General features: G+C 37.3%; 4 protein-coding genes across 10 annotated transcripts; 1 reads left to right on the forward strand and 3 right to left on the reverse strand.

The window, feature by feature from the left end:
* Positions 1–5,159: 5,159 nt before the first annotated feature.
* LOC149925472 (uncharacterized) lies at positions 5,160–16,198 on the reverse strand. 3 transcript variants are annotated; one of them, XM_090161520.1, is made up of 25 exons: positions 16,060–16,198; positions 15,721–15,831; positions 15,461–15,652; positions 13,294–13,463; positions 13,060–13,225; positions 12,701–12,996; positions 12,353–12,637; positions 12,182–12,293; positions 11,986–12,116; positions 11,662–11,913; positions 11,464–11,591; positions 11,247–11,410; positions 10,953–11,183; positions 10,567–10,888; positions 10,006–10,175; positions 9,634–9,813; positions 9,363–9,559; positions 9,123–9,298; positions 8,866–9,051; positions 8,553–8,797; positions 7,720–8,482; positions 7,306–7,649; positions 6,952–7,232; positions 6,735–6,864; positions 5,160–6,629 (listed from the first exon to the last, which is right to left on the reverse strand). In XM_090161520.1, exons 1-25 carry the CDS (start codon positions 16,072–16,074, stop codon positions 5,748–5,750), a joined length of 6,129 nt encoding a protein of 2,042 aa, XP_090017646.1. In that variant the 5' UTR covers positions 16,075–16,198; the 3' UTR covers positions 5,160–5,747. The 3 variants fall into 3 exon arrangements, with proteins under 3 accessions (XP_090017646.1, XP_090017647.1, XP_090017648.1); XM_090161521.1 differs by lacking the exons at positions 15,461–15,652; positions 15,721–15,831; positions 16,060–16,198 and adding an exon at positions 14,357–14,454; XM_090161522.1 differs by lacking the exons at positions 15,461–15,652; positions 15,721–15,831; positions 16,060–16,198 and adding an exon at positions 13,896–14,120.
* A 447-nt stretch (positions 16,199–16,645) lies between these two features.
* LOC149925473 (uncharacterized) lies at positions 16,646–19,317 on the forward strand. Its single transcript, XM_090161523.1, has 8 exons — positions 16,646–16,985; positions 17,054–17,113; positions 17,176–17,265; positions 17,529–17,626; positions 17,692–17,878; positions 17,949–18,098; positions 18,337–18,413; positions 18,485–19,317. Exons 1-8 carry the CDS (start codon positions 16,691–16,693, stop codon positions 19,094–19,096), a joined length of 1,569 nt encoding a protein of 522 aa, XP_090017649.1. The 5' UTR covers positions 16,646–16,690; the 3' UTR covers positions 19,097–19,317.
* Positions 19,318–33,990: 14,673 nt separating this feature from the next.
* Positions 33,991–43,482, reverse strand: LOC149925474 (pancreatic triacylglycerol lipase-like). 2 transcript variants are annotated; one of them, XM_090161308.1, is made up of 9 exons: positions 43,095–43,482; positions 40,385–41,135; positions 36,700–37,226; positions 35,857–36,088; positions 35,575–35,799; positions 35,246–35,503; positions 35,066–35,180; positions 34,823–34,999; positions 33,991–34,743 (listed from the first exon to the last, which is right to left on the reverse strand). In XM_090161308.1, the coding sequence occupies exons 2-9, from the start codon at positions 40,446–40,448 to the stop codon at positions 34,527–34,529; spliced, it is 1,815 nt and encodes a 604-aa protein (XP_090017434.1). In that variant the 5' UTR covers positions 40,449–41,135; positions 43,095–43,482; the 3' UTR covers positions 33,991–34,526. The 2 variants fall into 2 exon arrangements, with proteins under 2 accessions (XP_090017434.1, XP_090017435.1); XM_090161309.1 differs by lacking the exon at positions 40,385–41,135 and having other exon boundaries at positions 43,095–43,218.
* A 1,213-nt stretch (positions 43,483–44,695) lies between these two features.
* LOC149925475 (uncharacterized) lies at positions 44,696–60,360 on the reverse strand. 4 transcript variants are annotated; one of them, XM_090161306.1, is made up of 23 exons: positions 59,383–60,360; positions 59,018–59,313; positions 56,736–56,892; positions 54,299–54,408; positions 53,638–53,778; positions 51,756–51,876; positions 51,618–51,679; positions 51,375–51,537; positions 51,240–51,302; positions 48,194–51,162; positions 47,426–47,681; positions 47,238–47,363; positions 47,042–47,167; positions 46,828–46,938; positions 46,580–46,760; positions 46,321–46,519; positions 45,962–46,258; positions 45,763–45,849; positions 45,622–45,705; positions 45,448–45,552; positions 45,233–45,284; positions 45,060–45,175; positions 44,696–44,995 (listed from the first exon to the last, which is right to left on the reverse strand). In XM_090161306.1, exons 1-23 carry the CDS (start codon positions 60,197–60,199, stop codon positions 44,855–44,857), a joined length of 6,780 nt encoding a protein of 2,259 aa, XP_090017432.1. In that variant the 5' UTR covers positions 60,200–60,360; the 3' UTR covers positions 44,696–44,854. The 4 variants fall into 4 exon arrangements, with proteins under 4 accessions (XP_090017432.1, XP_090017430.1, XP_090017431.1 ...); XM_090161304.1 differs by having other exon boundaries at positions 51,240–51,305; XM_090161305.1 differs by having other exon boundaries at positions 46,321–46,516; positions 51,240–51,305; positions 59,383–60,359.
* Positions 60,361–71,098: the final 10,738 nt, after the last annotated feature.

Here is a 71,098-nt window from a genome sequence, read left to right on the forward strand (position 1 = left end):
TTGAAAATTAGACCTTCAGCTTTATCGGAAGCGTATTTAATAGAGTACGAAATTTTGGTTTAATTGAAATAGAATTGAAATTGAAATTATTGCATCGAAGAAATTCTAATTTAGCGTTTCTCTATTGATTAAAAACAAATGCGCCACCCAGGTTTCGAACCCAGACCATTCGGCTTGGCAGTCGAGCGCTCTACCACAGAACTACCGATAGCTGCTTAGATTCACTGAAATTAAGACACGCATCGTAAGCATAATAGGTAATAAAGTCTCTTTTTATTAATGAATTTATGAAGGCCTAATCTGGTTTTTTTACGAATGAAATTTTAAAGGTTAAATCTTGTTTTAGCGCAGTCAGCCGAGATAAGAGGGTGGTCCACTTTGTTAGCTTTTTGTTATTTATTTACGGGTATTCTTAACGACCTATATATAGTTGTGTTAATTCAAAGACGATAATTTAACGTTTATTGCTTTAAGAGCTGGCGGTTAGTCAAGTGGCTCTCTGTGCTTTGTTGATGGTAAGGTTTTTGCTTCTTGTAAATATATTTGGTGTGGATATTTGGATATCTACGATTTCTAACGCAGTCAATGATTTCCTGGGTGTGCGAGTCATTATATGATATTGGAAATTGGACGGCATTGGTCTTTTTCATGCGGTATGTGTCACAACGTCAACTGGAAGTCTACGAGTGTTGAAATAAAATGAGCGTTAAAGATGCGGCAAGTTTTTCGTAAGCGAGAAAAATACAATTACCATCTGTAGATATTTCTTTCATTAAAATTTGCTTAGTATTATATTCAACTGATAAACATGTACTGTAAAAAGGGTTAAATTCAATTGTGCGTTGTTTTAGTAAGTCTAACTCGATGTTGTAACTACTTAATTTATAATATTCTGAATAAATTAAACTCGATTGTTTCGTCTCAATTATTTAAATTAAAATTAAAATTTTATACCGGGCAGGGTTTGAACCGAGAATACGTTTTTCGTAAATAACTCTGAATTGCGGAGATATCTTTGGCAGTCGTGTCGAGAAATTAATACCACTAGGGACCATTCTTCCGAGGAGAGGTATATTTTGGCTTACCAACTTGTTTCGCTTTGCTTACGTGTTTTCTTATCGGCTTTAAATGTGTGATACATTTACATTAATGTGGCTACGTTGATTTAATTTGTTTTGAGCTATGCGCTGTTGTTTAGCCTTCACTATTCAGTTAAGGGTTTTTACCTCTCCGAGGGGATTTGTACCCTAGGAGGGGTTATACAACCACCGTGTCTGTCTGTGGGTCTGTCCGTCAGGCCTGCGAACGCGTTCGCATTTTCGGGGCAAAGGGTAATCACTGCGTACGCAGTCGAATAACCGTTTTATTAGTTTAAAGGCAAAACCACCGTGTGACGGTTTTAAGCGTTAACGGATAAATTTGTGATTGCGTTGAGTTTGGTTGATTGGTTTTTTTTTCGTTAACGCCTACCGTCGCGCCGGTTATCATGGGTGTGTTTTTCCAACTCCTTCTTATTGACTTTTGGGACGGACCGAGTGCTGAGTGTTATGGCAACCTCTCAACGTCCAATGGCAGGGTTTCCACCAATTGTTCACGGTATTCGTCTTAGTATCAATTTGCGATCGCATCGGGCGGGATTTGAACCGTGTTGATAATGTGGGGGATAATTCATGTCTACGATTTTTTATTTGCATTGATTTTTATCCGCTTCGTTGGGTTGTCGACATGAGCCCACGCAGTTTTTAGTTTCACATCGAATATATATTCGAAGTGACACTATTGCTATGGACGGAATGTCGTTAAGTGTTGTTTGTTTGTCGGCGTCGGCGTCGTGGAAAGCGACGACATGGTAGATGGAGCTACACATAGAGTTAGAGCAGTTAGTTTGAATTAGACAATTTCTTTCGATATGCTAGAATAGGATTATAATTGGCGGGAAGTTTGAATTAGACGATTAATTTCGATTTGCTAGAATAGGATTATAATTGGCGGGAAGTTTGAATTAGACGATTAATTTCGATTTGCTAGAATAGGATTATAATTGGCGGTAAGTTTGAATTAGACGATTTCTTTCGATATGCTAGAATGTGATATTATAATAGGAATATTTTTCGACGTTGTAAATAAATTATAATTACTTATTTTCTAAGCTATATCAATAATTTAAAGAAAATAATTAAAAATGTAATAGGATTAGTTTGGCGGGAAGTTTGGTGCTAGAATAGGATTATAATTGGCGGGAAGGTTGAATTAGACAATTTCTTTCGATATGCTAGAATATAATTATAATTGGTGGGATGTTATAATAGGAATATTTTTGACGTTGTAAATTAATTATATTGGATTATTATCATCGGCAAATCATTCCTTCTATCATATGTAACATAATTACTCATAAGTATGCCACTGTACCTTTATTCCATTCAAAAATCTTCACTAACGGTTTGTTTCACCACGAACCAATAAAAAGGTGAACTACGTTAGATTTTTATCTTTTTATTCATCATAGTAATTTTGGGAGTCACACTATTGGCTAGTAACATATTTATTTAAGCCAATGGAAAACCTCTAAAGTGAGAAGGAATTTGTTTCGTCGGAATTTTAGTCAGCCCAATGTAGCTTTATTGAAATTTATAAACTCGCTTGGTTTGTGCGGATGAAGTTAAATTATGAGTAATTTAGAAAAATGAAAGGTTGGGGAAAATAACCAATAAGTGATCGCTTTCCGAAAATGGAACAAGTCGTCGAAGTGGGATATTAAAGTCCATATCAAGCCTAGAAGAGTTAGACCTAGGCTCAAAAGAATCTGCAAAGACTCCAACCTTGTAGATGCGCCAGAAAAGCTCAACTTGAATTTCAACTATTTTTTCCAATAAACCTGCTTCTTTTAATTGACAATGCAAATTTATTTTAGAACGTGAGTCTCCGAGAACTTCATTAATTTGCAAATAAATTCAGTTTCATTTCAAATCAAGGAATACCTCTGCGTATTGTTCCATACCAGAGTGACTGAGAAAAATCATTTCACCTCGGGCAGGAATCGAACCTACGACCTTTGGGTTACCGTCCCAACGCCACTACCATTGGACTACTGAGGCCACGAATAATCAGGCCTCGGACATCCAATTTAAGAACTTGTAGTTCATTTTAGCGCCTAAGCCTTGGTTGTTCAAACCGGTTTGTTTACTAAAATAATGGCCGTCGGTTTATCAGACGTAGAGCTAATTGGGCGACGGCATTATCGGCATTTGAGATTCGATGACGTCAAATATTATGTAGGGTACGGATGACGCAATATCTGTGAAACAAACCGTTAGTGAAGAAATAGAGCTAGTGGCATAATTATGAGTAATTATGTTACATATGCTTCTATCCTACACCCCCGGTATGTATTAAACTACGGTACGGGGGTATACAAATAAAGATAACGAATGCACGTCGTAAGACATCAAAGGTAGCTTAACTATTTAACCTTTGATACTTTGCGTCGATGTGAAACTAATATTCCGGCTGGGCCGACTTGTTATTAGTGCTTTCACTTATAGTTTTGGTTTTCACTTTAACTTTTGTTTCCCATATAAATTTGATTGTTTAAGACCTTTAATACAATGGGTTGGTTTTTGTTTATAAAATAGTTTCTCGCATGTACATTTTACGTTTCGTGAATCGTAAGCGTTCTAATAATTTTAAATTTTGTATTTTCTATTTCTCATTTTGTTGCTTCAATGGTAATTCAATAACGTTTTAGTCTAAAGTTGGTTTTTTGTTCTATTGATATAGGAAATTTGTTTAAAGGCCTAGGATTTCTTCTGCCGGTTTTCCTTTAAGTTTACTTATAGGACCTCTGGAGGCCCTGCTAAGGCACCAAAATTGTGGTTGAGCCGTTGAACATTTAAAGAGGAATTATTGATCTCCAGCAATTCAAATGTACACTACTTTTACCGTCAAGAGCACCATTTGCTCATCAACGATATCCAGGTGGACCTGCTCCGTGTCGAAGACAGCCAGTTACCAGAGGCGTAGCCAGGGAAAGCACAATGGAATCATGCCAAGCGAAACGTATGGTTGGATGTACAATTGTTTTTATTTTCAATTGTATGCCAAAATCCTGGCCGTTACGCAAACTTCTTGTCGATAAAGAGTAAATGTCCAAAAGCAACTTCAATGAATTCTTCACCCAAAAACCAGTTGTTTTCAACAGCAGGACCACCGCCAAAAGAAACAAAGGGTGGGGCAATCGAACATTAATTACAAGTTTACGAGGATAAAAAACGACTAGTAGAAAAACTAAGCTTAAGTCATATATCATAGCTATGTGTAGTGCTTCCAATGGCCAACTGAGAAGGTTAATAAGGCAGTGGCGTAGCCAGGGGGGGGGCACAGGAAACGTATGGTCGTACGTACAAATATTTTTATTTGTTTACTTTTTTTTCAATGGCGTGCCCCCCCCCCCCCACCCCGAAACAAAATCCTGGCTACGCCACTGTAATAAGGTCGTAATTTTCAAATCTTTGAAGATACTCAGTTACTCGGATCAGGTTGATATGTTTTCCTCACCCAGCAATCTTATCTCAAATTGCATCTAATTCATTATCCCAAGTAATCTGCTATAATTATTCTCACCAGATTCAGTTAACTGAACAGCAGGAATTCATAGCTCTACTTGGAATGTTTATCCTGCCGTATCGCGAATGGTAAGATCACACTGATGGCTCTGGCCCCACTTACGAGAAATCCCCTCTGCGCGCGCTCCCGTCTCACGTAGTTGTTGGTTAAGTGAACCATAGTGACGTCAAAAGAACCGTCAGCCACATCGAGACGAAAATCTGCCAGGATAAGCATTCCAAGTAGAGGTATGGATTCCTGTAAACAGTTATATACCTTATAAGCTTCGTGCGTAGTTTAAATTTTGGTCATAAGTAGCGCCACCTGCCGACAGTTTTAAATTGAATATATGAAAGCTGTCTACTCGTTCAAAATTATCTTTGTACAACAGATAAAAGTTCAACCGAAAAACAAAAATTCAAAAGTTGGAAAAACTAGCAATGTACCATCCCAATTGGGCAAAACGGAAATAGAAAGTCGGCGTATGCATGTAAATAAGCAAAATTAATATTTTTTAAAAAGGTAAAACATTTAATAAAAATAAAATTGCACATACGTTTAGAAATCATTTTGAACCAAAGTATTAACTCTCTTAATACTGTATTCTTCCTTTGTTAGTCAGAGGAGCGAAAAGTATCTTTCTAAAAAAAAACAGATTTTACGATTCTAAGACTAAAATGAGTAAATTAACTGTTATAATGAAGAGTTGGCAATCAGTACTCAGTTCTGACAAATGCAGAACAGACGCAGCTCTCTTAAATCAGACATAAAAACATAAGTAGTAATTGAGTGATAGCTGTTTGCTGTTACACATACTGTTTTCTTAAAATGCTTAGCAGTCGTTTTCCAAAATTTATAGTAAAATATAAATGCTTATTCTTGTGACTTTGTAGAAAAATACTCGTAATTCTAAAAAGTGTATTTGAAACTAAAAATGAACGCAAATGATGAAGACTAGAATAATTTCTGAAATACTTATTCAGGAACACCTGGCAGTGAAGTTAGGTGCAAATTGACTACTTCTATCATATTTTTACAAATAATCATCGGTACCACCATTATGTTATGCTTCACATGGCTAATGACTGGCCGATAATTTTTCAAACTTGTAAAGGACGCGGTAAAGATTTAAAAAGTGTTCTTCAGTTTAAAAACGACGCTTCTAAGCGCCTTCTAACGCTAGATGTGTCTGTGTTTTGATTCTGAGAATCCATGGTTACTACTGTAATTGGAGTAGATACTCTGCCTCCAATAGCCAAGGTTGACCTTGAGAGTTTGGACGGCGTCGTTAAGGTGATAGAAGGCGATCGAATCATGTGACTTTCAACAGTCGTGTCCAATCTTCTTGACTCCCTCTCTAGGGCATTAGGATCCTCTGACACTGTTTGTAAAGAGTGATCCAGAATTGATCTTAATTGGGAGATTTCTGAATCAGCAGCCAGATGTCGTTGATGAAAACGGCTCCATCGCCTATGTTCTTCCGCTAACTGATCTTTCAGGGTTGCCACTTGTTGTTCTAAGCCCAGAATACGATGTCTGTTGGTCTTTTCCCTGGCTTCTAGAAGTTGTTCAGCTTGCAGTTGGGAAGTTCGAACTCTTTCAAGTTCCATGGCTACTTCTCGATGTTGAAGATTGCTAATTTCTTTTAAACGTTGATTGTGATGCTGTTCCAACTCGGCCAATTTAGCTTGGAGGGTTTGAACTTTGCGTTGAAGCTCCAAATTTTCGTTTTCCAGAATACTGAGAGATTTTTCGATATCGGTTTTCTCCAATCTGGATCGATTGGCATTGTCATCACTTCTGAATAACCTCTCTTTCTCATATTTCTCAATCATCTTGTGCAACGTGAAATTCTCCTTTTCGAATTTGGCACGCGATTTTTCCAGTTGGTTTTTCAAAGTTTCAGAGAGATTGAGAGATTGTCTCAAGCGTTCCACCTCGTCCTTCAACATTTTTCGCTCTTCCCGTGATTCCGAAATCTCGCTTCTAAATTCCCTTTCGAATTCTTCACGTTTTGATACATTCTAAAAACGAAATAATTTAGTAAAACAACAAAATCCATTTAGATTGTCAATACTAAATATATTGCCCCACATAACCCACTTGTTAAGTCAAAAAAAAATACATACTTTGGAGGCATGCTTTAATTGATTTTCCATTTCAAATCTTTTACTTTCACTGAAACTTAAATCTTTTTGCAGTTTTTCAGTTTTTTCTGTTAGAAATTGGCATTCTCTTTTCAATTCAAATAAGGAATTTCTACAATATGCAGAAAAAAAATCATTGTCTACTGGTTTGTTCAACAAAAATCCTGGAGACGCTTTAGAAATTTCTGTAACAACTTACTTTTGCTCTTGCAAACTTCTTTGTAAAGAATCTCGCTCATTTTCCAATCTGGAATAATCGTTTCTCAGTTTTCTATTTTGCTCTTGAACACTGTAAGAAGAACTGGCAGTTTCGTTTATGGAAAGACTAGCGATATGCAATTTGTCCTTTGCATCTCTTTCATTGTCTTTTGAACTACTTAGTTCTCTCATTAAATTATCAACAGTTCTCTGCAAAGTGAACACTTTTTCCTCCGAAGACTCAATTTTTTTATTAGCTGCCATTATCTGCTCTTCCAAAAGCTGTTAAAATTTAACTAACTTAAAGTTGTGAAAAAATAAGCTAAGTCAAAATTATGCTTGTGATATTATGTACCTCATTTTCAGCTGTTTTCTCCCTTAAAACCATTTGAGAACGTTCCACATTAGACTCCAACATTTGAATTTTTAGTACTAAAGTGGTTGTTTGATTCTCTACTTTCATTTTCGCCTCTTCCAGATCTCTGCGCTCTTTATCGGAAGAAGCTGCGGAATTTTTCAAGTGAATTGCCTTTTCCTGTAGTTGTTTCTTAGTTTTTTCAGCACTATTCAAGTTAGATTCCAGCATGGCAACCCTGTCCTTAATGCTAATTCGTTCTTTTTCCAACTGGTGAATTCTTTCTTCTTGTTGTAAGATATTAGCTCTTGTCGAAGACAACTCCAAACTTACATTTTGTTTCTCTATGTTATTAATAAAATTCGAATTTAATAATAAATTTAGGGTCAAATCCAAATTTACTCTAATACTTACCATTTTCAATGTCACTAAGAGTTTTCTGCAAATGCTGAAATCTAATTTCAACAGTTTCCTTTTCTTCTTTAGTTTCTTCCAAGGCACGTTGAAGGCTATTATATTTTCTCCTCCATTCCTCTTGCTCACGTTCCAAGTTGTAAGCTTTCTGAATTAAATCCTCAAGAGCAGATGTAACCAGGTCAGGATCAAGCTCAGAAGTTGTAGTTAAGGCCCAACTAGTACCAGTTACCACCAACTGTCTAGCAGGTGATGAACTTTTGGACCGGCTATCCCCTCTTCTTGGGCTCGATTCTTTACTGGCAGGAGTAGTTTTGCCAGAATTTGTAAATTCAGCCACTGGTCTCATGGGTGAGCTTCGACGGGAATGAACAGGAATAGTCATAGGTGACATCCATTTACCATTTTCCAATCCTATGCCTAAGGTCTGTCGAAGGACGTTTTGTAAAGCCAAGTATTTAGACTCTATTTCTTGTTTAGACATTTCAGACTTTGAGCAGTTTTTTTCCGTAGCGTAAACCTTTCCTTCTGTACTTCGTAGCCTCAACGTAAGCTCGTGGATTTGTTCGTGGCAGTTTGAGAGGCTTTTCTCCAAACTATTCTTTTGTTCTTCCACTCTCCTTTCAGCTGCAAAGCTTTCTTCCAAAGCTGATTTATGAGTTTCCTGTTGAAGCCTCATCCGGTGCTCTAAGTCAGATATTTTCCTTTGAAGGTTTGTAATTTCTTTTCGGAGGGTTTCCCTATTAGCTTCTGATTCCAAGAGCTAAATTTTATCATTTAATGAGTTTAATTATTTGAAGAGCATAATTTAATGTTTTCTAAGTTTTTATTACTTTTTGTTTCACATTCGAGGCTTCCTTTCTCAGTTCAATTTCTCGTTGCTCAGATTGTCTTTGAAGTTCTTTATGATTGCCGATATCTTCATCTTTATTGGTCAGATCATTTTTAAACGTTAAAAGTTGCCTCTGGCACATTTGCAAATCTCTTTTAAGTTCCATTCGGGAGTGCTCTACTTCTCTCAACGTTTTCTTAAGTTCCAGACACTCTACTGACAAGCCAGCCGTATTTTCTTGTGTATCTTTGAAATTTTTAAATATTTATAACTCATAAACTTTGAAATGCTTTAAAAGATTCGTACGTGTTTACTTGTTAAAGTCTGCTTCAAATTATCAATAGTTTTGTTCAGTTCAATTTTGTTCATTTCATTCTCTTTAATTTTGATTCTTAACTCTTGGCACTCGGATGAAATATTTTCCCTTTCTATTTTCTCTTCTCGAAGCCATTTTTCATTCACCATACTTTCATTTTTCACACTCTCGTGTTGTAAAAGCACTGCGTTAAAATAATAAATTACATGGTTTTATTTGTTTGGATTAATAAAAATTTAAAAAGAATGTCCTTACGTTCTTTAGATTGTCTCTCTGCCTGGGCTAACAACTGTTTCAATTCATCCCTTGTTTCTTCTAAATTTGTTACTTGGCTCTTTAACATAGAGCAGCTCTGAGAAAGAGACTCTCTTTGACTCTGTACCTCGATCAACTGATTCCTAACATCTTTCAATTCTTTACTATACGTAGATCTAAATGGATCAGAAACAAATTAAAATAAGTTCAACAAAAAATGGGTTTAATAATAGTAAGTACACTGTGTTTTGCAGCTCTGTTTTAGCACTTTTAAGTTGAGTTTGAATTTCACTCTGTAATAGCTGTTCTCGTTCAATCACTTCTTGACTTTTCTTTCTCTCTTGTTTCAATTCTTCTTCCTTCTCATTTAAATCCTTTTTCAATGATGTTAGTTTTTGTTCAAAAGCTTTATATTCCTTGGACGACAGAGATTCAATCTAAATGGATATAAAATTAAGAACAATTAATATACTTATTTAGTATAAGCAGAGAATTACGTATTCATCTTCACCTGTTTCTTTTCCATTTCCAAGATATTCAATCGTTCTTGCATCGCCTGTAGAGTATTCCTACTCTCTTTTTGTTTAGCTTCCATCTCTTTTTCGTGAGCTTTCATGGTTTCTTCCAACTTTTCTTCCCAAACTAGCTGCAAATTATTCTGCTCAGAGCGCATATGACCTTCAAGTTCAGACTGTGTAAATTAAAAATTATGTTAAAAATATGGCAATATCTAGCATAAAATTTTAATAATAATTCTAGATTTTCCTTTCTATATATAACGAAAATCCTAAAAAAAATCTAAAATAACATAAGCAAAAAAGCAATGTCCAACCCCTTGGATAATATTCTATCACTTTTTGAAAGTTATGAATTGCTAATTCACCTTTTCCTTATCAATCTTTTCAACTTCTAATTTTCGTTTCTCTTCTTCCTGTTTCAAACTCTTTTTAAATTCCTCTTGTAGCTCCTGAACTTTTAGCCCAAGCAGTTCTTTAGTTTTAGTATGAACGGCCAAATCAGTTTCCCTTTGTTTTCTACTTTCACTTAGTTGAACTAAAAAAACAATATTTTGTTAATTTTCTGTACCTGTAAACACAAGTAACATAATACCGTAAGTATAACACGTTCTATTCTGATGTTTTTTGATACCAGTTCATTTTTTGAATAATACTACAGTTAATTTTCAAAATATATTTCCGTTATTCACCAGCTTTTTAATTGAAATGCCATCAAGGTTTTTTTTTTAATAACTTTCTCTTTTTTCCTAGAGGTAGTTATTTATAATTTGAGATCTAAAAATTATTTCAATTGTATTTATCGCCATCATATTAGCCTGGGAGTGACTATCTCAATAAAACAGTGAATAGTGAAAAATTTCTGGTTTGAAAACTTCAGTAGCATACTTTTAGATATTTTGTTACTTATGATTGAATGAATCACTGACCAATTAGAGACTCCTCTTTGTTTTTCAGTTCATTAACTTCATGTTCCAATTCATCCTTTTTGGCTTCCAGTGAAGTCAAAGCCTGATTGCTCAAATACAACGCACTTTCCAGTCTCTCTTTTTCGCCTTTCAAAATATTCAACATATCAATGCAGTCTTTCAGCTCTTCCTCTAATGACTGGTAGCGAACTTCGAGATCTGATTTCTCTAAAGCCAGAGCTTCTTTATCTCTTTCTAATTTTTGACAAGATTCACGGAGGGAGGTGACATCTTTCTTCATTTCAACCAGTTCTTCAGTCACTTTTTCCTTCTGATGGTTAGCCTATAAAAAGTGTAAAAAAAATTTTAACTGATAAAACGCTGCACTGCAACATAAAGTTACCTACCATTGTTAAAAGAACTTCCAATTCCTCCTTAATTCTTAGCAACTTATTGTTTTCTAGCTCTACTTGCTGCCTGGCCGTATCAGTTCCATCCAAAGATACGTGTAAATTGCTAATTTTAGCGATATTTTCCGCTTCACGTTGTTCTAAGTTCGATATTTTTAGCTTTAGCTGTTGACTGTCTCGTTCAAGTTCAACTTTATCACGATTGAGCCGAGTTTTTTCTTCTTTCAGCTACAGAAAATTAAAATAAATTTTATTTTTCAAAAGCATAAATTGAAAAAAAATAGCAAATACCAAATTTATATTTGTTAGATTTTCATCTTTTTCCTTATTTAGATAGTCATTTTCGTTTTTTAGTGTTTGTATATTCTCATACAGTGATTCATTTTCATCTTTAAACGTTCTATTGTCAGACCGAAGTTGTCTATTCAAATTTTCCATTTCTTCAATCTTTTTCTCTACAAAAAAGAATATATATGAAAAAATTAACAGAACGATTTTACAAACTTACCAAATTCAGTCTTCTCTCTAATTAGCAAGTCTTTCTCAAATGTTATTCTGTTCAAAGAGTTCGATAATGATCGAATTTCACTGGTTTGCTTCATTACATCTTCGTTTAACTTTGAAATTTGTTGATTGCTAAATTTCAGATAAGAGTTTCATTTAAAAATAATTCGCCATTAACTGAAAAATTTCTAGACGAATTTACCATCTTTTAAGCTCTTCTTCCGTGTGTTTCTGCTGAAATTTTAAAGTATCTCTTTCAGAATTAACTTCTTCTAAATTGTCCTGAACATCTCTGAGTTTGGTGTATAAACGATCATTTTCTGCATTCAGAGCTTCTACTTGTTCATTCAAAATTTGTCGGGTGTGTTCCAGCAAGGTACGTTCACTTCCAGTGTCATCAAGTGCTGATCTAATTCTATCTTTATCACGAATTGAATTTTGTATATCTTGGACGCTGTAGATATAGATCCAAAATAAATCACATGAGATTAAATTAGTAATAGGTATAAAACCAAAAACACCTTACATTAATTCTATCCTCGATGTTAATTGGGTGTTTTGCCTATGAACGTTTCTTTTCTCCTCCTCGCATTCTTCCAACGATTTTTTTAAGCTTTTGATTTGTTCTTGCGTAGTAACTAATTTAGTTTTTAATTCCTAGGGGAATAATATTAATTAACATGAATGTAATATTAAATAATGTGTACTTAAAATGTATTTACTTCGAGTTGAATCCTCTTTTTGCTCAAACAGGCATTCACAGCAGTTAGAGTTGTTTCGCCAATACTCGATAAGTTATACACAACAGGCAGTCTGGATTCTAAGGTACTTGTACTGAAAATTAAAGGTAAATTAAAACAAAAACTCTTTCACAATAACTTCATTTTATATACTTTGAATTTTCAATAGAAGAATCTGAAGAATAAGATAGAAGATATTGTAGTTGACGAGTGTGTATTTGTTGCTCCGAATCTTCTACGACTAGTTGCCCTATGGATCTTAATACGCCAATTAAGTAGCTTAGTTCTTGTTGAGATTTATTCAAAGCTGGATTTTCAACCGGTTCCAGCTTGGAGAACTCAAGAGTTTGCACAGTTTTGTTCAATGCACTTATAACTTTGTCCTTTTCATCGAGTAATGATGTTTTTCTTTCCATTTGAACAGTTAGTTCTTTAATTCTAAAAAAGTATATTATACAAATTGTAAAAGAAAAATGAATAAAAATGAAAAAGTTTACACACTTTTCTATAAATTCTTCTTTCTCCGCATTAAATTTGAGCCTCAAATTTGCATTTTCCTGCACTTTTCTTTGCATTTCCCAACTGGCAGGATCCGTTACTTGCATCGGAGCATTGGCATAAAGAGTAAAACAGGCATTTGTAGCGGTGTGAGTTGCTTGTCGCAAGTTTGACCTCATAGAACCTAATTCTCTCTCCGTGGTTGTACGAAGCTCCCCGAAATCTTGTCTGAATTGAATGATATGATGCCATAATGTCAATAGTTGATGATGTTCTTTGGTGAAATATGCGTTGAATGACTGTGAACATAAATCGTGCCTTAAATTTTTAATTTAAACAATAAAATCATAAAAATACTAAACCTGTTCTTCCTCCCGCCACTGGCCTTCTTTTTCATCTAATTCCTGCCTTGTCTTTTGCCATTCCCTAGTTAATCTATGAATGTCCGTAGTTAGTACTTGATTGGCAGTAGTGGCTGCTTCTAGTTGATCCCTCAACATAGAGTTTACTTCTGACAAGGATTTTGATCTAGAAAAAATTACAGAAAAAAGGTTTAATTATCAAACTTTTTAATTAATATTCCTTTTATATAGTACCTATTTCTTTCTTCTAGCAACTGCAAGTTTATATTATTGAAATCTGTTGAAACCGAGCCAGAAGTAACAGCATCTTTTTCATCTTGAGACTCAGCCATAGCAATTGATTTTACGCTAATTTCTTCAAAATTTTCACACTCTGAAACAGTGCGTTCTTGATATTGCACCACCTATAAAAATATTTATATTAAATTTTCCATTGTTAATTTTAAGATCTTTATTTAATGTAAAAGCACTCTAATGTTTTGTTTATAAGCCCAAGCTAACTAACCAAGAAAAAATTAATCATTAATCAATTACCATAAAATAATTGGTAAAACGCCTAAAATAATTTGGAAAACACCAAAAAAACATTTGTAAAATGCTAAAAATAATTTGTAAAATGCTAAAAATAATTTGTAAAATGCTAAAAATAAATTGGAAAATGCTAAAAATAATTTGGAAAATGCTAAAAATAATTTGGAAAATGCTAAAAATAATTTGGAAAAAGCTAAAAATAATTTGGAAAATGCTAAAAAAATAATTTGGAAAATGCTAAAAAAATAATTTGGAAAATGCTAAAAAAATAATTTGGAAAATGCTAAAAATAATTTGAAAATTACCATAAACAGTGGCGTAGCCAGGAATTTGGTTCGGAGGGGGGGTGGCACACTATTGAGAGAAAAAATTGTGGGGGGGCACGTGCCCCATGTACCTCTCCCTGTCTACCTCGCTGACGGTAAATTATTTAAAGATTACCATAAATAAGGAAAGGTTTGTTTCAAATGTAATATATGAGTATATTTAATGTTAATAATAACCCCAATCCAAGGTGTTAAACTGTCTACTTTTACATCTACTTTTCACTCAAAATCTGTTTTTATAAATGTTAAATCCTTTCAAATTGAACATATAACTCATTTAAATGCCTAACATAAATCTAAAACAAGGGTTCATATTTCATAATAAAAAACGGCGGTTAACTACGAAGAGCAATCTAATCTCCCGCGTCAAAGATAACAGTCAAAGGGTAAAAAAAAAGCCCCCAGAGTCATCAAATCAAAATTTAATCGTTATCCTCTACCTCATTTCGCCGCCTTCTAATTTCTGAATTCCAAATCCAAACTCTCTCTCTGACGCTTAATTCGTAGAAACTTTCCATCAGATTGAGAACTCATGTCAAAAAAATACGTCGGTAGGAAAACAAGCACTAACTTTTTGTAATAAAATACCAGAAATTCGTTTTGCGTTTTAAACGAACTTGAGCAAAAAAAATTAAAAAAAAGTAATCCCAAAGTGGGGAGAAGAAAAACGCCGGCGCTTCCAAAATCCAAAGTTCATAAAGGAGAAACTACACTCTTTTTGCAACTACATATCGCTTGTTTGATTGCGTAGATCATTGGTTGGGAAAATAGAGGGTATGGATTTGCAAAAGGCATAGAGAATTGAATCCGGGGAGCAAAAGGGGGTGGAGAACATCCCAGGGTTCCCATGGTGACTCTTCCACCACAAAATCCTATATTATTATCGGGGCTGTGTTTAAATAAGGGAGAAAATTGTAACACCAATATGTGAAAGAGTGTGGAGTTTCATTATAGAGAACTTTTCTTTATATCCAAGTTTTTGGGGTCAGAAAGAGAAATGAATCAGGCGTTAGAGTTTCTATTTCTTGCCAGCAATTATTTTTAATCAATATTTTTTTGGGTTTTATCAAAGGTCATAAAAAATATTCCCATAAACTTAGAACTGCAATGATAAGATTGATCTTTCCCCTTTAACATATATTTTCTGGTAGGCAAAATTGATGTTGTGTTGTAATTAACTTAATATTAAATAATAGACAGATTAGCAGTAGGGAGAACTGGAACAGTCTGTCCAAAATAAGACAATCTACAATCCTACACATTTGTAAGAGAGAGCTTAACTTGCCTAATAAATGAATATCAGTGGGTACTTTTAATTGACTATATTTAACTTAACATTTGTTATACAAGCTCCTTTAGAAGTAGTCTATTCTCAGTACATGGGTTCCAAGGAAAAAACTAATGTTAAAGCATAACCCAACTCCAATTTATCTCCTCTTATTAATAGCAGTGCCCTGTATTTTTCAGTACATTATTTCTTTGCTGCATATTTATTTTATGAATGGTTTCAGTTTCATATATAACATTTAAAATTTGAATCTTACCTTCTTCTGCAGATCAAGAATTACCCGAGCTTGTTTCGAATGTTGGTCATGGCACTCTGCGAGTCTATTTCTATAATGCGTAAGTTCATCTACCAACTCATTCTTCCATTCAGTCTTATGCCTGATTAGCTCAAGTTGATAATTATCATCCATTTCCAAATCATCAACTTGCAACTGAAGAACTTCTTCCAACTGAAAAATAACAATTACAAAAATTATAATTATCTGACCTAAATATTTAAAAACGATTAATAGCTTACCCTTTTACTAAGAAGCTGGTATTTGACACCAATTTCATTTTTTTCTACTTGGCTTGATTCAAGCAAAACTAAGATCCTACGAAGTTCTTCTTTCAGCACTTCATTTTCTTCCTGTTAATGACGGATTTTGTTTTGATTTGCAAAAGAGTTGAGCTTTATAGAACTACATAACTTGCATTCATAACAGTCAGTCAGGCACAAACAACAAGTAATACCACAAAAAAAGCAAATGGATTTTTAATTTTCTTATGGGGTACCATTCCTTTTTGTCAAGGTGAGCTAGCTAACTGTTACTGCTATGAATCATTGATTCATTAGTTTGTAAGCCTTGGTTTTTACCGTTCCATCATGCATTTCTTAGTCATAAAACAAAGGTAGCTCATTCTTTTCACACAACTTCATATAGTTTTACTGTACTTTATAAAAATCTGAATTATTCGCCATTTTTAATTAAAAAACACTACATTAAAAATGTTAAAAACTGTTCGTTGTTGAGTTTTGTCTTTTGAATTGCTCTCTAAGCAGACGACATTTTCTATGAATCATAACAAAAACAAGGTTGTTAGGGAAATATTTAAATTAAAACCTTTTGGGCCATAATTAAAGTTTCCAATATAAGTTTCGATTTAAAAGAAGAGGCAGAATTAGGACAAACAAACAGCGGTTTCATATTCAAATTTAACATAGTGAACCAAAAAGATATAGTTACGAAACCCAAATTTTACTCTGATACAGAATACCCAATCTTTATACGTTTAAGCTTTGCAGATAACCCACATGTTTACGAGACAGTATAACTTCTCCTTAATCTTGACATTCAATATCCAAATTTCCAGGAATTTCAGGCGGACGTCGGCTGATATCTGTAAAACGACGTCTTCAATCTGGCCTCATAATCTCCCGATTTTTAGTTTAAAACGCGAAAGAAATTAGCTGTTTTAGGCAGAACGCGTTCAGCTAACAACAAACCATGTTCTCCTACTCGTCCTTCGCGTTCCTCTGCTTGGGCATATTCTTGCTCTTCAGCGATGTCCGAGCGGGCGTCAAGAGTCCCTACCGAAAGACGGATGACTTAACGAGCGGTGAAAAAGGAAATGACTTGAGCGCTGAAATAAGAGAGCAACAGCGAATTACACTCGATCAAATCAAGGATAACATCACTCAGATGAGCACCAACTTTCTTACCTTGAAGGAAATGTTGGATCATCATGTCCAGCATGTACATCAGGCTCTGGAAAATCGTTGTCAATTGGATCGTGATCATGGTAAGCTATCGCCTACCGTCCTTCCGTAAAACATTATTTCGTCACTGACCGACAACAAACTCATGTAGGTCACTACCCCGCTGATGGATCGGGAAGTCATATTGGAGGTGGAGGCTCACATCCATCGGGTAAAATTTAAATGGCATGGCAAGCGCTGTAAAAATATCTAACAGAATTTTTCAACTATAAGGTGGAAGTCACTCAACCGGTCCCTCGGGACAAGGTAGTCAGCGACCCAGAAGACCGGGTTATCCTGCTAGTTTTATGCGTCCACCCAGAGGTAATATTGCGGTTACTTAAACTTGGCTTGAACCGCTTTTTGATCAAGGATACTCCGTGCTGGACCTTGAGTGTTAAAAACTTCAACTGCCTCGAGGTGAAAACGAACCAGTACCAACCCGAAGTTTTTCACGCTAGAGGTCGAGATATTAATAAGCCCAAATAATTAAGTTATCGATAATACTTAAACGAAAACACACCATCTTCCCTCATTAGAAGCTTTATTACTCCCACGAAAAAATTATTATATTTTTCGAATTATAGTACGCAACCCCAACGAATATGACTTTGCTATTTGCAACATGAAACCTAACAGTAAAGCAAAAAGCAACGTAACTGGAAGGGTTATTCTACAGCAGAAGGTATTAACTTGGTTGTATAGGAATTTTGCACTTGATGTACTAAATCAAAAACTAAAATTACGCAGAGAAATTCTCCAACTTTGTACCTTTACGTTCGAGTTTCCGGATTTGACGTGAATGAGCACGGAGATCACGAAAAAAGTGGACCTCTGACTGAGTCTCAGAAACCAGAACGACTCCAAGATGTTTCCCAAGCCCGAGAAGACTTTTCCCAGCAACTTTCCAAAATGGCGAAAAACCAGAAAGTCATTGGTAAATTACGAATAAAATATATACCTATATAGAGAGAAAGACCACTAACATTTCATTTTTATCCTTTTAGAAAATGGCCACAGTCACAGTTTCCGAGTCCACGAACGAGCCGATATTTCGGGAGGTTGTGGCAATACGGGTACCGTTTACAACCCTCAGAACTTGAAACCTGGTGTCAGACACTTGGGAGATTTTGGAAATATTGAATGCGATGAAGAAGGTAAGACTAATTAAGTACTTAAAAGAAGAAACTCGTGAGCTTGTCGATTTTTAAATAAGAATTTATAAAGGCCTTTCGGTTTTCTTAAAGGTAGTATAGCCTTAGCAGTGAAGCTAGACTTTCCCTGCTAAGGTTATATTATCTTTAAATAAATTTTATCTTTGTAATCCATACGCTTCTTGTTTTAAGACATTTGATTATCTTAATACCGTAGATTTTAACGAATTCAATTTTTAAGGTGTAACAAGCTTGGTAATTACTGATGAAAGCGCTTCCCTTCGAGGACAATACAGCATTGTGGGAAAACCCCTAGTGGTGCGATTGAGTTATATTCTGCTTTTATTAAAAGTTTATTGTAAATTCTAATGAATTCGCGAATACTATAGATTCACCAAAGTTCCGGAGATTACGGAACGGCTGCCAACGACGAAAGCGACTACCTGGCTTGTTGCATCATCGAAAAAATACCGTCAAACCTTTACAACGATTACCAATTTCCAAGTGGTGGCATCTCGCGTGACCAAATAGGGTCCAACTGCGGCCACACTCAAAATGGTTATGTAGACAATAGCTATACTCACGGTCACTACGTCAGTGGATCCAGTCAAAGCGGACATCATCACCACCACCATGTTTCCGGGGGATATCCAGGAGGACAAGGTTCCGGTCGATATCCAGGAGGACAAGGATCCGGGGGATATCCCGGAGGACAAGGTTCCGGAGGCTATCCCGGAGGACAAGGTTCCGGAGGCTATCCCGGAGGACAAGGCTCCGGAGTGTACCGACCCGGTTATGGTTCTGGCACTGGCACCGGCGGTTCTGGCACTTACAACAGGCCTTCCGGATCCGTAAGACCTGGAGGCCATGGATCCCACCTTCCAGTCTCCCAAGGAGGAGGAGGAGGACACGATATCGACGCTGGACACATCGATAATGACGAAGAACTGTCTCAAAGACCGACAGACTACAAAAGGGGAAAAAATCCGTACCAAGTTTAAATCCGACTAAAATTTTAAATCATATTTGTAAATAATGAGTATTTTTTCGATAGAGCTATTTCAAATATAAGTTTAGAAGGTTACGTCATCGTAGTAAATTATTACAGTGTCAAAGTATGTTACGCAAATCTCATATGGAAAGAAAGCCCAAAATCCCTCTCCATAGTGCGATAATGGTTAGCCCATGTTTACGAAATAAATAAAGTTTTTAGATTTTTAAACAGCTTTTACCTTTTTTGAGATAAGTTCGAACGTGTTATAATTAATTTAATGGGTACTCGACCATTTCATAGCGGTGTCGAACCTTTCACACGCCCTCACAAGCTAACCATATCCCATCAGAATGATCGAGTTCTTAGTATATGACTCTCATGGTTTGTAACAACTACTACAAATTTATGTCAAAGAAAAACAGCGTCCATCTGAGTAGCTGTGTCGAGGATCATTACCTTTCATCTTCCAAATAAATCGAACCTGAATTCTCCCAGTTAATGGCGTAGACTAATTCCCCGCCAAAGGGCCGTAATATTATCATCGAATAACTGATTTAAGAGAGCATTTGGTACGGTCCAGGAACAACCACCAGTAACATAATAACAAAAGTGAATACTTTTGATAGTAACAAGTTGTACTACGCTTCCTCTTGTTTTAACGGTCATTTTCTGACCGAACCTTTTCTCAACCCTGACACTCTCGTACAGCTCCGACTTGGACTCGCAACGGAATTTAGTATATTAGCGTCCTTGGTAGTAGTGTATTTTGCCTTCGTATAATTAAACGCTAGGGGGCTTTGTGCAGAAAGTAAACTATTATTGAGCAATAACTCTGAAAATCCGTTCGGTGATATTTTTACTAATTGTCTTCCTTATTGTTATTATGTTACTTACGCTACAATTGATCTGTAGTAAATCGGGTATGCTTTAGAGCGAAAGCGTGAAAAAATTTTGTCAAGCTCATTTGGTCTCGCCTAAAACAAAACGTGCCAAAGGCGCATAAGCTGTTTGAATCCACTTTTTAATTGAGTACCCTTAGAAACGAACATAATTACATTTTTAAGCGTATCCCTTAAAGTTTCCAATATGGCACGTCATCCAGCTGAAAATTATGATAATAATTTTTTTTGTGAAAATCAAAAATATTTGAGCGAAAATTAAACAATACGAGAACAGCTTTGCGAATAAAATAATGATACATGGGCCAAGATTGCAAAGGAACGAAATAAATGCATATTATAGTTGAGACGCCCAACTTGGCACTGGACTTTCAGCAGTTCTTTACTATGAATAAAATTTCTAGAACCCAGAGGCACTCTCTTAAACTTAGGAGCAACAAACACACAAGGAGAACGCAACGCGTTTTTAGGCACGCATTTTCGTGTGTACATTTCTCATTGGCTAGATGCTTTAGCATCTGCCACCTAGGAGCAACAAACACCCACACAAGGAGAATGCAACTCTTTAAAAGTCGTGGATTTTCTTGCGTACAGTTTTCATTGGTTAGACACTTTAGCGCCTGCTGCCGTTGGAAGGGGAAAATTCGGAAATTGCCTTCCCCCTTTACGTAAAATTTTCAACGTAAAGGCTCGTCCAATGAAAGTTGTACACAACCCTTCGTTAGCGTGTTTAAAGGCTAGCTGCGTTCTCCTTGTGTGGGGCTGGTGTCTTTGTTTGTCCTAGCTTCCACCGTCGTAAGGGAAAAGTTCCGCCCGTAAAATGCTTTGCTAAAAGGCGCTCCTACGTTTAAACTAGGAGCAACAAACACACACACACACAAGGAGCACCCAGCTGTGTGTTTGTTGCTTCTAGCTTAAAATAATTAAATTATAATTTTTTTTCATTGTATTTTCTCTACTCAATTATCCCATTCTTGCGCTTCGATTTTGTTATCTACAGGATGGTTTTTTTTTGCTCGAAAAAGTTATTTTTTTTCAAAAACTATGTTTTCTAGAAATTTGAAATTCGTACTGTACATTATACGTGCCGGGGGACACTTTCTACCAAAATTGCATCTAAATCGAAAAATATTTTGACGTTTTTTGAAAATTTAAATTTTAACCGTTAGGTGCTATAAGAAAATTGTCAACGAGAAAATTGTTGAGCGTCACCTAGAACGTACAAATAGCGTTGACGCGAAAAAAAATAGACGTCTTTTTCACTGACAAAATACGACTTGAAAAAGTGACAAGTTGGGCAAGCTAAAATAACTTTTTTCGAATTCCATTGGGAGAGTAGTGTAACTTTATGAAAGTCAGAAATTTGTTAATCTGGTTATTAATGCAATAAACACCGATGAAAAATCGAGGAGACAATGGCGAAGAAATTAAATTAATTAATAAAAAAATGGCGATTTATATTAAGATGGGGTTCTGAACGTCGACGTAAGGGAACGTCGACTTTCGACGAACGTCGACGTTCCGAAAAGGGGAGCGGTTACATGATCGTCGTTTCAAAAAATACAACGGATTTTTCCCTCCAAAACAGGGTATTTTGGCGCTCCTTAAAAATATGCTTTACTTGCGTTTTATTAGTATATAATTTTAGGTAAGTTTCTATTGCTATTCAATTATAAAATAATACATTTTTTAACATAAATATATCAAGTATTTCATATAATAATAATATATAAAATGACATCTTTCATACGTTGATTAATTTATTATATATATTAATTATAAATTATGTTCATTATATTTTCCGTTTAATTTAAAAAGTTTCATAAATTATAAATTGCAATTTGTAGTTAGTAAATTGTTTCGAAATATTTGAAATTATTTATAAATTAATAGGAAATAAAATTAAGTAATAAAAAATAATATTTATATAATTATTATATAAATATGAAAATAAATATAAATAGTAAATAATATAAAAAAACTCAAATTAAAACGAATTTATTTCGGAACAGTCGAATATGCGGTAGGAAAAATCCCTACTGGCCAAGGAAACGTCGTTGTAAAGAGGTTACATGCAGCGCCGAACGTCGACGTAAGGCGTTAAATCGAAGGTTCGAGGTAGTTTTCATTAAGTCGACGTATCTCTCCGAACGTCGACGTTCGTGCGGTTACATGAGAAAAATAAACGTCGACGTTTCCTTACGTCGACGCTCAATGTTGAGTTGGTGTTATGACGGTTGTGGGTGTTGAGTCGGTGTTTGTGTTTGTTGAGTTTGTTATATTTGTGTTTGTGTTTGTACGGGCGTTTTCTCTTCAACTTCTTCTTATTGACTGTTAGGGCGGACTGAGTGCTGAGTGTTATGGCATCCTCTCAATGTCCAATGGCTGGGTTTCCACCAATTGTTCACGGTATTCGTCATAGTGTCAATTTGCGATTTATTGGCGCCGGCTGGGAATCGAACGCGGGTCTGCTGCGTGCAAGAGATTTACTCTAACCACTGAGCCACCGATGCTTGCTAAGCCATGGTGATTTTCGAAAACCGCTTTGTGAATGTCCTTTACGAAGCTATAACGTTATGTACTATAATTTATTCTACATAATTTTAAATATTTATAAATTATATTAATCTTATATTTAATTAAATATTTATAAATTATATTGAAATGAAATGAAATGAAAATGAAATGAAAAAGTGGTTTAATGTGCATTAAAACAATACAGGGTTGTATCAGCAAGTTAAAGGGGCTCCAAAGTTCGGTGGCAAATTGTGTGTAAAGTCAGTAAAGTGCGAAATTTACGGTTGACTCTGCCCGCCTCTGCCAACTTGCCAAGGCCGAGTGAGGGGTTGGGGGAATGAAAAGCATAATCAATTTTCCTTTTTTTTGCCACCGAATTTTGGAGCCCCTTTAACACACAGTTTATACACAGTACATGATATTAAAAATGTTGAACAATTTTCGAAAAACATGTAGTTTTAAAAATGGTACATATTGCTTGTGGCAGATTAAACACATTAACAACGAAAAATTTCAAAACAATTTAAACAATTTTGAGGATATTATGATTATATAAATGAAAGGTTTAAGATACGATTTGTTTTAAATGAGAAATTTTGCAATCATAAATATCTATTTCTTTACTAAATTTATTTACAGTGTTTAGTGCTCTGTTAATTGGATTTAATGGGCTTTTTTCGGTTTTATACAAATTAAAATTTCTTGTTTTATAATTAGGCACACATAGATTGATATGGGGTAAAAGATTCGAGCATAGTGTAATGTTATTTATTAATTTATGCATAACTATTAGCTCGGTTTGCTCACGAATGATGAAAAGTGTATTTAATCCAATGTCTTTAAGTATATTTATGTAATTATATCTGCAGTGTTTTCGAAAAAAGAAATAATATAGTTGGTCTACAAATTTACGTTGAATTTTTTCGATGTTTAGTAACAGATAATTACTGCAACCCCCCCCCCCCCCCCCAAGTTAATGACCCGTACATAGCTTTGGAACGAATTAAGCTTACATATAACAAAATAAAATAATTGCTAGAGTTTATGTTTTTGCTTAGTTTCAGAATTACTCCTAATAACCGTTTACAGGAGCTAATAATGTTCTGTATTTGTTCTCGGAAATCTAGGTTTTTGTCAAAAATGACCCCTAAATCTTTAGTGCTACTTTTTCGAGCGATTTCATCATTATTAATTTTATAATTATTCCGAATTACATTGGTTTTTCTCGAAAATGAAACGACTTTAGATTTTTCGGGATTAATTGGTAAATTATTTTGCTTACACCAGGAATTAATTATATTTAAGTCACTTTGCAGAGAGTCACAGTCACCTTTATAACTCGACAAACTTTATTATCATCAGCAAACTGATAAAGTTCCGAGTGATTTAAACTAAATTGAAGGTCATAGATGTACATATTGAATAGTAGCGGGCCCAGCGAAGACCCCTGCGGGACTCCGCAAGTGACCGGATATGTTACTTCAGTGACGACTCCATTACATTTGATGACGTTTTTGCGGTGGCTCAAATAGTCACGAACCCATTCTAACAAATTTCCATGAAGACCATAGCTGTCGAGCTTTTTTAGAAGGTAGTGATGTGACACCCTGTCAAAGGCTTTGGCTAAATCTAAAAATATTACATCAACCTGATGCCTATTTTCAATATTTGGCGCTATGGTGTTAAGAAAGGTGACATGGTTGGTTTCTACACTCTTTCCTTTAGTAAAACCGTGTTGACATGGGTTTGGAAAGGCGCTGAACCAACCAGATAATTTGGCGTGCATAATACTATCAAAAATTTTAGCAAAAACACATAACAAAGAAATAGGCCAATAATTTTTTGCGTCACCAGCGAAACCGCTCTTGAAAATTGGACAAACAATCACTGATTTCCATAAAGTGGGAAACTTTTTACTACGAATGGACAGATTAAAAATATGACCAAGAAGAGGCACAAAAATATCGCCGCAGCCCTTCACTACAAATGGAGGAATGTTATCAACTCCAGTAGAAAATGTAAGTTTATGTTTAATAATAGCAGCTTTAATGTCAAGATCAGTGATTGCGATAGTGTTAAATGTACGTGAGAAAAATGTAAAAGTACTGTAGTCAAAAGGTTGATCTGGACTGACGGTATCAACAGCTATATTAGAAAAATTATCCAGGAAGATATCAGCTAAATCCTTTGGAGTGGTGACGAAATTTCCCTCTTGTTTTAAACTAATGTCCATTGGTTTACTCTTAATTTTACAATTTACGTATTTCCAAAACATTTTAGGATGTTTTAGTGCCATATCACATAAATTCTTATTCATATCGTATTTGTCTCTTTTAATTAAAATTTTGGAGTAAGTTCGTAGATCGCTATAATGCGCGTAATCTAAAGGATTACCTGTCCTCTTAAATTTTTTGTGATAGTATGTTTTACGTTTTAATAAAGCAATTAATTCCTGTGAATACCAATCTGGATAATTTTTGGACCTCTTGTATACTTTTTTGGGAATAAATAAGTTCATGGCCGATTCAATTTTACAATTAGGTTCATTTACACATAAATCAACATCTGACTGATTGTAGAAGTTGGACCAATCAGAGTCACGTAGATAAGTGTACAAATATAAGAGGGTTAATTAAACTAAAGAAAGTTTAATTAACAAACGACACCTGTGTATGATGTAAGATAAAAAAGAGTAAAACTACTTTAGTTACACAGTAAAAACTTTTAATAAAATTTTTAAAATTTTATTAAAAGTTTTTACTGTGTAACTAAAGTAGTTTTACTCTTTTTTATCTTAAGTGTACAAATTACGATAATCACCTTTTGAAAAATTAAAATTTTTAGTGCTAGGTGGAGTAATTTTTCTAATAGCGTAGAATAATTTAATAAAAAAGGGGGATGACAAACATCAACTGAAACAAAGGGGTCAGATAAAGAGCTAATGTTAGCGGAATTAATATTTGTAATACACAGATCTAAAGTGTTTCCATAACGGTTTACCATGGTATTAATTTGTTGAAGATTACTGGCGTAACATAGATCGAAAATAAAATTAGCTTTTTTCTTAGTATAAAATGAACAGCGAGAAGTATCGTGTCCCAGCAGCCAGTCAACTTTAGGTAGATTGAAATCGCCCAAAATTATTATTTCATCCTGTAAATTCGGTGCGTGTTTTTGCCAATGGTTGTTAAATTCTTCAAATAGTTTTATATTACATCCTGGTGAAAAGTAGACGTTGCCAAGTATTAGTGATGTTACTGCGTTAATTTTTATTTCCAAAAATATGCATTCCGGTATGATTTCTAAATAAATAATCAGCTAGGCTAATACCCAAGGCACCACCTTATGCCTAAGTCATCAAGCGACTTTTGAAGCCTTTAATTCAGGTGGCCGGGTTACAATGCGTAGGAGGATGGGGGCAAGCCCTGCATGCCACGCGATCGAGTCAACAGCTCCCTACACTAACTATTACCGTTAACCTCAACAAGTTTTTATGGAAGGGGAAACCGAAGAGCTCGGGGGAAAACCCCTGAAACCATTGAGGAGAGAACTTGCCAACTCAACGCGGAAGGAGTTGTTCCGAGTTTTCACCCAGTGCCACAAGCTGGGATCGAACCCGGCTCTTTGCTGCGAGGCGAGAGTGCTACCCACTCCGCCATCCCACGGTCAGTGCGTCGAATGACCGTGAACGAATTTTTAATAGCGATTAAAACTCCTCCTCCTCTGATATCATCATTACTAATATTTAATTTGTCCGAACGAAAAATTTTGTAAGAACTCGGGAAATAATCTTGATTGAAATGCGTATTATTAAACCAGGTTTCAGTGATGCATATAATGTCGAGGTTAGTTAAATTTATATTTGTGTAAAATGAGTCAGATTTAGTGCGAAGGCCTCGTGTATTTTGATATCCGATGCTTAGTTGTCTAGTCATCGTTAGTATCCGGAGGTTTGAAGTCAAATTTTTGGTCATCGTAGAGCTTACCTCGAAATTCCATAATAAGGCAATTAGCCGGCCATATGTCAGGATCACTTAGTTCCAGAAATTCGCTATCTTCACAACTGACATGGAATGAAGAGTAGCCCGAGTATTTAGTTTTCAACTTTACGCAATTGATGCTTTTCAAATTTGTTTCTTCAGAAAGGATTACATCTAGGTCATTTCCAGTTAAATCAGGTGAGAGTCTAGTTACAAATAACGCCTTTCTTCTTGGTTTGACATGTCTGATGTGGGACTGATGACAGTTTGAAGTTTCGATTGGGTTTTTGTGCTTTGAAACTATGTCTAATAGGTCTTTTAATGTCAGTGAACCTGGGCGCTTGGCTATTATTTAATAGTTGGACATCATTTATCATCGGCGAAGGTGGTAGTACGATAATATTGTCATCAATAGGATTGTTTGGAAGTACATTTGCATATGTCTTTTTTACCGATGTAGCGGAACTTGGAACATATAAAGGTGCGGAAGGATTCAAACCTGTGTGTGCTTGCAATTTTAGCACTTCTGATCGCAGTTCAGCATTGCCCCGATCCAATTTCTCAATACGACTCTTATTTTCAGCATTTTCTTTGACCAAAATAGATACAGTGCATTGAAGATTTTTGACCATATCGATAAGAAGGCATACGTTTGAGTCAACAGAATCGAAATTAGTGACTTTAGTGCGAGATAGACTGTCGATACGGAAGAACTCGTTAAGGATATCAACTAATTTCTCAGCGGATAGGCTGCTATGAATGGACGGTTCCGCGGTGATTGAATTGATAGTATCGCTCATGTTAGAAATAGAATCGTTGTTGTCAGAAATAGAATGCAAAATTGGTATCTTTACTTTGGGATTTTTTCTGCTTTTTACGGCAGTTTGTGCAAATGTATGTGCTTGAATTTGAATCAGATCCATCCCATAAAGCGTTAAATTGTTCGTTATTGAACTGTGTAGCGCAACCCCTGTGTATGCGTATTAATCTTATATTTAATGAAATATTTATAAATTATATTAATCTTATATTTAATTAAATATTTATAAATTATATTAATCTTATATTTAATTAAATATTTATAAATTATATTAATCTTATATTTAATTAAATATTTATAAATTATATTAATATTATATTTAATTAAATATTTATAAATTATATTAATATTATATTTAATTAAATATTTATCAATTATATTAATCTTATATTTAATTAAATATTTATAAATTATATTAATATTATATTTAATTAAATATTTATCAATTATATTAATCTTATATTTAATTAAATATTTATAAATTATATTAATCTTATATTTAATTAAATATTTATAAATTATATTAATCTTATATTTAATTAAATATTTATAAATTATATTAATATTATATTTAATTAAATATTTATCAATTATATTAATCTTATATTTAATTAAATATTTATAAATTATATTAATCTTATATTTAATTAAATATTTATAAATTATATTAATCTTATATTTAATTAAATATTTATAAATTATATTAATCTTATATTTAATTAAATATTGAAGTATTTTAATGTAAAATTTGAACTTGTTTACGTATGAAATTTTTAAGGTCAAATCTTTTTTAGCGCGGTCAGCAGAGATAAGAGGGTTAAAGGGTAAAACCTGTTGGTGATCCACTTTGTTAGTTTTTTGTTATTTAAAATAGCTTTTCTACGGTATATTCATCAAGGGCAAGTGTTGAAATAAAATGAGCGTTAAAGGTGTGGCTATAGTATTTCGTAAGCGAGAAAAATACAAATACCCTCTGTAGAAATATTTCTTTCATTAAAATTTGCTTCGCATTATATTCAACTGATAAACTTGTACTGTAAAAAGGGTTTAATTCAATTGTGCATTGTTATAGTACGTCTAACTCACTGTTGTAACTAATTAATTTATAATATTCTGAATAAATTAAAATTGGTTGTTTCGTCTCAATTATTTTAATTATAATTAAAATTTTATACCGGGCGGGATAGAACTGGGAAAACATTTATAGCAAATAACTTTGAATTGCGGAGATAAATCTTTAAGGGTTATCTCGAGAAATTAATACCACTAGGAACAATTCTTCCGAGGATAGGTATATTTTGGCTTGCCAACTTGTTTTTATTTATAAAGAGCCCTAACTATTCCGTCTACGGTCATTTATTGATATACGAGCTGTCGTTTAGTCAAGTGTCTTTCTGTGCTTTGTGAATGGTAAGTTTTTCGCTTCTTGTTAGTACATTTTTATTGGTGTGGATATTTGGACATCTACCGATTCCTAATGCAGTCATTGATTTCCTGGGTGTGCTAGTCATTATATGATATTGGAAATTGGACGGTATTGGTCTTTATTATGCGGTATGTGTCACAACGTCAACAGGAAGTCTACGAGTCGTCCACTACCAGATGCCGAATATAGCTATTCTACGGTATCTTCATCAAGGGCGAGTGTTGAAATAAAATGAGCGTTAAACTCGGTTGTTTCGTCTCAATTATTTTAATTAAAATTAAAATTTTATACCGGGCGGGATTGAACCGGGATTTCGTTTTTAGTATATGAATTGCGGAAATATCTTTAAGGGTCGTCTCGAGAAATTAATACCACTAGGGACAATTCTTCCGAGGAGAGGTATATTTTGGCTTGCCAACTTGTTGAAACCACAATCTGGCTCATTTAGCTATTGACTTTTCGTACCATCCTTACAGAGCAACGCTTCACCACGGTTTACGAGATGGAGACGCTCAACAACGGCTGGATTTTTGCAACTGGCTGCTAAATTCCGTGCAGGACGACCCCCGGAAATGATTAAAGCCGCCTTCGACAATATGATTGTTTGCGCCCAAGCCTGCATCGCAGCCGAAGGTGGTATTTTCGAAACGTACTTATAAATTTTGTTTGTAAGTAGATAAATAAACTATCTCTGTTTTTTCATTCATCCTACGAAATTAAATCGTGTAATACCTTCTTCACCATTGTCTCCTCGATTTTTCAGCGGTGTTTATTGCATTAAACACCAGATTAACAAATTTCTGACTTTCATAAAGTTACACTACTCCCCCAATGGAATTCAAAAAAAGTTATTTTAGCTTGCCCAACTTGTCACTTTTTCAAGTCGTCCATTTTTTTCGCGCCAATGCTATTTGTACGTTTTCGGTGACGCTCTACAATTTTCTCGTTGACGCAATTTTGGTAGAAAGTGTTCCCCGGCACGTATAATATACAGTACAAATTTCAACTTTCTAGAAAACATAGTTTTTGAAAAAAATTACTTTTTCGAGCAAAAATAAAATTGTATATGATCATTATCAGTATTAATATGTCCATTGTCAGTTCCTGTACCGATGCCTGGCCATAAGTGGGTTTCGTTTTGATTCTAAAAAGGTTTTAAGTGGGGGTCGGATGAAAGGGGCTGACAAATCGCCGCTAACTACTTTTAACCCGCGGAAAGTCGTTGTGCAGACAGAGAAAAACCTTTTAATGCCTGGAGAAAACGTCGTTTTTACGTCACTCCATTAAAAAGATATGGAAGGTGTTGCAAATATGGACGCCAACAACAACAACAACACCACACAACTTTCCATCGAAAACAATAGTTCCACTCGATATATATATATATATATATATATATACGTTTCTATAATATAAAATGAATAAATAGTAAAAAAAAGGATTTGTTGCTCTTACGTCACAAAACACAGCTTTATTATTATATTCTTCATAGGCGCGAAGTGCACGCGCCCATAAAAAACCTATATTACTCTGTAGCATGCGCTCGTAAACTTGTAAAAGTAAGAAGCTGTGTCGAAAGAGCCACATTAAAACAAAATGGCTACATTACTTTATAGAAAGAACTTAAATACTCAGGGCCGGCGCATCCAAGCCTGGTTGGAAGATCAGGATCACCTGGTTCTTCTTAACAATGGGGACTTCATTCGACGCCTCACTAACGGCCTCGATGGCGCCGTTGATTTGACCATCGCGAGCTCTAACATCACACTCCGCCTCCCCTGGACGGTGCTAAACAGGGGTACCAGAATGTCACAAACTCGCCCCATTGGAAGTACAAGGAGCGGAATGGAAGCTCTCGATCGCTTAATTGGATTGGCACCCCTTACGGTACGGATAGCGGGGAAAAATTATGCTTTAAACGGCTTCCGAGTCCATCGCCAGGTCTAAGGGCGGCACAGGGTTGACTGCACTGCAATCCGCATGGCGGGATGCTCGTTGCTCGGCGAAAGCACTCTGGCCTTTCACTAGACCATGTCCACTACAAGAGTGAACGGGCTCTCTTCAAGAAGCTGATCAGGGAGACAAAAAAGGAATAGCTGTCGGACTTATTGCGATGAGCTCCATATGCAAACGCCGCTGACTCAGATCTGGTCTTAGGTCCAGTGGGTCAAAACGGGAACTCTCCCGAGCACGCTAATAACCGTAAAAATGGCGTGACATGATCACAGACCAGAAAGAATTAGCGGAGCATCTATCTCTTTCCGCTAGCGCGGATGTTCACCCCCCTCCGGACCTGGGACGCCACCCTATCTATGTCCCACAACATGTCCTGGCGAATCCACCCACTCGCTACAATGCTCCCTTCTTGGACGACGAGCTCTATACGGCCATTTTCGTGTTACATAGTACTGCCCCAGGTGTGGACAATGTTTCGAATCTGATCATCAAGACGTTGGGAGGTGGGTGTTATGCCCAAGCGGTGGAAGCAAGCCATCCTGCATGCCATTTTAGAACCAGGAAAGTCACCAACGGAGGCGGAATCGTACAGGGATATCTCTTTTCTTTCAAACCTCGGGAAAATATATGAAAATATGGTCCTCAATCACCTAGTCTGGTTTTTGAAGACCAGCCACGTCGTACCTGATACGCCGTTTGGCTTCAGCCTTCAGGAGGGGCCGTTGGGCGACGGACAACGCAACTGGCTACGGCGGCTCAATGTGCTCTGGCCACCAACCAGCACTGTCTGGTAGTTTTCTTAGATCTCAAAGGCGCTTTTGAAAGCTTCTACCACCAGGCAATTCTGTACTAGACTGTACAAGCTTCAAAGCTACAGCCTCATGAGAACCGGCTCCGTTGGGTGGAAACCTTCCAAGTCAGAGTAAATGGAGAACTCTCAGCTCCTTACACAGTCAAGAGGGGCGTTCCCCAAGGCAGCTCTATCAGCCCAATCCTTTTCAGCGTGATGCTGGTTGGAATCCCTCGGCTGTGTCCCCGAATGGTTGCTCAAGGTGAACACGAGGACGATATTGGAATATAGACTAGCGGTAAGGATCTTGGATCGCTGTACCGCAATATGAAAGTCACTTTGAATAATAAATTGGAAGGAACACATCGATCTCCTCGTGTCCTCCTCAGTGAAACGGATTAATCTCCTGAGGACGGTCTCTGCGACTTCTTGGGGTGCGGGCTGTGTAGTCCTTCGGCTACTGTACACTAACCTGATTCACTTCCGGCTCAACTACTCATCTTCACTATATGCGTCGGCAGCCTCCACGCTTTTGGGTAAACTGGATAAAGTTCAAAAGGTCGCCCTCCGTGCTATTTTAGGAATCCTACTATCTAATCCTATCAAGCTGATGGAAGCAGAGGCTTCCATCCCTCCATTGAGCTACAGAAGGGCTCTACTGGACCTGAACAACCTCACCCCGTGTGGGGCTGCCGATACGCCAACGTACTATCGGTCGTTTCTGGCTTCACTGGAAATTATTGAAGATCGTTTTCCGTAGGGCAGCCCCCCCCCCTTTCTCCTTCGGGCTAGGCGCCTGACCCAAGCTCAAAACCTCTGTTGACTATTCCATACCACCCTCGGTGGCTTAGCATTCCCAAGGAGAATCTCTGTTCAGAGGCGCTTCGTCAGCTTTCTTCGCGACTCTCGACCTCTACGCTCAGACGGTGACGGTAATCTACAATGACGGCTAGTGGGCCTCGGATTCGGCTGTGACTGACGCTTGTAGACTCAGGGCATCCTATCAACAGAGTGTGCGGAAAAATTTATTTAATATTATTAGCTCTGGATGTTATTTTAGTGGCCGACGGATCAAAAACTGATTCACGTGTCGGGTGTGCGTTTGTAGTCTATTGGAACGGTCTTGAACAGACCTCATTCCAGTTCCACCTAAACAAGGAAACTGCTATCTTTTAGGCCGAGTTATTTGCCATTTTTCGGGCACTGACTTGGATCAAGGACGAGATGATCGTCGCTCCTGTCGTGATCTACACTGACTCACTATCTTCAATGCAGTCTTTCCGCAACCCAATCTCTGACGTTACATTGGGTCACGAAATTAAGCATCTTATCAATGATATTGGCACTGACATTGTCAAGCTCTCTTGGATAAAGGCTCACGCGGGCTTCCGCGGAAATGAGCGAGCATATGCTCTAGCCAAGGCCGCGGCCTTGGGCGACGGGACTACTATCTCCCTCCAGCTGACCAGAAACTATTTTCGCCAGGTCTTTAAGGACCTTTCAAAGCACCGATGGCAACTGCAATGGGACCATTCTGAGAAGGGTCGTTATACTCACGCCCTCTTACCCAGAATTGAATCTCTTGCCAATAATGTCGACCATTTTACGACTCAGATTTTAAGCGGGCACGGTAAATTTCCGGCCTATCTCTACAACCTTTCGCATTGTGTCGAGCCCTCCTTCTACTGCGGTTCGGAGTTTGCTGACGCGGATCACTATCTTAAGGTTTGCCCTCTCACTGAGAGCTACCGTACTCACATCTTAGGCCCCCAAGGGGCTGTGGTACTGACAACCACAAATTTTAAGCATTTTCGTTCTCTGATGAGACGAGTAATTTGAAACTTTGAGGATACCATATCTACCCATGCTGCTGCAATTGATATCTCCTCGGATTCTCTTAACTCCAGTACTAGCGATACTGCTGAGTAGCTTTGTCTGACGACGTCTTTCCCATTTCTTGCTCGCCACTTCCTCCTATAATGGTACCTCTTCGCCCCCGTGTGCTTTCTTGCACCTCATTTATTCCCGTTCCGATTTATACTGAACTACAACGACCTTTTACACTAAAATAATAGATAAGGACTACATTCCATCCAGTCACTTGTGCCCCTGTAGTATGAGCTATTTACTTGCTCGTGGAGCAGGGGGTTACAAATAACATACACACCTGTTATTTTAGTGGACACCTTGTATAGGGCGCCTGAACAAGTGAAAAGTTTCCATTATTTCAACAAGCACTTTATAAATAGTAACTTACAGGTCCTGGCTTTCGAAAATATTACTTCTTTTACGATTTCCTTGATGATGATTTATTGAAGCGTCTATTTTAGCCGGAGTCAAGCGGAGCACTACGCTATATGAAGTTGTGAACTCGGGGCCCACTTGTTGGGCATTGGCCCAGTAAATTATCTTATGGATATTCCCAACTTCTTATTGGGGAAGGGCAATTACCCAAATGTCATTGAAATCTTGTTTAATCCTAAACTATAATCCGAAGATAAATTCTATTTGGTTGAAAAATAAAATATTTTAATAATATTAAACGTAAACATAAATTACAGGGCAACAATTCATTCTTCAATTTATACACTCTTAAAAAAACGTCTGCGCCTCACATGTACATCGCTCTTTACATTTCATGAAATGGGTCTAATTTATATATATTTATACACATTATATAAACGTTATTTCATTGTTATTCACGTTTAAATAACCTTTTAAACACGCCAAGAAAGGATCCACGAATTGGACCTAGAAAGAAAACAATAAATTACGACAAAATGGGGGAGCGCTTCAGAATTAAGATTGTTTTGAGAGATCAATTATTCAGCGTGGTTAAAAAGATTGGCGATGTATCGTTTCGATTAGTCCTGTTGGCCGAAAGCGTTATAATTCGTTTAATGGGCACCCGACCATTTCATAGTGGGATTCCTCCTAAATAAACTACCAAGTTCGCGTCGAACTTTTAAACTCTTTCCTTCGACATACCCTGACAAGATTACATCCCCCCAGAATGGTTTCGGTATATGACGAGAATGGTTTGTAACAACTACTGCAAATTGCCAAATTTTCCGTCAAAGTCCAACAGCGTCCATCTCAGTAGCGGCGGTCGAGGGTCATTACCTTTCACCGGGTCGCCGATCACCTTCCAAATTAGCCTGGACTCTCTGTGTGGCGTCGAGTCTACCTTGCAGTCTCCGATCGTTAATGGCATCGTCCTCGGCTCTTTGTCTTTGATGGCCGTACGGTATCCGCAATACGAGTACCTGAGGTGGTTTTTGAAGAAAACAATGAATGACGTAAATACGTCAGAAAATCGGGACTCGGGTCGTAATCGGCACCAACCTGCGGCCATCGCTGTTGGCGATCTGGATTTTGTTCAAATGCCACTCGTCTTTGCCGCTGTAGATCCAGCCTTTATATTTGTTGTACCGCACGGTAACTGCGGTAAGGTTTTGAAAAATAGGGTGCGCGATGACAACCCCTTGAATCGGTTGATTGTCGTCAATTTCTTCCGATTCCCTGTATTAAAAACCGAATCCAAGGTTACCGAAAAGTTCGCTTAACAGAATATCCCTGTACACTTACATTGAAAGTAAGAAGGTTTCGTTATCACCAATCTGGGCGTAAAAGCTTACTTCAAGTTTACCCCACGTCTTCCCTTGACCTTTCGTATTAGTTATGGAGATTTTGAATTGATTAGCTAAAATTGAAAACGGTCCAGTTTATATCCGTAACGACTGCAACAACTTAGCTTCAAATATTTACCACAAAAGGGTTCCTTTTCCCTGGTAATGAGATAAAGCTTGCCCCTGGCGATAAATTTATCCGAGTAATAACCCATGTGCCCGCAAGTTCTACCACCGAGTACGAGGGCGCCTTTGGGAGGACAAACGAAACAATGTCCTCTTAAGAACTTATCGAAGTTGTCGCAAGGAAAGGCCGGAAACGAACAAGAAGGTTCGATGGAATCCGTGTAAAATTTGTAGGCGCGACGATGGTTGCAAAGACTTTGCCAATCGCGATCTAGAACGAGATAGCGGACATTGTTATCGTTTTAGTTAAAATTAAGCTATTTAAATAAACAAGATACGAACAGAAAATATCAGTGAGGGCTCCCATGAAGACGCTATTGCAACCCATTTGCGATTTCCCGCCGTTTGGGTAAAAGTCAACGTGTCCCATGGATTCGAAGGCGCCGAGACCACCTCGCAAGAAACTATCCCCGCTAGAATGTACTATGTCGACGAAATGGGCGTCGGATGGGTCCAGCTTGGCTTTAAAGTCGTAACCTTCAAACAAGGGCGAGGCCGGATCCAACCCTGAGAAAAAGGTTTCGTTTACATTCCTTCATTACTGATGTTAATTTTTGTTCCTACCAGAAATGCGTCCCAGGTTTTTGGTTTCCATGCCAGCGTAACCGGCAACGTGGGCTCCCAAGGAGAAACCGATGATGTGAATGTCGGGGTTCTCAACACGACTAGCGACGTTCAGTAGCTCAATCAACCGAGCTACTTGGCGCCCCACCAATTGGACGTTAGCCGCCGCTTGCACGTAATTCGGAAGAGCGGCGCCTTTTTCCCAGTCCACAACGATGACGTTGGTGTCCACCTAAAGATAATTGTACAAGAGTCAACAACTTCCATTTGTCTCATCTTATTAGTGACAATAAAAGGATCGAAAAGGATGTCGATTAGGAAAACGCTAAATTTTATCGCAAATTTATCCTCTAAACAAAAACGAAATCGCGGTACAGCGTGGATATCCTTCAACGGAAAAATAATAGGTTATGAATCTCGTTTTTGTAAGAGATAAGGGCACGGTTCTGGCCAACTGAGCCTGTTACGAGAGAAATCGCAACACCACGGGAGCGTGGAGGATCTGTTGTGGCAATAGAGAGAGACACGACCTCGAAAACGGGAGAGGGAAGGGAGGGCCAGGAACTTGGCGGGGTCGACGCGTGGGAGGGAAAACGCGGAAACATAAACACAAACGTCTTAGTAAATAAAATAAAAAATTTGGTCTCGAGATCTTGCAAATGGGATATTAGAGGTGTAAAAAGAACCGCGTGTTTTTTTAATAAGTAACGGGTCAATGGCGAATATTTCGATGGAATGTCTAGCCTGCATTCGCAAAGGGTTAGAGGTCACGGGTCGATGATATCAACTTTCAATTTGAATATACAAAACCCTAATTACGTTGGGAAGAGAAAAGCAACTTACAACTTGGAGTAGTTTTTCGGTCATTTGCTGGACCCAGGGCCGATTACCGCTTCCGCCAAAGCCGTGAATAATGATTTTGACGGTACGGTTGGCGTTAAAATGGGAGCGATGTAGAGACGTGCCGTTGTCGTCGTAGCGGATGGGCTCTCCCTGTTCTCGCAGTTCGCGGGTGAAGAGCCAAAAGCGGGTGCCGACGGCTTCCGGCGGTTGGGGCAGAGTGTCCAAGTAGTCGAAGGGACCCTCGTCTCGGAAACAGCCGACGGAACGATAACAAACGATCTCTTCGTCGCGACGATGGACGTGCGATTTGTGCGCTTTGCGTTTCTTCATCTCTTGCCACGAGGCCAAGGAATTGGCGATGGCCGACCAGACCTCGAAGTCGCTAGGTTCCCCGTCATCCCTGTTGTCGATAGAAGCCGGATAGTAACTATGACCAGCGTCCGTCCCGGCAAAGTGCGGTGTGTACGACAGGGAAGGAACTTTGGCCGGACCATGGTATCCGTATGCCAAGTTATTTCCGGTGAACACTAAAAGAATACGTGAAATATTGTTAATGTATTCCGAGTTCCGTAAGCGACTTCGTGAGGGAAAAAGTTCAATAAGTTACGTAAGACTGGCTATAATCGAAAAATGAATAACAATTACGACGTATACACTTTGGTGCCGTGCTGCGAACGCGTCTTGAGAAATGGACGTGGCTTAAGCTACGTCATTGTAAGACGTTGCGCGTATTTTGAAAATCACTGGCTGGCCACCGTCGCGATCGAAAATCTCGACTGTAAACCACACCCGTTTCTACGAGACCAACGCCATCATAGCCCTCTTTAGGCATTCCAAATGTATACATATATATAGTTTTCTGATGAAGTAAAGTACACTCCAAAGTTTCAATTTGAAGACAGAATCAAGTGGCAAATGACTAAACTCTCGATTAGTTTCGAAGCCTAGTCATTTCTTATCTCCGAGAGTCCGGGTCTTAAGGACCCTGCACCGACTAAGAAGAGACTCGTCCCCAAATTACCTCTTTCCCTTCCATTTTTATCACCTTCATTTTCTCTTGAGCGTATTTGTCTATAAGACGGAGCGATAACTTTTAATTTTTATCGAAGTAAGAGTTGGGAAGCCCCTTCTTCTACACCTGCCCGCGTTTTATTCTCGTTTAATCAGGAAGACGTTATTTCGCTTAAGGAGACGGCTCGCGAAAAATGGGTCGACGTCCGCATAAATAAAGCAGCTCGCGAAACGGGCCCGAAACGTGCCAATTTAGACGGTTAAACGTCTCGGCGTAAATCGGTGGCCACCAACGCGTTCTCCTCGCTATATGGAAAAAACGCAAAAGATCTTTGCCAGTTTTCGGAAAGAAAAAAAAAACAACGGTAAAGAAGAGTCATGAATGTAGGACGCGGCAAGGATTACCGAGAATTTAATCTTAAAATATCCGTATATTTAAAAAAATTACGCAACAGCGACGAGTCACGGAAAAATTCCCGAAGTCCCAAATATGTTTACGGGATTTAGATGACCCGAAAGTGGCTAACCGGGGTTGGGCTGACGGCGAGTACTTGAGAAGGGGAGAAAAGCGCCCAATGTTTACGCGCTAAAATTACATTCCATATCGCGTGAGATCCTAATTAGCTTAATTAGAAAATTCAAGGACTCTTACGCGAGCCTATCACGAGCGGAAAGATTACGCTAAAGGAACACGTCATATAAAGTTCGTACGATGTTCAAAGAAAGTAATTGGGTCAAGATCGTTTCCAAACAAGAATCACCCTTTTTCTTCCAAGACTTCAATGCCAATGTCGTCCATCCCCCAACAACTTACCGGCCGTATCAGCAAACGATCTTTGGCGCGTTCTACATAATTCATCGTGAAGAAAAGCCGCTGAAAACCGAATTTGAAACCATCCTTGGATAATTATTTCTCTCGTGACTTTTATTCAAATGAAATTCCCTTATAATACTAGCAAACAGAATTGGAAACCATCTTTCAATAGTTTTTGATTTTTAATCAAATTAAATTAAGAATGATTAAGAACAATAATAAGATTCATCAACATATAACTCAGATAAAGTTTCTAAGTACAAATATTACGCGCGAGATAATGGTTAAGCGATTTCGAGTTGAATCTGAAGATAACGAGGGTAAAACGATATGGAAGCTCCTAAACTGATACTTGGGGGTCTTGCTATTAAAAAGCGTAAAATAAAGTCGACTCTTTAAGCGGGGAATGCCGCGAGTTCCGTACATAAAAATTATAGAAAATTACCCTCTCCTCGATGGGCGTCTTCGATATTTGGGTCAAATTGATAATTACATTCTAGACTTATAAATGGCCGCTGGTTCCCACGAATCAACCCTTAATGGATTATTTTTAAACAATGCGACGCGAGTATAGAGTAGTACCAACGACCACGTAACACGACGTCACCCCCAAAATGGCATACTCAAAGATGGTACTATTGGATTTTTTCCGAACCAAAGTGGCTAAAGGCTTACAATTAAATGATTATTAACAGAAGTGTATAATATACATATATCTTAAGAGTGAGGTATCCATCTAGACCATTAACTTGAAACGTATGCCTCGAGCCTGCAAAGGTGCGTGTTTCAATGGAATGTCTTTTCCCCTGCCAAATCACGAATGTGTACATTGCATCACGTCTCAAAATTTAAAATTTAGAAAAAGATATCTTCTGTAAACGGCATATTTTTCCAATTTAATAGTTTTTTATAGTTAATATATGATATATTGCGCGTTTATTCTCCCGAAATGATTATGAAAGCTTGCGAAGGTATGTTTCAAGAAAATAACATAAGCTGTTTGGGGCAATGTAATTATTATTGTTTTGAAGCTCCTTCCCCTATGAAAATGACTTAATTTCAAGTCCAAATTTGGATCCAACTGAAATAGAGACACACCCAGTTTAAATCCGTTTATGCTTGGATCAAATAAGAATAACGTTGGATCAAATATAACACATTATCATTGTAATTTTCTAATATGGATCTGCCTAAATTTTGATATAATTTTATAATAAAATTATACCACGCGAGATGTCCCGTAGATTTAAATGATAACGTCCAGTTTACTTACTATTTTACTAACTAACTAATAGCTATGAATTCAAAAAGTCAGGTGTCGGACATTGACCAAAATCTAGTACACTCGAAATTAAAAACACCTTAGGATTCCAAATGTTGGATAACTCAATAAAAATAAATATTATCCCATTAATAAAAATTTGCTAAAACATTTCTTTCTTATAATAATATCAGAAGGGGTGATCTACCAAACACGGATACCCTTTGAGCAAAATCTGTGTGTTTGGATCGGAAACCCCTTTGTCGTGTTTACACTACACTTTAACATTTAAACACTAAGCTAAGAAAATATTAGTGATCCGTTCTAAATTAATTAATTGTCCATCAATAAAAACGCGTTTGCTACTTTACAATAATAAATCCGGGTGATGGTGTCTAACACGTTTCCCGAGAGTGTACCTTTTAACAGCCCAAAACGAGGCGTATCGCGTCCTAATGTCGTAAAGACAACAAAAACTAGTTTTTCGTCGTATCGAAAGTAGGTATCATTCTTAAACGCAAAGGTGAAAGACTCGAATCAGTTAAAAGTTCCTGTCAAGCGAGATAGCCGCGTTTACCTCCGTTAAAAAGTTCACCAACCTGTGGATCGCAAGGTCGCTGCTGCGAACAGAGTCTGGAAGAAGACGGTAGCGAGACCCCTCATGCTTTTCAGAAGTGCGCGATAAAAAACGGCACACGAGACGCGTGTTTTATTTTTTCGTTAACGACTTCCGATAAAAATAAATCTTATTCGTAAGCGGACGAGACAGTACCAGAAATCCCGCAGCGATTATGCATGTCTCTTTCCCTGGTGTTAACAAAAACCGGCACTCGTTACGTCGGCGAACAATATCTTTAGGCTCATTATTGTAATCCCGCTAGAGAAAAAATGAAAAAATAACGCGCGAATTGACGCGGGATAGATCACTGAATGTAATTTTTTTTCTCGATATTTGGGAGCGTAATGATTTCGAGGAAGACGTCCCCGAGTTGCTCCAGATCGCGCTCTTTCGCGTATGCCCCGCGGTGCCTCGCCGAAAAGAACAGGTACCACCGCCGACGATAGATAGTCAACAAGGCGCTTTTAATAGCGGACCGAGATGGTTGCGGTGGATGAAGCGCTCAATCGAAACAGTGCTTTTTGTTATTAGGTTTTCTTTAAACGCGAGATCTCGAGTATTTTAAAGAAGCCGCCGTCGCTCGCGCGTCTTGAAGGACGGTTCTCCGGTGCTCCTTCCAAGTCGCTGGTGCCGATGGTAGCGCGGGGGTTGGGGGGGGGGGTCGCGGAAAAGCCTTGTTCTTCGCTTGGGCGTTTCGTCCGGTTCCCTTTTCTTCGAGAAACTCTCGTGACCTGTATAAAAATTCAGACGGGAGACCATTAAAGAGTGGACCGCCCTTTTTTTTTCAACGCGGTACTTCTATAAACGTCTTCTTTTAGCCCCCGCGCTATCGTCAAAGATATTTCTATTTCTAAGCGGCCCCTTTAGTGGGCTACCTCCGTGAGAGAAATAACGTGGTTGAAAAAAAGGGTTAAAAAGAAACGCGAGTCAAAATTAAAATAAGAAAAACAGGCCACTTTGTACTCGTTCGCATTTCTTTCTAGGCGTTAAGCCGTTTGAAATACCATTTTTTTAAACGGAAATGAAAATGGGTTTATTATGGTTATTAATGAGATGAGTGTCTCTACGCTATCTATTGTGTATTCGGGGAGATCAGTTGATTTCACCCTTTGTTATTTTGTTCCAGAGGAAAAGTTACGCTGATCTTTAGTTTTGCTACGCCACAATAAACTAAACTTTGGTAATCGCGTGTACATTACAATTCTCTGAGTGATTTATCAACGATGAAAGACCGATTATAACGATCGCAGATTTTAGGAATTTTCAAGTTACCTCAAGGTTTTTTTATCGGTTCACAGAATCGTTTGAAAAATTTCAGGTGTAGCCCCCTCCCATAAAAGTCAAACTATTCCATGGCCCTTTAAACCTCGAGTTTAAGCAAAATCGAAGATAAGCACCTAGCGTGATCTCCTTGTTAGTGTCTCCAAAAAATTATTTCGTTCTAGAAACTGCATTCAAGTAACGCAATCTATTCAAAAATTCCGATCAGTTTCAATTTAGAGCATTCAACTTCGAAGCAGATAGCAAGCCCAATGGCGACCAGCTACAACTATTGTCAAATATTTCTAACTAGAATCCCTTTCCTCGTAAAAAGAAATGGGTTTCAAAACGTTAAATTCGACTATATTCTACCAGAACTTAGCAGTCTAAAATAGTGGGCAATTCTGGCCGTTCTAAAATCGGATTTGGGCAGTGCTATTTATCGTGAATTTATCGCAAAAAAGTATGAAAATTTTAAAATAGCTGATTACCTCATCGGAGATGTCGACGGGTCGTTCCGGTACATATAGACAAACGCAGACAATTTTGCTGAACTAACAAGGAGACTACCCGAGGTGGTTATCTCTGATTTGGTTCAAACTCGGGTGGTATGTAGACCTTCATGTAACTTGAAAATCCCTAAAAGGGTGGACAAGAATGGGCTTCGTTTTGCCATGGCAACCAAAAATGTTTTTCGCAACTTAAAAACTGATTTTCTCTATGAAAATTAACATGGGAAAATCGAATTCAACAACATTTTTCAAAAAATTAAAAAAGGTTCATCAATTAGATACATAATTCAGATCATGGCTAAATCTGGTACATTTGGACCAATATACGTCAACTTTGGTAAATATACATATATTGGCTAAATACGAGTAATCAGTTTTTAAGTTGTGAAAAACATTTTTGGTTGCCATGGCAAAACGAAAGCATATTCTTGTCCACCCTTTTAGGGATTTTCAAGTTACATGAAGGTCTACTTACCACCCGAGTTTGAACCAAATCGGAGATAACCACTTCGGGTAGTCTCATTGTAAGTTACTTATTTACAGCCCTTTTCTATCTCATAATTTTGTTAAAATATTCGTCATTGAAATTATGTTTTGGGAGTTTAGTTTAGTTTGGGCAGTTCTAAAAAATCCTTATTTTAGCCCCGAAAGAAGTATTCATTTAGGACGTAACAGTAAATGAAGGGAGCGATTTTTTTTCTTCCAAAACGTATTTTGAAAAGTGAACGTGGAAAGTCGGGAAGTCGAAAATTAGCGGGAGATAGGAAGATGAATACTTTTCTCGTAAGGCATATATTATAAACTTCTGATTCTACTCTAATATTTAAAAAAATAACTTTGCGTAGAAAGTTTAAAATTCGCGGTTGTTTTTCGGCCACAATAATTAAAAGAAAAAGGAAGAATAATAAAACTACGAACCGTTTAATTGGGCACACAACTCGGTAACTTTTTGTTTCGGTGAAAAGCAACTTTCGTTAACAAAAAGCAAGACTCGGTCCACTTGATGAAACAAATTTCGAGTCTCTCTCTTTCTCCAGTTGAAGATTTAATTTAAATGCCTCGCCTGGCAAATTGGTCGATCTTTTATATATTATTTAATAGTAAGTGGTCGACTTTCAGCCAAGGACGACTGCAACAATAAAATCCTTCTTCGGCCCCTCGAGCAGCGTGCAACACCAACGCGTTCTTCCTCCACCGCGAATTTTAAATCACCCTTTCTTCACAACACCTTTGACGTTAAGATGTTTTTTCGAGGGGAAGATTCTTATCGAGGTTTGTCCTTTCCGCATCTCGCCGTAACCTCCGTCCCCCCAACCAAGTTTCTTATCAAGAAATGTTTCTCTGATGATAAACAACGCACGCTCGAGTAGCATTGAGCGATGACTTTTGCCACACGTTTTATTCGAGAAAAATAAAAGAAACTTTTTTCGCTCCTCTCATTTTGTTGGAAAGCAAAAACGTGGAGCGCGACCGCGAAATTCTTCGGTTATGATTTCTACCATTATGGGAACAAAAACGAAATAGAAAATTCATTTACGAAATGATTTTTTTGGCGTGCGTGCGTACCAGAGTGGCCCATTTTGTTTTGGTTACATGGTCGAATTTTTTTGAGTACTTCAAAGGAGATTCAGATAATTCTAACGATTTGTCGTACACGGAGTTTTATGGTATTCCAAGTTAAAAATGAAGTAGACGACACCACCTTCTACCACGAAAAGTTTAAGTCGCTGTTATCTTTTTTATGTTTAATTTTAGTGAAAACAGGAACTTATATGTTTACACAATTGGAGTGTCTAAGGATTCAGGAAGACTATCATGCTGGTGTGATTATCATAAAAATGGGTGTGGTTTGTAGGCTAGATTTTCGATCGAGACGACCGCCAGTCAATGATTTTGAAAATACGCCCGGCGTCTTACATTGACGTAGCTAAAAGCCACGCCCGTTTCTCGTGACGCATTCGCAGCACGGGGCCAATGGATACTTAGACATTCCAAGTGTATACATATATAGTTTTCCCGGTGAAACCTATTAATCTCTTAATCACATACTAGGTTAATTTGGTTTAAAATAACCAAGCAGCAGGGAAATGCGAAAATTAAGGTTTGGGTTCGTGTGATAGGTAAAAAAAGGACTTTGTAAAAGTAGTATTTAAAGTCCCTGCTAATTGGTTTTGCGCTTGTTGTAGCCTACTTCCAACCCTTTGAAGCTCATTTCACTCATCATGGGAAAAAAACAGGCATACTTCTCAACTCACCCGTACAACTCCTTAAAATTTTTGCTTAACCTTTTGAAACACCCTGTATAGGAAGGTTTATTATCGACCAACAATAAAATTCGAAAAAAAGATCGGTTCGTGATATTTCACTATTCAAAAATGCCGCCATGACTGGTAGGCCATTGGCCAATTTCAAACGCCGACAGTACACGTTTCACGTTACATTCCCCCCCCCCCCCAAAAAAAAATAGGCTTAGATTATAATTTTTTGAAAGAAAACAACAATGCATAATCAACCTTACAGGTGTCAATGAATATTTATTTTTTCCTAAATCGCTGATGACAATGATTGAATAAAACTTGGGTAACGAAATATACAAAAATGTAAAAAGGAAACCGACATTCGTTTCACTTCTCTGGAAATAATATCCTGCTTGTGAAAACAACAAAGGGGAAAGAAAATTAAATGTACTTGGTACGGGTAAGCGCTCTGGCAGCGTGAGATGGGTCTGTCATTTTACTCCAGTCAGTTTGACCGACTACGAAACCAATGGCCCTCATTCTATCCTGATTGGCGCGTTCTTCAATATCTGCCCATCGTACCTTTACAATAAAAATGTGAAAAAATTTTAGAACGAGTCATTTTAATTTCTTCTATAAAACGTACCCTTTTCTGTCCTGGTTTGGATTCCCTCATTTCGTAGTCATCAGGTAGTTGCAGATAGTCTTCCATTGTAGTAGCACCCTTAGTACGTTTAGTTACTCTCAAACCATCAAGTTGGTCTATATTTATATTATGTTAATATAACTACTGTTAACTTTAATTATAAAAAAAAATACCAAGTTTGGCTTCAGTAGCTTCAAATTTTTCCCATCTACTTTTGGCGATTCCCTATTTGTTCAAAAATTATCTTAGTTTATATTTGTGATATTATCATAATTGGAGCAACTTTCAACTATGGTGTACCCTCGCTTATGCACCTAAAGGGCCATAAGGTACTTGGGATGGGAGTACTTCCAAGGTGGATTATACTTATGTTAAAATATTGACGTACAAAATTTAATAATTCCTCCTCTTCTTCTTTCCTTTTCTCTTGCATTTTATTATTACACTTCAATTCTTTAGGATCAGGTAATATGGTCAGATCTTCCATTTCAACCTCGCATTGGATATAATAAGCGTTATTAGTTAACTTCATTAATTGACAAAAATTTTTAACTAATCTCACTTCAGTAATTTCTTCATCTTGAAGGATAGTTCTTGTATCCAGCGTCGAATAAAATGTGGGTGTGGATTCCCACGATTTGGAAATCTACATAAACATTGGCATTCAAATATCGCACTTAACCTATAATTGGCGTAAACACACCTGGATTAGTTCCTCTAAGTTACGATTATGAGTATTTCTTTTGAAACAAGCATTGGCATCCAGACTGTGCAATTCAACTATATAGACCTAAATTGAGAAGTATTTAACCACCAAAATTTAATACTAGCAACAGTTAGGATTTGTTTTTAAATTTAAAGGTGAGAAACTACTACAAGTATCAATTTACAGCAATTCGTACTTTGAAATTCTTCTGGGTGGCGTAGTTGGCAAATTCCTCAAAGTCTTTGACTTTAATATTTGGAGCATCAACAATGATGAAAGGGAAAAATTTATCATCAATGGTTTTTTTGAATGACTTGAATAAACTTTGTTGATAAGATGGTTCCATTTCCTTCTCGTATTCGTACATCATCTCTCTGGATTTAACACGTTTGCCCGTTTCCGGATCAATGACCATCTTATCACTCTCAACCATGAAGTAATCGTCTAGACAAAGCATTCTTGGTGCAGAACCGCCACTTTCTATTTCTTTATCCTTCAAAATACAAAAAATATTATTCGTAAATGTTTTTGGTGATAAATTGCCATGCTAAATACCTTTATAAGTTTAGCCAAATAACTTTTCCCAGAGCCTGGAATGCCCCTCAATATTATGACCAATTGTTTTGGTCTATGGAAACGACCAGGAGACGTCAATAGATCTTTAACAGCCACAATGTCAATTTTAGGATGATATAGAGGATGTTTTTTGGGATCAGTTCGAGATGGCGACTCTTTGGAACTTCGGTTGCGGCTGTTAGTGTGGATTTAACAGAATTTATTTGTTTATTAACCAAAATTTTCTTTAGTAACGTACCTAGTAGGGCTATCTCTGTAACTCGTGCTACTAGGCGGTGATCTGCGACGTCGCTCCGAAAAATAGTCATCCCTACTGCGATTGTTGTAATCGCGATCGCGATCACGATCCCGGTCCCGTTCTCGGTCTCTATCTCGATCACGGTCTCGTCCTCGACTAGAGTCTCTAGCTCGATCATGGTCTAAGTGGTGGTGATTCTTTAGATTACATGTAAAAAATATTAATACAGTTCAAGTAAATTTAATTACCTTTATCCCGGTTTCTCTCTCTACTACGACTTCTTTCCCTACTACGGCTTCGACTTCGACTTCGACTTCTGTCTTCACGCCTATCACGACTACTATAATCTGATTTATGATCTGAGAAAATATACGCTTAATTTCTGTCCTTTTTTAATCAGTGATGTATCCCAAAATACGATACACCACCAACTGTATACTGCACAGTTTCAAAGATTCATACCCCTAATTCGGTAGTCACGACTCCTCTGGTGGTCATTATCAAAATTACCATCAGTATTTTTATTCTTATCAAATGTATGAGGCTCGAAGGTAGGTGGTAATCTAGTTTCCATTGATTCCACAATGCCTACCCGAGAAGTATACAAATTACACACTATTCTATTTCTTGTACATAATTAAGAAAACAAGAGACTAACCATAGCCTCTGGTTGTTAAACTGGCATAAATGCCTTGAGATACTTGTGGAGCTTTTGTGGTACTATGCCCATAGTCAAAGGACTCAATGTCTTTTTGACAAAATAAGGGCCCTGGCACTTCAATTTCTACAAAATATGTAGTCATTGTGATATTTGTACAAAATACTCGACAGGTAATATATAAATACCATCAAAATTACGATCCACAGACAATCCCACAGTAGAAAATCGGTCTAAGAAATCTTCGCCAAGGACAATTTTAGCCGCTCGGTGACCATAGTCAATAATGGTCATTTTGTCAAGTAGGGAGAAATCCAAATAAGGGCTACCTATAGGGAAACCAGGTGACTCATGATAGGATGTATCTGGGTAACCAAAATCTCTCATGATAGGACCGCCCATTTTCCTGTTGAATTCACCATGATCTTCTCTGAATCCAAAACCCTACATTCGCGAGAGTTTCATAAAAATTAACTGGTACCAAAAATATTATATCCCTATTATGAGAGAAGTATTCATCTTGAGCATAAAAATTAAACTTGTAGCTCCACAGTCTCTCTGTAGTTTTCAATTATGGTGATTTTCCACCCACACTCGGATGTGTACACTAACAGCAAGGTTTAACATGTAGTGCCAGTATTACTCCACCTAACAATTTGAAATTTTGTTCCCTAGGACTTATTTACAATTATAAGTCATATTTTTCCAATGAAAGTTTAAAAAATAATTATAACGATACATTTCACCCTGCATAAAAGGTGGATTCCAAAATTCTTAACATGGGTGGAACAAAATTTTAACCCACTGATGTTTGGAATCATTATTTTTATTCCGAAATGTATTTTAAAAGCAAAGGTACACATTTTTCAAGCAAAAAAACATAATCAATATAGTAAGATGAATACTTCTTAAGATATATTTTGAATCTAAAAAATTTCAAAGTTAATAATACTTACACCTCGACCTCTTCCTCTACCACTCCCTCGACTGCTTGGGTCAAAATGTGGTCCAGGTCTCTCAAAACTTCTGATTGGTTCTAAATCTTCCCTCTGAGTGTTACTTAATATGCGTGACTCATTATGGTTTCCATAACCTCCAGGTTTTTCACTGAAATTTGGAAAGGCTGGTTTAACCAATTGTGCAGGAGGTTTAGCATCATTCTGAGGTGTTCTAGTGTTGCTGTCAAACTTCTTTGTGTCGCAGTTTTCGACTCTAGGCTTCTTTGAGTCATTTTCAATAGATTCGTTTTGAACTGCAACATTATCTCTCTTTGGGGGAGGCCCTTTAGAAAAGTTGATGGTTGGGTCAAAGTTATCTTCTGCAAACATATCGGAAGTTGGCTGTAAATTATCATTTTTGACCTTTGTAACTGCAGGTCCTACAGAGCTTTGGTTGTTGAATGGACCAGTTTTGCTAGAATTATTTTCTTTTATTGGTGAAGCGTTTGTTTGAAGGTTAACTTTGTCTTGGGATGAGTTTGGATTGGGTTTTGTTTCAAAACTCACTTCAGAAGGTTTATTTCCACTTGGGGTTTCAGGTAATTTAGACAATGCTTGAGGCCTTACTGTTGGGTCCACTTTTTGATTGTTCATTGCGGGATTTATATTTTGAGTTTGTGGAGTGCCTATATTAGAAGTTGTGTTTGAGGCAGCATTATTCGGAGCATTACCAGACAAAGACTCCTGCTTATGGGTTTGTAAGTCCTTGATAGGCGGATTTCCTAACAAAGACTGTTGTCCAGGAGGCTGGCCTATAAATGAGCTTTGGCTAGGAAGTTTCCCCGATAAAGATTCTTGGTTCGGGTGTTCTCCTAACAGAGATTCCTGATTCTGAGGTTGTCCTAACAGAGATCCTTGATTTGAAGGTTTCATTAATAGAGGTTCCTGCTTCAAGGGTTTACCCAACGATTCTTGGTTAGTGCCTTTTCCAAGTAATGGTCCTTGGTTTAAGGGCTTACCTAATGATTCTTGGTTCAAAGGCTTGCCCCCTTTCGGTTCACTACTGTTTTTACCTCCAGTTGCCCAGAAATCATTTTTGTTAGTCCCAGGTTTATTAGGAATTGGGGCCTTCACTGCTACTTCATTAGTTCCTTTTGGACCACCCAGAAATGAATCTCTTCCTTTAAGACCACTATTGAAAGAATCTTGGTTTCTTTGTCCATCCCGAAAAGTCTCTCTGCCCTTTGATTCATCCATAAAACGGGATTGTCCCTTTGGACCATCCATAAATCGATTTGATCCTTCTGGTCTTTTTGGTTCTCCAATGAAGTTATCTCTACCTTTTGGGTCATCCAACAAAGGTTCTCTTCCTCTTGCATCACCCATAAAAGTATCCCTTCCTTTTTGGCTTTCCATATATTGGTCTCTTCCTTTGGGTCCTTCCATGAATGAGTCCCTTCCCTTGGTTCCTTCAATGTACGAATCACGACCCTTCGGACCCTCTGAAAACAAATTTCGTCCTTTAGGACCTTCCATAAATGGGTCTCTTCCTCGGGGGCCATCCATGAATGCATCACGTCCTCGAGGTCCTTCCATATATGGATCTCTTCCTCTTGGACCATCTAAAAATGAATCTCTTCCTTTTACGCCACCCATAAAGGAGTCTCTTCCTTTTGAACCCTCTATAAAGGGATCTCTACCCCTAGAAGTGTCCAAAAACGAATCTCTTCTTCCTCTTGGACCATCCACAAAAGGGTTTCTGTCTTTTGGATTGTCTATAAATGGATCTCTTCCCCTTGGTCCATCCATAAATGGGTCTCTGCCTCTGGAACTTTCCATAAAAGGTTGACTACCACGTGGCCCCTCCATAAACGAATCTCTACCTCTTGGACCATCGATAAAGGGTTCTCTACCTCTTGGTAAATCCATAAATTTATCTCTACCCCTTGGGCCATCTATGAATGAGTCTCTTCCAATTGGATCTTCTATAAAAGGTTCTCTTCCTCTTGGAACATCTAAAAATGAGTCTCTTCCTTTAACGCCCCCCTGAAATGAATCTCTGTTTTTTGGACCATCCATAAAAGGATCTCTTGCTTTACGATCATCAAAAAAAGAGTCTTGCCTTCCAGAGGGACCAGGTTTATCACCAAAGAAATCTCTTCTTGGTGGATCACACATAAAATCATCATGGTCATCCATAAATTTTCCACGCATAAAATCTGAATTTCCTTTTGTATCATCTAAGAATGGGTCTCTACCTTTGGGATCATTCATTAGCAAATCCCTTCCCTTGCGTTCACCCATGAATGGAGCTCTCCCTTTAGGTTCATCGATGAAGGAGCTATTTCCTGATTTTCCAGCCATGAAATTATCTTGTCCTTGTTTGGGTCCACTCATAAAATGATCTCCTCTTTGCTGAGCGTCACCCATAAAATTATCTCGTCCTGGTTGTGGTCCTCCCGTGAAATTATCTCGTCCTGGTTGTGGTCCTCCCGTGAAATTATCTCGTCCTGGTTGTGGTCCTCCCGTGAAATTATCTCGGCTTGGTAGCTGGCTGCCCATGATATTATCCCGACCTGGTAGCTGGCTGCCCATGTTATTATCTCGTCCTTGTTGAGGTCCTCCCATGTAATTATCTCTTCCTGGTTGCTGGCCACCCATAAAATTATCTCTTGTCAGTTGCTGACCATCCATAAAATTATCTCTTCCTGATTGATGGCTACCAATAAAACTTTGCTGTCCACGCCCCATAAAGTTATCTCTTCCTGGTTGCTGTCCACCCAAAAAATTATCTCTTCCTGGTTTCTGTCCACCCATAAAATTATCTCGACCTTGTGGACCACCACCCATAAAATTATCTCTCCCTCTTGATTTATCCATGAAGTGGTCTTTTGTTTTGTCTCCAACTGTAAAAGAATCTCTTCCAGTCTGATTACCCATTCCTTGTGGTTGATTAAAAGAACCGCCTCCTATTGGCATTTGGTTTCCTATACATCAAATATTATTTTTCTGAAGATGACCAAGACCAATAATGAAAATAAAAGACAATAAAAGAAAAGCTCACCTCCCATCTCTTTTTGCATTCTTGGATTATTTTGGTTTGGGAATTTTGTATTGAGAATTCCAGCTGCTAGGGGTTTATTAAGGTAAATACCAGAAAATATGTTTAAATCATGTTTTCAAACCAGGTTGTACTTACTTGATCCATGCTCTGTCATCCAAAAATCATTGGGGCCCTTAGCATCAGCACTTTTGTTGATATTATCACCACTTCCAAACTTATTAGGACCAAAATCAGCATTTTTACCAGCTTGATTCTGATTGGGTAGCCATTTCTCATTATCCATATTTCTTGAATCATTCTTTCAAAGAACATAGTCTCTTGTATCAATATAAAGTCCCAATGTTTCCAAAAACTGTTAAAAGGAATTATCATATTTACCTGTTGCCAATTGAGTCCATTATCATTTGGCCATTGATTTTTTTGAGAATCAAATTTATTTTCTAAATTAGATAGTAAATGTTAGAAATTTGTTCTTTATGAGTAACAATAAAGTTCATGAGGCTTAAAGTGACTTGCCATTGAATTGGAAATTAGATCTTCCGCCAGCAGGATTGTTATAAAGTTCGGGTCCTTTACGGATCTGATTCCCAAGAAGGTCATTTTTCGGCCCAGTTCCGGTGGTGGTACCAATTGGAACCTAAGAAAGACACAGAAAAAAAAAGAATCTTCAATACTTTTATCAGTAGCTCAACTCTAATGAGTTTGAATATTTGGATGTGCATAGTCAATTTTGTGAGTCCGGTTTCATTATGATATCCGAACACGTTTATTATTTTAGGAATGATTGACCAGCTATTCTATATGACAAAATACCAAGAACATTTATGAGAAATATAAACTGATATAAAATGCGATAGAATCCGTGTTTCTTATGAAAACAAATTTTTTCGAATAAAAAAAAATAATGGGGCCTTCATCTTCTGTTTTCTTAGCTCAATGATTGAAGTGAAATAAAAATTCACACCAAAGTATAAAAATTTATTGAGACCAATCTCACAACGCCTAAGACAAATTGTGTCAAATTCAGCTTTTTGAAATGTTATAAAAATACATTTTTTTTAAACAAACATCAAATTCTTGTTTTAATAAATTTCCATATGAAAATGATATTAATTATTGTTTTATTTATGTTAAATTACATTGTAAAGTGTCATTGTTAAATAAACTTTTGAACGATTGTGCAGCATTCCTTGAATACTTTTATTAATTATTACAATAATTAAGTTCACAAATGCAATACTAATAAAATTTGCTTTCTTAAAGAACATACATCACAGTTTAAGGTGTAACAGAAATAAAATAAATAACTTACACACAATTGTAAACATTAATTTTAAAATAAAATTTATATACACACTGAAGTGAAAGATGTACTCATGGATAATTTCATTCTCTCCAACTCCCCTGGGTTCATTGCTGAGGGATTCTCTTAGGACTATAACGCATTTTCAACAGCCAACTTTACAAGATCGCATAAAAAAAGGACCACCATTCCCTCGGATAAAAGTGTCCTAGCTTGGTGGACTATATCCAGTAGCCAAAAAAATTCAGATTGTAGGTTAACAACTTGCAAGTAGAAAATCGAGCTTCGTTCATATGTTGGAGTTCTGGAGGTGTCTTTATACTACCATCAACATAGTACTAGTTTTAAGATTAGCAAGACATCCTTAATGTAGTATCACAAAGGAGATACTACAAAGGAACCTTTGAGAATATAATTTTTTTATCACAAATGACTACGCGTGACTTAATGTTGTTTCTGATATTCAAAGAATTCCTATTTTACTAATAAAAATAATCAGCATGACTAATATTTCATTCCCGAGGAACCAGCATAGGCCTAAATCAAGGAGTGGCTTGTAATTAAAGTAGGACAGAAGTACAAAAGTTAAACGAAAAAATGCATTCTATACGATTTTTAAACACACCGAATATATTTAAAATATCAGAAATGAAATGTTACACGTCGCATTTTTAATTGAACTCGGCTCCATAATTCTTACATGAATTAAAAATGAAATTATAGGGAGACTTATATTTCATAAATTGTTACAATGGTGTGGTGTAAATAATCATGTTACACATTCAAACACGTACCTACAATCACAAACTGCGATTGTTCCCTCCCACGTAAAACTCAGATACGCGTGCAATTTTTTTACACAATTTGGTCTAATAACACTAATAACCATTAATGTTAACAAATGATTATGGGTTATTTCATTATGAATTATTAAAAAGTATTTGTGAAGATAAAGTGTAAGCCGTAACGTCACCCTAATAAGAACGTATTATCAAAACAGCCATCTTTGGTTGGCCAGGCTAGTACTTTCAGGAGAAGGATGTTTACAAAATTAAACAGTTGTTCAAAATGGAGGGAGTTGGATGGACAACTCACCTGAGGGAAATCGAGGAGTCCTGTCGCGCCTAGGGCTTTTCTACTTTCAAATTCCTTGAACTTATCCACCGTGGATGTTTGATTCGGAATCTCCAGCAAGATGTCACCCCCCTTTGATACACCACCTGATAATACATCAGGCTACCCGGTTGGGAAGATTAAATTTGAGAGGATAAACAAATAAATATAATTTAATTGTCGAAACAGAAGTAATATGAAAAAATGTAGATTTTTGTAATTAATCAGGGGCGTAGGAACCGGGGAGGGGGGGTTGACGTTACATAAGTTAACAGTTCCAAAAATAATGTTTTTATTTATACTTTGCGAGAATATTTAGGCATCATGTACTAATTTACCCTCGGTACAAAAAACATGAAAATGTACTTCATTCTAACTTAATTTAGTTAAATCATCACCTTAAATTGACCCACAAAAATTTCACCGGAAATGCAAATAAAATCTGGCGAGTTTCCAACTTTTCAAATATGTTTCAGATGCCTTGGTTTGAGTTGCCTACCCCCCCCCCCCCCCTTCAAATGTGAGTCGCCCGTATTTAATTATAAATATTAGGTGAAAAGGCAGCTTGGGCTATGGTTTTAACTGACACTTGAAAATGATAGTGTTGAATGGAAAAATGTTATGTAACGTAAATAAAACAAACCTTTTGAGCATCAGTCCTGGGAATAGCCGAGATATTTGCAGCAACGTTCTTGGCTTCAACCTTGGCTGACGTAGAAGAGGCATCTGGGTTGGGAAGAAGCCCTCCAGAAGCTGTGGCAGCGCCATGCAAAATGTTTGGAGGGTTATTTGAAATACAATTGTAATTATTTGAATACGCATTGTTTGGAGAATTAAAAGTATCTGATTGATTCGCTGGTCCTATGATCAAATTAACAACTTATAAATTAACAATAAATCAGACGCAAAAAACTTAAAATTACTTCTGAAAAGCAAACCGGTTTTTACATGATGTTGGTTTAGTTAATAAGGTCAATAGAGGTAAATATGACCAATATATTTTTGCAAGTGGTGTTCACCTTAACTTGTACCCGATTAGAATACAAATTCAAAAAAATAACACGCACAAAATGAGTTTTTTGGAGGGAGGTGGTACATTTAAAACCAGGAGAATGAAGTTCAAAATATGGAAAGAGTGCAAACTTGAATAATTATAAGTTTGATTTTTTTGAAATGTTCTAAAGGAAGCTAAGGTAACCTTAGTAGAAAAGGATATAATATTTCTACCAAGGGACATGAAAAGCTAAAGTGTGTAAATGCATAAAAGTTCCAACTAAGCCCTATAGACACAGTCAGTCCCTTAATTAAAATTTTGCTCACTAAAATATATTTTTGGAGAAAAAAAAAAACTGCTAACCCCTCACAAAGATCCATTCCCAACTGCATTCAATTCCAACAAATGAAATTGACAAATGGGAATTCAAATCAACAGTCATGTTTATACCAAAAAGAAAATGGAACTATAAAGACATTAGGACGTCACTGAAAAACCAAGTGGGAAGTTGGTTCGAGTTACAATTGCATAAAAATCAAAATTCTGTACAAATTACATGCGACGACCTTTACTTCACATATCATGGCTCGCGAGTGAGTGAGTGAGTCAACCACAGATTTTCAAAATGATCTGTACAAAAATTTATATTAAATAGTTCATTAATTTCTAAGATTGGCTTCATGATAATAACAAAGTTTAGTTGATAAATTTCCCTGTAGACTTAACATTAAGGGTGATCTTTGACTTTTAATATCTTAAATAACGACTTGAACGCAGGCTTTTGTCATGAAGAAACAGAGGATGGTCAAATTGGTTATCATTAAATGGTTACATATTCTCCACTCTAATAACTAACCAACACAGATGTGGACTTGAAAAATCTACTTATTTTTGTAACAACAAAACTGAAACATCAAAAGCTAGGTGCTGTCACGGAATTATATAAGACATGTTTAAACAAATAATCAGCAAAAAAGGTCAAAACAGCATAAATCAACAATGAAAACAAGTATACATTGTCGAATCAGCAATCTTTCTAATTTGAATATCACTATACCACCTGTAAAATTGTAGCAGAGAAAACTTCACTATCATTATCAATATTTTAAAATAAGAAAGAGTACGCCACAGTTGGTCAAACGAAAATGTCAACAAATTAAGCTTTTCAATAAGTTAACCTCGTAGTGCGAAAGTATGCTAAAGAAAATACTTAATAAGTCATAGAAAAACCGTATTCATAACAGAAAAAGTTGAAAACCAAAAATAACCATGGATACTTGGAGGATAAAAACCTCTCGATTTATATTAAAATATTGCGTGATAAATTGGTCCACAAAAAGCTCACAAGAAACATTCAAACAGTCGCTGAAACTGACACCTAGAGCTAATTTCTAAATGCAGGACTGAATGGATATGAAATTTGAAATTGTGAAGAAATACAGGAAACTAAAGAACCTTAACTGTTCCCACCTACCCATCCCTCCAGAACATTTTGTTAAGTTTGTAAAAAATTGCTTTTGAAGAATGCTTATCACTCTGATTGCAATAGCAGCAAAAATAAGGCAATTTACAACCTAAAAATTAGGAATTAAAATTTTTGAAAATTACTGTAGGCCTACTCCATTAAGCTCGTTGTGTATGTTATCCAGAAGTTTGATTCTACAAAGCGAAACCATATTGAATATGAAATAGGAAATAGACAATAAAATGCCTTTGGAAAATATAAACCAACAAGTTGGGCAGCTTGTTAGAGCAAATTAATTTATATAATAGACGTAGCTGCTGAAAAAATTGCATAGCGAACAGTGACCACATCAAATTTCATACAAAAACTTCTATTTGGCCTCATATATTTAGTTGAAAATCAAGAATAATATCATAATAGTAGTAATGGCCATCAGTTTAGTGTTAACTTTAACAGGATAAATGTATTCTGTAGCAAGTAATACTTATAGGGTACCTAATAAGTTTCGTAATTGTAAAAAAGAAATAGAAAGACACTTAAGAACTATAATAAAAGACCTAAATTGCTATACGTAATAAGCTTAAACAAACAAACTAACATTAAAGAAAAAAAAAGACTTACCAATAATAGGAGAATGAGGAGGTAGTTCTGTTTTATTTTTCCTTGCATTCCTCATTGCTTCCCGACGTTGCAGTAGCTGATCCCTCCAATCCTTCCACTGCTTTTCATAACGGTCGTAAGCTTCGCGGTCAGGATGACATTTGTTTTGATCTTTCCACTATTAGCAAAACAAACAAAAAACCATAAAAACGTGTATAGAATTTTAGACTGATTATAAGCAGTGGTGTATTGGGAAAACTTAAAGAATTCACAAAATTCTGAAAGCAGGGTCACGAACCATCTGGGAGAACCGGGTACAGGGTCACGAACCATCTGGGAGAACCGGGTACAGGGTCACGAACCATCTGGGAGAACCAGGTACAGGGTCACGAACCATCTGGGAGAACCGGGTACAGGGTCACGAACCATCTGGGAGAACCGGGTACAGGGTCACGAACCATCTGGGAGACCCGGGTACCGGCTCAAGAACCGTCTGGGATAATAATAATCGTAGAAATTGGAGATAACTAGAGTAAAACTACCTTCAAGCAGTGTCAGGATAAAATTAAATTCCCCAACTTTTAACAAAATCTTAAAATTACCTGACCTTTACCCGACTTTTAAGGCCCATTTTTAAATTCTCTGGCGTGCGGCAGCCCTGATGGTTCGTAAGCCATCTGATAGAAACGGGTACCAGCTCGTAAACCCTCTGATAGAAACAGGTACAAGCTCGTAAACTGTCTGATAGAAACGGGTATCAGCTCTTAAACAGTCTGATAGAAGCAGGTACCAGCTCGTAAACTGTCTGATAGAAACGGGTACCAGCTCATAAATTATCTGATAGAAACGGGTACCAGCTCATAAATTATCTGATAGAAATGGGTACCAGCTCGAAAACCGTCTGATAGTAACGGGTACCAGTTTGTAAATCGTCTGATATTATTATTATTAGTAAAAGTTGGGTGGTTGGGTCCAACCTAGCACTTCGACCAGAGGTCCATTGTGCCGCCCCAGCCAATTAAACATGGAAAAGCCCAGTCTTAGAAACGAAGCGAAAGATTTGCTTCGCTGGGATGTTGGAAAGATCGCTCGTTTCCAGCCTATGCATACCAAGGTACTCAAACCTTTGAGCCGCATAAGAATCACAGACACAAAGGACATGAGAGGAAGTTTCTCCTCTGCAAGGCATGCCCTGCTCAAAGGACTCTCACTGATTCCAATCAGATGCAGATGCCCGTAACCACCCTTATACTACTCTTAGAGAACGAAAGCAATTCAGTTGCTCTATTCATAGAAGGCCCAGGAATAAACTCCTTGGCCTGCCTCTGACCCTTCGTCTCAAGCCAAAGCCTGACCTGCCTCTCAGTCATAGCGCCATGCACATGGCTGAGAACCAGGCCATTGGGTATTGGAATAGCAGGTTCAGCACCTAAGAACCTAGCCTCCGCACCCTCCTTGGCCAGAGTGTCGGCCATCTCATTGCCATGATGCCCATTTTGACCAGGCTCACATCTGATAGAAACGGGTACCAGTTCATAAACTGTCTGATAGAAACTGGTACCAGTTCGTAAACTGTCTGATAGAAACGGGTACCAGTTCGTAAACTGTCTGAAAGAAACGGGTACCAGTTCGTAAACTGTCTGATAGAAATGGGTACCAGTTCGTAAACTGTCTGATAGAAATGGGTACCAGTTCGTAAACTGTCTGATAGAAATGGGTACCAGTTCGTAAGCTGTCTGATAGAAATGGGTACCAGTTCGTAAACTGTCTGATAGAAATGGGTACCAGTTCGTAAACTGTCTGATAGAAATGGGTACCAGTTCGTAAACTGTCTGATAGAAATGGGTACCAGTTCGTAAACTGTCTGATAGAAATGGGTACCAGTTTGTAAACTGTCTGATAGAAATGGGTACCAGTTCGTAAACTGTCTGATAGAAATGGGTACCAGTTCGTAAACTGTCTGATAGAAATGGGTACCAGTTCGTTAACTGTCTGATAGAAATGGGTACCAGTTCGTTAACTGTCTGATATAAATGAGTACCAGTTCGTTAACTGTCTGATAGAAACGGGTACCAGCTCGTAAACCGTCTGATAGAAACAGGTACCAGATCATAACCATCTGATAGAAACTGGTACCGGCTCGTTAACCATCTGATAGAAACGTGTACCAGCTCATTAACCGTTTGATTGAAACTGGTACAATCACGCGAACTAGCTGATAGAAATTGGTATCATCCCGCGAACTGGCCGATAGAAACTGGTACTGTCACGCGAACCGTCTGAGAAAACGACATGATATATACCTGGGTAAATTGATTTTCCCATTCTTGAAAATGCTTCTCAAAGTCCTGTTCCTCCTTCAGTTCCTCTGCAGCATGACGCTCAATTTCAATCTCAGTCTCACCGAATGGTTGGGACAACTTGGGCTCAGGTTTACCAGGTACTTTTTCCAGTTTCTTTATACCTTTTTTATCGCTCTCCACATTTTCAATTTCTTTTGTGGAGGAATTTTTTTGTGTGTCATACATTTTTGGCCCTTTAGACCACTCAGATTTCGACAAGGTATCTTGTTTCTGATTGCCAGCAATGACTCTTTTGTCTGAAAAAATATTTAAGAAAATGATTAAAAAAATATTTTTGAGTGACAAACTTTTTTTAAATTTTATACCTGGTAAATTAGATTTATTTTGATTTGAAGGTATTGTTTGTGAGGGTGTATTCACAGATTGATTCCCACTCCAAAGGCTAGCAAACTTGGCCCCTTCTTTATAAGCCTGTTGCTGTTGAATCAATTGTTGCTGCATTATACTTTGTTGTTGTTGAAGAATGGCTTGTTGCTGCAAAGGCATATTTCCTTGGGGAATTTGTTGGGCTATGACCTCTGCCCCCATTATTTGCTGTGGGGGAACTTGCCAAGGTTGGATTTGATTCTGCCCTTGTATGCCCACTTTCTGATTGGCTATATTTGCCTCAGCAACTGCAACTCCGCGTTGCATTCCTCCGTCTCTATTCCACTGTTGTTGCATCATTTGTTGCGGTTGAGTTGCCATTTGCTGTTTTTGAAGCTGTTGTTGAAGTTGTTGCTGAATTTGTTGTTGTTGAAGATATTGCTGTTGAAGCTGTTGCTGCTGGAGTTGTTGTTGTTGGAGTTGTTGCTGCTGGAGTTGTTGTTGTTGGAGTTGTTGCTGATGAAGGTGTTGTTGATGTATCTGTTGTTGATGAAGTTGTTGTTGATATTGCAACTGTTGCGCTTGTTGCATCTGTGTGAACTGGATGTTCTGGCCTACAATTGGTGGTACTCCTTGCACTTGTCCAAAATTATTAGCAGTACCTGGCACACCCTGCCAATTAACAACCGGGTTAACAACAGCATTTAAATTTTGTTCGGTGGCAATATTCTGTCTCAATGCCATTTCTGGGTTCAGTCCCACTGGTACTCCAGCAGAGGCGTTTGGCCATTGTTGCCAAGGCCCAGGTTGATACATTTCTTCTTCTATACGCGTCAAACTTTTGTAATAAAGTTTTATTATAAACAGAAGTTAAAGAAACCCTGCTTATAATCCAATATAATATAGATGTTTTCTAACTTTAGTAGAAGATGTATTTATGTACATTTTGCGTAGATATAATTATGCCTGACTCCTGAGAGCATAATTAAACGGAACCTTGGAGGCTTGGAAGTTGGATTAATCCAAGATTGATTAAACAACAGTGCTTCCACTCTGTGAAATTTGAAATTCCCTTTTTCTATATCAGGTAACCAAAAATATTCCCTTTTTGATGTAGAAATTCCCTCAAAATTTCCCTATTGATTTCTAACATAATATGAGTTAAATATAATATTTTCGCCTAATATTTAAGTCAAGGAATATTTTCATTATTAAAGACCACGTGGCTTGAAAAGGGGCTCGCCAAAATAATTTTAAATTTCTTTTAAAAAAAGGAAAAAAAATGAGTCATGAAGTATCGTATCTCTTTGAGTTATTTTTAATGTTATACAAAACCATGACTTTTTAAACTATAAATGTTAAAGATAACACTTTGTAAGTAACTGTTGACATTCGAATTCCGAAAAACGAAAATGAAACCGAAAAGAGCACGATACGATTTCAATAGATAACCCAAAATTATATTACTCACCTTTAGTTTTCTTTCGTTTAGAAATTTTTTTTAGAGCTACAGACATGATCCATTATTGTTTTAAAACAATATAACGCAAAAATATCTGGTATCTTGAAAACCGCAAGACAAAAACCCATAGAAATATAAATTAGACTAGAAGCACTGCCCTTTCCGCCAATCCCAAGGGAAACAGGCGAGCTAGAAGGCTGACATTAGGGTGGAATCGCGATGTACGCGCCATCTGACAAACGCATTAAACATTGTCGCCATGACTACGACGTGAAATTTCGAAGAGGGGAAAAAAAGCGATCCATTGCGCGTCACGTCGTGCGCAGCGGTGGTCTTTTCGTGTTTAAATTTTTGCGTCTAAAAGCATATCCACAAAAATGATTAAAAACTGCGCTTTTTCACATTGTAAAGAGAGATCTGGGAAAGAAAAAAATTATAATTTCATAAGTATGTAATATTATAGTAAATATTTTATAATAATCTCGGAATAAGAGATTTTTTTACACTAAGATTTCCTCAGAGAAATGCTGAATTACTAGGAAAATGGGTTTTAGCGGTAAATCGCGAAAATTGGACTTCATCTGCGAAAATTGGACTCCATCTTCAATTACTTGATATGATTTTGTGTGTAGTAAACATTTTCTGCCGGATGAAATTTACTTTCAAAATGGAAGGCACCATTTGAAAGCAAATGCAGTACCTACACAAGTAAAAATTACCCTATACATTCTGAAGTAAAAAACTAACTGAAATATGAATAATTTCTTTATTAAAACAAGAATTTGAAAGAGCTCCCAAAAATATCTATTCCAGAACAAAGCATATTTACATCTTCTAGAGTATGCCGATTTATTGATTTTAGTAATTGTTATTTAGTTTCCCTATTTATCAGAGGTTATTTCAGAAAACTTACGGCAAAAGTGAACTACCGGAAACCACTCAATTTGACTTGACTAATACTGATGATGGTTTAAAAGACACTGAAACCAAGATTTTGGAATCTCATGTAGGCATATTTTAAACCACACTTAAATAATTAAAATTTAGTTAAACTGTGATGATTTGTGGTATTTCAGACTTACAATGATTGCGCAAAGTTAACGTGTGACTTTAAGGGTGACACGGTAGATATAGTAGATTCTTGAGATTTTTATGATTTTCCTAAAGCTGTTTAAATAACTTAATATAATGTCAGATAAATAAAAAAAAGTTTTTAATACGTTGCCTACCATCTGTTTTATGTTATTCCACGTGACCATATTTACTTATTTAGTTTAAATTGTTTCTATGAGATGGCGCGACTATCGCGATTCCACTCTGATGGCAGCCTTCTAGCTGGTACGTCCCCGCCCAATCCAATCGTGCTTCTAGTCTAATTTCTATTTCTATGGGGACAATGGAGTTTCTGTGCGGGCCTAATAGGTTCAGAGGGCTCTGACCGGGAGAGTTTCGTTTGGCCGACTTCTCATTTGGCCGACCACAAAATTCACGTTACTCCGACTGTCCATTTGGCCGACTGAACATTTTTCCAACTGTCTATTTGGCCGACTGAGAAGTCGGCCAAATGGGCAGTCGGCCAAATGGACAGTGCATTTGACCGACTGCTCATTTTTCCGACTACTCATTTGGCCGACTGCTCATTTGGCCGACTGCTCGTTTGGCCGACTACTCATTTGGCCGACTACTCATTTGGCCGACTACTCATTTCGCCGACTGCTCATTTCGCCGACTGCTCATTTCGCCGATTGCTAATTTGGCCGACTGCTCATTTGGCCTTTGGATGATACTAGGTGCGTACGGTTTGGCTAGGTACTGTCCTCTAGGTCGCGTTTTAGAAGGCCCAGCTTGGTTATAAAGAACGGGGCTGGGGGGGCGCCGGTTCGGGCCCCCAGTGCTCGAGCGAAGCGAGTGCGCGGCGCAGTCAGGCACCAATACTTAGAATAAATTGCCCGTTCTATAAGTCAACCTAACACTAAAGATATAGAGAAGGACAGGCTATAGTATAAGAGTCAGTGAAATGAGCAGTCGTTCATAAAAGCAGTCGTTCAAATGAGCAGTCGGTTAAATGAGCAGTCGGTCAAATGAGTAGTCGGCGAAACAAGCAGTCGGCCAAACGAGCAGTCGGTCAAATGAGCAGTCGGTCAAATGAGTAGTCGGTCAAATGGGCTGCTCATTTGGCCGACCAGAATTTCGGCTAAAAGAGTAGTCGGCCAAATGAGTAGTCGGCCTAATGAGTAGTCGGCCATATGATCTGCTCATTTGGCCGACCGAAAAGTCGACCAAATGAGTTGTCGGCCAAATGGGCATTCGGATATATGAGCAGTCGGCCAAATGAAAAGTCGGTCAAATGAGGAGTCGGCCTAACAAGGAGTCGGCCAAATTCACCCCACCCCTCTGACCGATTATTGAGTAGTCTCTGATCGTAGATTGTTAAAATGACGGCGTAGTTACACTCGACGTTTGTTTTGACAGTTTTTTCGACTGCTTCCATTACAAATTTTTGTCGTACGATAAAGAAAAGTTATTTATTTTATTCACTTATACTTGCACTTTACTTGGAATAAGATTCTAGAGTGACATTCGATTTCTATCGTTTTCCCCCCAAGGTATTTTCCTTAAGCCTAGGCAAATATTGCATGAACTATAGCTAGTCCATGCCAGCCAACAGTGTATTTTTCTCGACGGACCTTGAGTATCATTCGTACATGGTCTCACCTTGAGCATGGAGTTTTTTTATATATTGTTTTAGTTTAAAAAAAATATTTAAATGAAAGGAATAAAAATATATTTATTAGAACCGATAGAGGGAGAAATGAAATTGTCCAAGTGGAAGCACTGGGTATAATCAAGGCAAATCTTAAGAATTATTGACTGATTTCCCTGATTTTTACTAAATTATGGAGATTTTCCTGACTTCTTTGTCAACTATTTAATTCCCTGATATTCTCCGGTTTTTCAGGTATAAATACCCTGGATATTTTAACCACATTCATTCCATGCTATATTTTACTGTGCTGCCAAAAAGGTTCACGTCTTGAGTCCATGCTATGAGACAGAGAGTGTAGAGTAAAGAGCAGTGTGAGAAATAGGCACTATCACAGGCCAATTTCCAGTTTAAAAATTAGCTGGGCCAGTTTAAAAATTAAATGCTTAGGGTGTTAGTGGCCCTGGTGACCACTTAATTAATTCAAAAAATTTCCCTTCAAGATTTTAGTTCATTAAAAAAATTATATATTCGAAAGGTCATTCGAAAGAATGTAAACCCCCATTTCAAACGGAACGATTTGTCGACCACGTGACGAATTTTATGGCATTGACAGGCCGAAACTTTAAAAATTCTTGAACCTCCCCCGCCCCCCCCCCCCCCCCCCCCTTTACAGAGCGAGGGTGGCGGCGGCAGGTGATTTTGTATGGTGGAAGCTACAGCTTTTCTCGTCCGGTTAGAGATACAGTGTCCATGATTAATCCCTAAAATTGTTTTGTCTTTCCTGTTATGCAGTATGCTTGGCCTTGTGTCAACTGTGTGTATGGGTGGGTGACTGAGTGTCGTGAGTCTGTCTACTCCATAGACATAATCCTATTTATTATGTCTATGGTCTACTCTATATTCTACCTCGGACTTTTCATCTAAGATTAAAAATCCGTGACTCTACACACAGTATAGAAGAAGCGAATTTAGCAGTTAGCAAAAATAAATATAAACAGTCTATCTCTCTCAGTAGGCTTGTTCGGGTCGGGTCCGTCGGGTCTATAGGGAAACGGAAGCTTGCTGCCTTTGACCATGGACTAATTAACAGTGTTAATTAGTCCATGCTTTGACCATAAATTATGAAAGCCTGATTTTGAAGGTTGAAAATGGTAAGTGGCCAGTGACCAGTTTTTTAATTAAAATACCTGGGCTCTACTGGCCACAGGTCCAGTTTAAAAAATTCCTTATTTCTCAGCCTTGTAAAGAGAGAAGGGAAACAGAATAACGTGGGAGAGTGAGATTGGTGTATATAGCGAGAAACCTAAGGCTTCACACCAGGCGCACAATTTACAAAGGTTTACCCGGAAAGGGAGCCGCGGTACACAATATTCAACCTGGGCGTACAAAAATACAGAAGGGGGCACAGAAAAATAAACAATTTAACAAAAAATTAAGTTTGAATAGCTTGTCGCAATAAGGCACACGTAGCTGTGATGACTGCTGGAGAACCCCTATGCACCGCCGTGAGAACCCCAACGGCAGTTTCTGGAAATGCACAGTTGTTTAATGTCTGTAGAAGAGAACGTCGGCACTTACGGTGCTTGGGGCAGTCAAAAAAACATGCTGAGTATCTTCCCGTGCCCCACAGTGAGGGCCAGAGTTTGTGGGGCTTAAACGAAATCGACTGAGGGTAGAATTGGTGGGGAGCCGTCCACACCCGAGCCGAGACGTTTCTCTTTCAAAAAGGAAAATTTCCATAGGATCACGATAAGAGATGGCGCCACCAGTATCGCCGGCTAGTGGCGCGCGCTTTAACATTAGGTGGAGGACGACGCCAAAACTAACTTGATTTGATCATATTTCTTTATTTATACAAAAGGTTCGATAAGCCACAGCCCATAGAATGGGCTTCTCTTAACAGAACAGTTAAAAAAATATATATATAATGACAGTGAGAAAATAAATAGTAAATATTCCGTGACATGACGCTGAGGTGTGTGGCGATTGGTTATGTTTGTAATAAGGCGCTTAAATAAAACATCTTCCCAGAAATTGCCAAGAAGTAATATTTCCGACCGCCAGGACTCGTAAGTTATTATTTATATAGTGCTTGTTGAAATATTAGAAAGCTGGAAACTTTTTCGAACGTAACATCGGTTTTTTGCAAAGCCTTATCATGCCAAAAAAGTTACCTGGTTAAAAGGAAACACTTGTTGCATACCGTACTGCAAAAGTAATATGTTTATCGAAAAGGAAGACGTGGTCTTTGTCTACTTTGTCTAATTAGGTGTTGAACGTTATAATTTTCTTTAACAATAACTTTTTGCAGATCTGATTATTAACTACATAGCTGAAAGCATAAGTTCCCTAAAATAAATGTACATGTGTGTTGTGATTATGTACGATTGTTTACGTTAAAGGCTATTGCCTGCTAGCTAGGAGCAACAAACACAAGGAGAACGCAGCTAGCCTTTAAACACGCTAACGAAGGGTTGTGTACGAATTTCATTGGACGAGCGTCACGAGCCTTTACGCTGAACGTTTTACGGGCGGGGGAAGACAATTTCCGAATTTTCCCCTTCCAACGGCAGCAGGTGCTAAAGCGTCTAGCCAATGAAAAACGTACACAAGAAAATCCACGACTTTTGACGGGTTGCGTTCTCCTTGTGTGGGGTGTTGTGTTTGTTGCTCCTAGCTGCTAGTACAACTTGTTTTTTCCCCCGACCTCCAAACTCAGTGAAAAATAGGTCTTTTTCAACCGAACCAAAATTATTTTTACACTTTTGACTATGCCCTACAACTTTTCTATTGAAACATTTTGCATGACACCTACCGGTAAAAAAATAAATTTTCCAAAACGGCACAAAATCGTTCGATTTTTCTGAAATTTAGTAACCAAAGCCTTCCATACCTAACAAATAAACACTGAAAATTTCAGAACCCTAGCATAAATACATTTTGAGAAAAATGGCCTGATCGAGCAAATTGAGACACCCTGTATATATACGTAAAAGTACAGCGGAAGCACTACGGGATAATAGAATAAGAACATTACACATTAGTCAAATTTTGAAATGGATCCATGACGAGCTCGCACAATTAAAATTTAAACGGAGAAAACACATTGATTTTTTAGACAAAGTTTATTAAAAACTGTCGTGAGCTTTCGACCCGCGGGTTTGGCCAAACTAAACTAGGATGACAAACTGTTGTGAGCTTTCAACCAGCGACTGTTTTTAATAAAGTTTATGTCTAAAACTTTTACATGTTTTCTCTGTTAAAATTTAGCAGAAAACGTAAGTGAAACAAATTACTATAATCAAAGAAAATAAACTTTATTATCACTATAAAATAATATTGTTTAACAGTAAACAAATTCACTTAATTATTTTAAACACAATCCATTTTACATTTCAAGAGATGCCATTTCTTAAAAAGAAAAAAATATTTGTACAATTAAGCAGTCTTTTTGAAAAAAAAAATCGAGGTAAGTACATTCCCTCTCTTCTATAAGTCGTCGTCAGGTTCATCCTCTTGCGCCAAGAATCTTTATTCCCTACAGGTCAGTAGAGCGGCAACGTGTTTCAAGGTTATGTAACTGCGCCTATACCTCATTATGGCTCCAGCTATAGAGAACATCCGTTCTACATCGGCGGAAGCAGCGGGTATGGATAACACGTGCCTCGCTAATTTTGGCGTCGTTCATTCATTCTCCAGTAGTCCAGCGCGCTTAAGTTTTCTTGTTCAATAATATTTTCGGAAAGGTAACTTCGGAGTTCCCTTTCAGGCGAAGATAGGCACCCTTTTCCGGAATTTACATTAGAAGGGGCCAATAAGGCCGGAAACATTTTCGATGGCCGTTTGTCCGCTTCACGGGTGGCACTCTCGTCCTCACCTTAGCTGAAGCAGTCTCGAGGTCGGGAGTTTTAAATTCCGTAGAATTCGACGAAGGGCTACTGTACATTTCTTTTGAGCAATAAAACAGTTATAACATTGAAAAGCGTCTAATTCGTAAATATTTAATAATTATTACCTTTAAAAACTGTGGTTTTTTGGAAAGGATCGAGTAACGCTGCGGCAGTGTAGTGATCGTCTTTGATCTCCTCCTTGAACCTTAATTTGGTTAATTGCGTTTGCAATTCCCGTTTAAAAACAGAAAAGCTTGGCGCATTTGCTCTCTCTATTTGTACGAAAATGGACATTACAGTTTTCTACACCTATTTTCTACTTTAATTGCTTCCATTATCGTCTCTTTTCCTATACAATATTAAATGTTGTTGAAACGCTCTGCGTTATCGGGGGAATGCCACAAGTGATATTTGACGTCTTTTAGTTTTTCCCAAATGGAATCGAAAATGGCAACCGGCTATATCTCCTCAACCGTTGGTGGTAGAGCAATGACAGTGACACTTTCTAAATAAGAATCGACCACCCTGAATCCGAAAATGCCGGTTTCAGGGGCGTAACTGCATTATTAAAAAAGTTGTCAAAAACGACATCGGGCGTTACCGCCGAAACTATTATCGCTCTGAAAAAACCGACAACTCCACGTGAAATATTAAAAATTGTTTCTGGTGTCATTTTTCTATCGTTTACACGTTTCGAGAAAATTTAAGATAAATGCAAAAACTCCCTTTGTCGAAGACTTTTGTAACAGACTGTAAACCCCCAATTGCTCGTACGTCAATTGTTTGGGAGAAAGGCTTTTAAATATCTCCGTCCACTTTGGAGAGCGGTGCAAAAATGTTCCCCACGAGCTTATGAGTTCTATCATTATTTTTTTTTGCACTTGTCGGTGGCGGTATTAACGACTAGTTGAAGGGTGTGCGCGACGCACCGTTTCCATATCCATGACGGCTGATAGATCAGAAACCCCTCCAAGACGTCCGAGGATTCCGATCCTGCATTTGTGTCCTCCTCCAGTTCTTCTTCAGAGACTCCTTCAGATAAGTTAGAATACTCCTCCTCAAATAAGAAAACTTCCTCGGCTTTTTTATTATCATTTCTCGTTTCCAGGAGATAATTCTCTGGGTTGAAAATTTGATTAAGTGAACTCCAACCTAACAACAAAATCGAGAAGAAAATATTAATGTTCGCCGTTTTTTAGATATTTAGTTGTCGCGTTCAAACGGGAAGAGCTAAACATACAAAGTAATTAAAGAAATTCACCTTCATTCAAATTAAAAATTTCCTTATTATTTTCCGGGTCTTCATCGTCGGAACTGGAATGATCGTCATTGACGACGTCGGGCTCTGACGTCCTTGGAAACACTACGTTCCAAGTGTCTTGTATCACGCCATCCATGTTAAAGGGAATATAACCTCTGGTATTTCTGTCGCCCTCCGAGGGTTCCAATATTTTCCGCTGCCTCCCATGGCTTTTCACACTTGCGGCGCTGATAATCGCTGATTGTGAAGGGAATAATGGAAATTGATGGGGTTTTCCATAAAGAACGCGTTGGCGGTTCTATTCCCTTTAAGCGCCTTCGAAATGTTCGCGGCGTAATCCGCGCATATGCAAGATATCTGTAATTGTATAATAGATGTATGGAGATATAATAATAGGTTTAATAATAGGTTTATTTTATTTGGCTTCGTTTAGAAGATATATATACAGTTTACATTAGGCCAAGTCAGATATGACTTTTAGGCCATGTAACTACAGACAGATATAGGTGTAAATAATTAATCACAAAATAATAACAAGAGTATTGATATAAAATTAGCTACATTAGTTAAAGATTTAGATTTTTTTTTTTTTTTTTAGAAGCTCGTTATGAGCCATTGAGACGGGTGGGACAATACAGTCCGCTCGTCCATTTGATTAAGCAGGTGTGAGATATGTGTTACGGCCACGCCAACGGGGGGATACTTGGGGATAGGGTTGGGACACCCGTGGCGGAAGTATGACAACCACCCGTTGGGGGATTAGTGGTCGTCCTCACACGGCCTTCCACAAACTCTGCCTCCCGGACGCCTGGGATTACAGGAGTGAGCCACTACTCCCGGTGATTTAGATTTTAGTAGAGGAGGTTGTCTATTATAATTTTTTTTGCCTTTTTTTTAAACTGCGTTAGATTTTTTACATCATTCGTAATACATTTATTGTATAAATTGGCACCTTTATAAAAAATAGATTTTAATTTTTTGGCGGTTTTTACCTTTGGTAACCTTAGGACATTTTGTTGCCTTGTGAATGTAGTTTTTGGGTTATTTAATATAAAGATATTATTTTTATAAATAGTCAATGACTTATAAATAAACATTAAACAACAGAAATCATATAATTGATATATGGTTAAAATTTTCATGGAATTAAAAAGAGGTTTAGTGTGATCAAGATAGTTCGCGCGGCAAATTGTTCTTATTATCCTTTTTTGCATAAAAAAATACGCTTTAAATTGAGTTCAGTGGTGTTGCCCCAAGTTGAAATACAATAAGTTATTCGAGAGTGTACCAAAGCGTAATACAGCTGTTTGCAAATATTGTCCGTTAAAAGAGATCTGTTTTTTGAGATTGTATAAATAGCAAATGATATTTGATTAGCTAATTTAGATACGTGAGTGTTCCATGTTAAGTGTTCGTCAAAATTTAAGCCTAAATATTTATAATTTGATACTCTTTTCAGGTTTTCGTTGTTGATTTTTAAGTTTTCGTTACAGCAGATACTCTTATTAGGATTAGAGAATATTATACAGGGTGTCCATTTTTATTCGAAAAAGTGATTTTGCTCTATAACCGTTGTAGTTAGAATTTTGAATTTGTGTGTGTGAATTGTCAGTACCGGGGGCCATTGTTGTACATAATGTTTATCGATTTTAAAATAATATATTAAAATTTTGAAAAAATAAATTTTGATGTATTGGAGCTCGTCAAATTTTGTCAATTAGAAAAATGTAGAGCGACGTCGAAAACATAAGAATAACGTTTGGTCGTTGAAAACACAATCATTTTTCACGAAATTACACGCGTTTGAAAATTAACTTAACGGGTAAACAAAAAATCAAAAACTAGAATCTTTTGGATGCAGTGAAAGTCATAAGACAATATTATTGTTAGACTGAACTAAATATAAGTTTTATTCCTAAAAATAATATTGTCTTACGACTTCCACTGCATCCAAAAAATTCTAGTTTTTGATTTTTCCAATTATTTTGTTTACCCGTTAAGTCAATTTTCAAACGCGTGTAATTTCGTGAAAAATGATTGTATTTTCAACGACCAAACGTTATTCTTATGTTTTCGACGTCGCTCTACATTTTTCTCATTGACAAAATTTGACGAGCTCCAATACATCAAAATTTATTTTTTCAAAATTTTAAAATATTATTTTAAAATCGATAAACATTATGTACAACAATGGCCCCCGGTACTGACAATTCACACAAAAAAAATAAAAATTCTAACTACAACGGTTATTGAGAAAAATCACTTTTTCGATTAAAAATGGACACAATGTATATATATTGTTTTTGTATGTGAATTTTAATGTTTTTAGTTTGCGTTGCCCGGTGATCACTAATTATAGGATTTGCCTCTGTGGTGCTCTGCTTGTAGAAATAAA

Source organism: Leiobunum rupestre, chromosome 10 (assembly GCF_980474605.1).
Source record: "Leiobunum rupestre chromosome 10, qqLeiRupe1.1.hap1, whole genome shotgun sequence".
NCBI classification, from domain to species: Eukaryota; Metazoa; Arthropoda; class Arachnida; order Opiliones; family Sclerosomatidae; genus Leiobunum; species Leiobunum rupestre.

Bases quoted from the DNA above. Each gene is read 5' to 3' on its own strand.
- LOC149925472 (XM_090161520.1), bottom strand. The intron at 11,914-11,985 runs GTAAGGTGTTTT...CTATATCTACAG, and splicing joins ACATCGAGGATAGAATTAAT to CGTCCAAGATATACAAAATT. The intron at 10,889-10,952 runs GTAGGTAACTTT...CACTTTTTATAG, and splicing joins TGGAAGTTCTTTTAACAATG to GCTAACCATCAGAAGGAAAA.
- LOC149925473 (XM_090161523.1), top strand. From the start codon at position 16,691: ATGTTCTCCTACTCGTCCTTCGCGTTCCTCTGCTTGGGCATATTCTTG. The intron at 17,114-17,175 runs GTAAAATTTAAA...TTCAACTATAAG, and splicing joins TGGAGGCTCACATCCATCGG to GTGGAAGTCACTCAACCGGT. The intron at 17,879-17,948 runs GTAAATTACGAA...TTATCCTTTTAG, and splicing joins GAAAAACCAGAAAGTCATTG to AAAATGGCCACAGTCACAGT.
- LOC149925474 (XM_090161308.1), bottom strand. From the start codon at position 40,448: ATGAGGGGTCTCGCTACCGTCTTCTTCCAGACTCTGTTCGCAGCAGCG. The intron at 36,089-36,699 runs GTAAGTTGCTTT...AATTATCTTTAG, and splicing joins CCGAAAAACTACTCCAAGTT to GTGGACACCAACGTCATCGT. The intron at 35,504-35,574 runs GTTCGTATCTTG...ATCTCGTTCTAG, and splicing joins AGCCCTCACTGATATTTTCT to ATCGCGATTGGCAAAGTCTT.
- LOC149925475 (XM_090161304.1), bottom strand. From the start codon at position 60,199: ATGTATCAACCTGGGCCTTGGCAACAATGGCCAAACGCCTCTGCTGGA. The intron at 54,409-56,735 runs GTAAGTCTTTTT...GCGCTGCCACAG, and splicing joins TCCTCATTCTCCTATTATTG to CTTCTGGAGGGCTTCTTCCC. The intron at 45,176-45,232 runs GTATTTTTTTTT...ATATAAATATAG, and splicing joins AGCTACTGAAGCCAAACTTG to ACCAACTTGATGGTTTGAGA.